Genomic DNA, 61022 nt, shown 5'->3' on the forward strand with positions numbered 1-61022 from the left:
ATTTTCTTTTTTCACCATGTATTCTAGTCTGTACAAAAAGCTAATTCATTTCATTTTCATTTCACAATAACCATCAGTAATAGCACTACAGTGAGCATCATTTCCAAGTGAGTCGATGATGTAATTTCATCATGCTAGCCCCGGATTCAAACCAGAATTCAAACACTAAAATAAAAACCATAACCATTTTACATCAACACCATGCTACTCTACGGCTACATAATTAAAACGATGCTAAACAGAGCTTGTACCCACACTTATACAAAATACACTAGGTACCTTATCATTTTCATTTTGTTTTAAATGAACCGGATAAGGAACATAGCACCAATTTTCATTTTCTTTTAAATGAACCGAGAGAAGCTCACATGTGTCATTTCTCATTTGTGGATTATCGGAAAGCATTTGCTATCGCCAACTAGTGTTTAGGTAATACATAACAGTAACTAGGTGTATTAGAAATACCGACTATGTTCTCTCGTATTAAGAATGAACCCATCTTTAGCATGAAGCAAACCAATGAATTTTATATATCAAATTCTCTAGGTACTCGCAAGCATAAAAAACCCTATCGCCTAGCTACCTAGGTACCGCAAGCATTTTTATTTTCATTTTTTTTTGCAAGAAATGATAATATGTTGTTGTTGCCCCCGTGGACTATTTTAAATGAACCAAGTAGCATTTCCATTTCATTTACACTATAATAAAAAACCCCAACTCAATTTCTTTTTTCAACGAAGACTTAGTATATAAAGCATTTTATTAAAGCATTTTATTTTTATTGCTAACATAATTTGACAGTAACATGAGCATGAGCATGAGGTTTTTTCACAGTAGCATTTCACCATAACCATCACCCTCCAACACATAACATTCCAATTCTCCAGCTAAATGAACCATTTTAGCAAACCATTTTAGCAAACCAGAGAGCAAAACCTAAATGAACTAAACCAATTTAGCTAGCAAAACCATTTTCATTTTCATTTAATGAAGAACTAACATACTCGTCTAGTGTCTAGTTTTTATTTTCGGTAGCATTTCAGTAGCATTTGCATTAGGCATTTTCGGTAGCATCCTACATCTCAATTTTTTCTTACCGCAACCGGAGAGCATAAACCTAAATGACCCTAAATCGACCGCAGCACATCAAGAACTATAAACTACTACAAGAACTAAGGATTTTTGGAGGCAAGAACTTCAATTTTTTCTTACCGCCACCGAGCACATCAAGCATTCTTGCATGAACTACTGCAAGCACTAAGGATTCGAATGCACATCAAGAACTACTGCAAGAATTCGGAGGCAGAGAGAGGGAAGGAAGAGGGGGATGGAGAGGGGAAGGGGGTTCTTACCAACGGTGATGGTGGCGTGCTGCTCCTCTCCGTGATGGTGGCCGGCGCGCAAGGCCCTCCTCCTCCTCTCGGCGACGGTGGCGACGGCGGCCGGCGCGTGACGCCCTAGATCCCCTCCTCTCCGCGGCCACGCCCTCGCTCCTACTTGCACGGAGGCTCCGGCGTGCGGCGAGGAATCTTGGTCCGGGGCTTCCGCGTGGTGGCGCTCGAGATCGATGGTGGCGGCGACGCTCGAGATCGACGGTGGCGGCGCGGTTCGTCTCGATCGACTGGGAATGGGGAGGGAGAAGAGAGGATCGCGCAGCGGTTAAGTCCCGGTATAGGCCGGGCTCACCTTATTGCCGCGCGCACCACATGTTTGGTTCGCCGGGGACAACTATACCCCCGGCGAACCAAACATGTGGTGCGCCGGCAATAAGGTGAGCCCGGCTATACCGGGACTTGTCCCCCAACCTCGGATGGCCATTTCTTTTTATTCTTTTCTTTATTTCTTTTCACTTTCTTTTTATTCTTTTATTTTTATTCTTTTCTTTATTTCTTTTTACTTTCTTTTATGTTTCTTTTCTTTTCCCACAAATCCTATACTATTTTACTTCCTTCTCTTTTCAAGATAATAACCAAGCAATATGAGTTTATGCATTACAAAAAATATGAGTTATATACATGCATGCATAAAATTTTAGTTATGAATTACACAAAATATGAGTTATAGTTTGCAAATAAAGTTTTACATCATCGATTGAGAAGAGTGTTTCGCTTTCTTCTTGCTTTTCTTGCTCGTCGTTGAATAATTTAGCCCCGTGTCGTGACTTCTTCTTTTGAAGGGTCGACCTGACCTCGGTAGCGTGGTCCTCGCTTCTTCTTGTGGTGTATGTTGTGTCTTCATCCTCGGATTCTTCCATCATTGGGTCTCCGACTTGTCCTTCGAAGTCTTCCTCGTTGGCGACTCCATCCATTCCGACGATGGTCCTCTTGCCTCTCCTCACGATAACACGGCTAGGCCCGGATGGGTCGGTTATGAAGAAGCATTGGTGCACGTGTTCGCCGCGTACCCATGGCTCATTCTCGCGCGGTGGCGTTCGTGGATTTGGATTTGTTGGCTTCGGGTAGAAACATGGTGGTGAAATACCGGTCTTCTTTTCTCGACGCTCTTAGCCCATCCGATACGGAACATCGGCACTTTCTCCCCAGCGTAGCTAAGCTCCCAGATTTCCTCGATTCTTCCGTAGTATGTAGGCTTTACGTCACCCGTCCAGGAATCCATCGTTACCCTGAGTTCTGGTAAACACTGTTCTTGTCTTTTTCTTCCGTGTAGAATGTGTACCCGTTGATATCGTACGCTTGGTAAGTCATGATGTTGGGCGCGGGGCCATGTGACAAGGCCAATACTAGTTTATCCTTGTCGAATCCATTGGTGGGGGATTAGCAACAATGTGGTCTTTGAACCAGCGCGCGAAAGAGGAGTTGTGCTCTCCGTATATTTCCGCTTCCGTCATCATCGGCTTGCCACCGTTCTCTATCATGGTTTTGTGCTCTTTCAACCAAGGATCGATCAAGTCAATGTGTTGTAGCGCTACTAAGTTGGCCTCTGTCAAAGTCGGAACTCCGACCGGACATGTGCACGTGCAGCTTCCTTCCTTCCATTTTTGTGGCCTACTCCCTCGAACCTACGGAGGTACTTGTTTTGAGGCAAACCAACAGGGTCCTCGATGTCTAGATAATTCGTGCGTAAAGAGATGCACTCTTCGGTGAGCCAGCCCCGTACGATGCTTCCATCCGGATGTGACCTCGTTACGAACGTATCCTTTAATGACCCCATTCATTCTTTCAAACGGCATCATGTTGTGTAAGAATGCCGGCCCTAGACCGACGATATCATCCATTATATGGACCAACAGATGGACCATCACGTCAAAGAATGCAGGCGGGAAGTACATCTCCATCTCACATAGGATCACCACGATCTCTTCCCCGGAGCCTTGCGAGTTTCTTCACGCTTATCGACTTCCGAGTTATGACGTCGAAGAAGTTACGAGCCTGACCAGCGTTGCACGGACATGGTCATCCATTATACCTCGGATTGCAACCGGAAGAATCTGCGTCATCATCACGTGACGGTCATGAGACTTCATGCCGCCGAAGTTTCGTTTCTTGGGGTCCATGTATCCGCTTATTACCCCGGAGTAACCGAAGGGCACTCGACTCCTACAAGGCAATTGAAAAATTGATCGACCTCGGCCGGACTAAAAGTGAAGCAGGAGGGGGACAAGTAATAGTCCGGCTGCTTAATCCTTTTGCGCTTCCGACCGCCGTCCGCCTCCTCCTCCGATCGTCCCTCTTGGGCCGGCGGGATCCGAAGCTCTTCCCTGATGCCCAAAACTTTCAGGTCCTGTCTTGCTTTCGGCCCATCTTTGGTCCGGTCCGGCATGTTGAGAAGAGTGCCAAGCAAGCTCTCGCACACGTTCTTTGTAATATGCATGACATCAAGGCAGTGAGGTGTATCGAGAATTTTCCAAGTACGGCAAGTCCCAAAACACGGACCTCCTTTTCCATACACCAATGAGCGGCGTCGTTTCCTTTTTCTTCTTCTTCTCTCCGGGCTTTTGACGAATCTTTCCCGGCGCAGGGCACTCCTTCCAACCTTTCGGTAATGTATCGATCTCTTCGCCGCTCTTCTTACGTGGAGGTCCTCGGGGTTCATTTGTACCATCGAACAGATCTCCACGCTTTCTCCACGGGTCGGTTTTCGCAGCCACCTTCGATGCCCCATGTAAACTGCTTTCGAAGAGCCATCCTTACCAAGCTGCAAAAACATCGTCTCTTCCATGCACTCGACACATGCCTTGTGTCCATGGCACACCCGGCACGAAATGTAACCGTATCCGAGGTAGTCCTCGCACCGTCGTGATCAACGCGGCTCTCAAAGGGAAATATTCTTCCGCGACGGCGTCCCATGTATCTACCCCTTCCTCCGCCCACAACGTTTCAAGCTCCTCCTTTAATAGTTCGAGATACATGTTGATATCGTTTCCTCGGCTGTGTCGGCCCTTGAATTAGCATACTCATCCGTATGTACTTCCTCTTCATGCACAGCCGTGGCGGGAGGTTGTAGATCCATACAAACACGGGCCATGTGCTATGTGTGTCTGCTCGGTTTCCGAACGGATTGAATCCGTCCGTGCTCGCACCCAACCCTGATGTTTCGGGATCTGCCCCAAAACTTCCGAATTCATTGTCTAATGCTTTCCACCGGCTTGCATCCGAAGGGTGCGTCGAGCACCGGGTGCTCAATCCGCTCTTTATCATTCAACACCGCCTCCTTTCTTTCTCGCGTGCCGCCGCATGAGCTTTGCTTCCTTGCGGTCCGCGTAGAACCGTTGAAGCCGGGGGCGAGCGGGAAGTACCACACAACTTTCCGAGGAGCTTTCTTCTTCCCTTTCTTGTACCGTTCAGCTTCACACACAGGACATTTGGTCTTGTCCATGTGCTCCTTGCGATACATGATACGATCGTTGATGCGAGCGTGATACTTTTCGTGGGGTAAGTCGAGAGGGCACGTGATTCTCTTGGCCTCGGCTAGACTACCGGGACACGTGTTCCCGGCGAGGAAGGAGATCTTTCACGTATTCCAGGATGTCGTCGACGCTTGTGTCCGTCCATCCGTGTTTCACCTTCATCTGCAACGACATCGAGAGCTACTCTCAAGCGAGACTCCCCCAACCCGCGACCCGAGTCGTACAACGGAGTATTCGAGTCTATCTCGAGTTGCTCAAGCTTTGATTTCCGCTTGGCGCCTTTCGTCTTTTCGAGAAGCAGATCTTGAAGATGAGGGTCCCGCACGACCGAAGCTAGCGGCACCTCTTCGTCGTCGTCAAGGTTATTGTCGTCGTCAAGGTTATTGTCGTCGTCAAGGTTATCGTCATGTGCGACAAACTCTTCATCGTCATCGGTATCATGATGCCCTCCTTCTTGCCGGCCATTTTTACCAAGCCGCCGCCGTCGCCCCATTGACCTCCGCGCCATCATCACTCATCCATTGAGTGTGTCCATGCATGAAACCATTAGTGAGCAGGTGCCCCCGCAATTTGCTCGAATACGGGTCAAACCATTTCCTCGTTTGCATCTCCGGCACGGACACAATACCTCCGTGCGGTTATTTTCATACATGTCGATGATCGCGTGTTTCGGATATCTCATCACGATGCTTTCACTCATCTCGATAACCATTATCGCTCGCATGGTAAGATTACATAATTCATTAGAACCATGCATCCGTCGGTAGTTTTCACGGAAAATTTCGGCATGACCTTCCTACACGGTAGGACATAGGAGCGCCAGTAAATGTGCCGAAACGGAAACTTGAAGAATCAACATTTCGGCGCAACGTTGGCAACTCATTTTCAACGCCAACACACACACAAGCACAAGCACAACATATATATATGCCACACACGAGAGCTTTTCTTCAAATGTCCAACATACATTGATTACATTCCTTAATTTGTTCATTAATCACCTATTTGTTTGATATATTCGTCGATAAGATCGAGACGACGCGCCGCGACAATGGCGTATGGAAGCCGACTTTCTAGATCTAGATCTAGATTGAGCGGTCAATGCGGGATAGTAGATCTAGATCTACATAGGGGGATGTGGGAGATGCATGTAGGAAGGGAAGATTTGCTCAAAAAATATGATTTTGTTTGGTCAAATTGGTGAAATTGGGGATAGAAATGGACAAAAATGTGCTCGGGTTGGGAGAAGGGTCGGGTTGTGTGGATGAGGAGTGAGTGTGTAGTGGCTTGTGAGTGCTGGTTGGTGGCTGTAATAAGTCCCAGATACTGCCGGCGCACCGGGGCTCGGGTGCGCCGGCGGTGTATAGCCCATCCGGCTATATCTGCTCCAGGACCAGGCCCATGAAGCATTGCCGGCGCACCGGACCAAGAGCGCGCCGGTAATAGAAAAATTACCGCCGGCGCGCTCCCGGGGCTGGTGCGCCGGCAATGCTTCGTGGGCTCGGCCGAGTTGTGGGGGATGTGTTGCCGGGAAATAGCGCCGGCGCGTCGTGTCAGGCGGGTGCGCCGGCAGTGGGAAGGCATCGCCGGCGCGGCGGTTTCCTGGTGCGCCGGCAACAAGTTCCACCGGCGCATGCCTATGGTGGTGCGCCGGCACCACTTGCCTCCACCTATAGGCTTTTCCCTAGTAGTGATCGTGTCATCTTTGCAAGGTTACCGGGCTTTTCCGTGATGGAGACCGATCGTCTAGAGTTGATGAATCTCTGGACATCAAGCTACAATTCTTGTTCTATTGTGGCGCCTATTTTTAATGAAGTTGTGGAGCTGGCGAAAAATTTCTCTTCGTTTTCAGTAAAGCATGATAGGAGGGAGGCAAATCACTCGGCGCACTTGCGCGGGAAGCTTGCGAGCACATTAGAGGTGACAATCACTTGGCTGTGTGAGAGCCCTGCTTTTCTTGTAACTAGCCTCATGGCTGATTGTAGCCGAAACTCTTTGAAGAAAAAATAAAATCCCCAAACTTCTATGCCAAAAAATCTCTCTGTAATCTTATTCCTTCTTATTCCTAATATCCTGTCAGGACATTAAACTAAGTATATCAAGCTTAGCAAAGACTCTGCAAGACAGGAGTCCCTAAAACAGAGGCGTGGGCCTGGCCCAGGACACCCCCGGTGACTGTGGGCTGCGGCCATTGCTGCCCCTCGAAATGCGGCTGATGTTGCAGCGGCATAGGAGGAGGAGGCGCCGACGGCTCCATGAAGTCCCACGGTGGCGGCGGCCGCTGCTGCTGCGGCATATGAGGTGGTGCCCAGCGCGGCGGTGGATGCGGCCAACGCCAGGGCGCTTGCTGTGGCGGCAGCACGGAGGGCGCGCCCCAGCACGCTGCCGGATAACACGACGGGACCGACGGTCGCTGTCCTGCAGGCTGAAGATGATGCGCGAACGCAGGCGGCGCTCCCGGGCCTGCCGGCGGTGGCGCCATCGGCAACGGCAAGCCCCAGAATAGCTGCGGAGGCGGCGGCGTCACCTGGGGCGAGCCGAACCCTGGTGGCGGGGTGGGGAGTGGCGCCAATGTAGGCTGGGTCGAGCATGGTGGCGGCGGCGGCGGGACGAAGCCTGGTGGACCGAAGCCTGGTGGTGGTGGGGAGAAGATTGTCTCCAAATTAGGCTGGCGGCAGGACGGCGACGAAGGCGGAGGAGGCACAGCAGTCTGTGGCCGCGGTGGCGACGAAGGCGGAGGTGGTACCGCAGTCTGTGGCCGCGGTGGCGACGCAGGTGGAGGAGGCACAGCAGTCTGTGGCCGAGGTGGCGAAGCAGGCGGAGGAGGCGCAACAGACTGTGGACAAGGTGGCGACGGGGGAGGAGGCGGCGGAGTCGGGGAGCGCATCCAGAGAGGCGGAGGCGACGGAGTCGGGGAGCGCATCCAGAGAGGCGGAGGCGACGGAGTCGGGGAGCGCGTCCAGAGCGGCGGAGGCGGCGGCGGCGGCGGCGGCTCTTCCACGTCCTCCTCCTTCACCTTGACGTCCTCGGACGCAGCACGGCGCGGGTATGCAGAGCGGCGCGTCCGCCTGGACCGCGCGCGGCGCAGAGCGAGCGCCAGCGAGAGCACGTGGTGGGCGGGCGGGGGCATGCGCTCCAGCCGCTCCGGTGGGCCCTCCCCGTAGCCGGCGAAGGCGGCCACGGCGCCGATGGGGTTCTCCGTCCAGCCGATAGCGTCGACGTCGGCCGCGACCTGCCTGGCGTTGATCCTCACGGCGGAGGGCCGGGCCGCGGCGGCCGTGTTGCGCAAAGTGGAGCGGCGCGGCGGCTGCAGGTCTATCTGCGCCACCAGCTGCTTCATGATTTTCCTCTGCTCCCTCGCAAAAACAAACAAAACCAAGTCATGCCAAGTTGCCAACGGCGGGCGGAAGAAAGTGAAGGAGGAAGGATGGATGGATGGGATGGGAGAAAACCTTGTTTGCCGGGAGCTTGAGGAAGCCATGCATGGTGAGGATCTGCAAGCAAGCGGTGACAGCAGAATCATCAAACGGGTGCACGCAACAAACACATCACATCACATTACTTAAAATGAAAGAACAAGAGATTTAGTAAAAGAAAACAAGGTGAAACAAGAGATTTAGTTAAATAACAGTGAAAGAAGAACAGATTTAGTAAAAAAAAGTGAATGAAAGAAGAACAGATTCAGTTATGTAAAAACAGCAAACGAACAGCGGGCTCTAAGATTCGATTACAGGAACGTGAAGGATAACGTTGGAACGCAAACAATCAGATGAATGGAAGAAAGAAGAAGAGATTGAATTAGTAATAAGTGAATGAAGGAAGAACACATTCAGTTATGTAAAAAAGAAGAGCAAATACAATACAGAAACAACAATCAGATGGATGAATGATTTAGATAGAGATTTGGTCCGTCAATTGGCACGCACCTGGCTGAGTTGGTCGTTGGTGATAGCGTCGCCCCATGGATCGACGAAGAAGCGGCGGTACTTCTCGAGCGTCAGGGGCCCTCCGTGTATCTTCTTCGTCTCCGCTCGCCACCCCGCCCTTCCCATGGCCTCCGCTCCCTCTCCGCTGCAGATTATCTTCTTCTCACCTCTCCTCTCTTCTCTTCTCTTTTAACTGCTCTCTCTGCACGATGGCGCCGCCCTTCCTTTCTATCACGGCCAACGCATCTCACGCACGGTGCTGGCCCCGCAGCCCAGCCCTTGGGCGGTGCTGGGGCCCAGATGCAGACTTTATTTTCGCCTGAGCAACAAGACAAACACAAGGCACGATGTTGCAGCCTTGCACGAGCCCTTCTTCTCCGCTTTCTTTGGATCCGATCAGGATCAGACCAGAGGGAACAAAGCTGAGACTGCCTTTTCCAGGTCTGTGAACTTGGTCAATAAACACGCAGGCAGAACTGGTCTGGTCTGGTCTGGGTTTAGATAGCTGTGGGTTTTGAATTTTCAACTTTTTGTCCTCGCCAATCCATCCACCAAATAAAGGCGGGCAAGAGAGGATCGGTGCAAAGATCGAATGGCATCTCCCAACTCGAACCGTAACTATTTCTTGAAGCGCGCTGTTCAGCGCAACCAGATACTAGTTCAAGCGGCGAGATCAGGATCATCGAGTCACAATTATGTGTCCCATGGCGCAACAAAAATGTACGGGTGGGTATCTATTTCTTGGACCAGCAGTTCGTGCACCGGCACTGCACCTAGCTGAACAGAGCCGGACCACCAAGATTCGCCTACCCATTGTGGGAAATTTTGACAAAAGAGACCACTCTACTCAATTCATTGACAAAAAGGACAACCTGTGAGTGTAATTGACAAAAGAGACCACCTCAGCTGTGACGGCAGCGCCACCAGGCGACACGTGGCATATGCCGCCGGAGGCTGTGGCGGCACGTTAGAAGCCGCGCTGCCGTCAATCGTCGTCTACAACTGCGGGCCATGCCGCCGGAGGCTCGGGCGGCAGGCTGACGTGGTGGCTGCCGTCGCAAGCACTGGCGGCACGCCTGCCTGCCTCCACCAGCTAAGGCCATGCTGCAACTAACCACTTAACCAGTGAATTAGCTCTCTTGTGCTGCGCGTGGCATCCTCCGGTTTTATCATCCAGTTTCTGCTAGTTAATTTTTCGCTTGTTCGGAATATTGAGTTAAAGCATACCGGCGTCCTCGATAGCAGCCCCGATAGTAATTTAGGGGCTGGGGTCGAAAATGGGCTCGCACCGGCGCGTCCCAAACTGCCAATTTTGGAGCCCAATAGAATCGTCGGCAACCCCGTTTCGGCCCCTTCGCCAAGGGCGCGAATCGGGCGTGTCGGCGCCTCGCGGATGGGGGCGCCTTGTCAGCGAGGGGACGCGGCGGTTCGCATCGGGTCGATCACGATGTGACTGTAGTCCTCGTCGATGGAGCGGCCGATGATGAAGCTCTGGGCGGGGAAGTCCTCCTCGTCATCGTCGCCACGGAGGGTCGCTCCCCGACGGCGGGCGATCCGGTGCGGGGGGGTTCCAGACGTCGCGGTTCGTACCGGCGACCTCTGCGGCGCGCGCGTCGGCGCCATGGTCGCCGCATGTGGGAAGTAGACCGGCTCCCGTTGCCCACGGTTCGTTCCGGGGACCTCTACGACGCGCGCGTCGGCGCCATGGTCGCCGCCTGCGGGAAGTAGACCGGCTCCCGTTGCCCGCGGTGGCGTGGACGGTAGCCGTACTCGCGGAGCGTGGCATCGATGTCGCGGCTGTACCACCAGGCACGGCGGCCGACGTTGTTAAAGCGGCCGCCGGAGGGATTCGGTGTGGCAACTTGAACTGCACTGGCACGGGGATCCGGTGCGGCAACTTGAACTGCACTGGCACGGGGATCCGGTGCCAGTACATCACGTCGGCCTCATCGAATGACAGATGTGTCGAGCGTGGCATGCCGCCGCCGCTGCCGCCGGCCTGGTCATTGTGCGCCATCGCGTTCGTGCGCGGGTGGGTGGTGGTTCGGGCGGAGGTTGAGGACGGCGGCGGCTAGGGATGGACGGCGGGGAAAAAAGAGGAGTGCGCGCCGGTGTGGTTTTAAGGAAGGCGGCGGACGCGCATTGGAGGCGCGTGTGTAAGGTAGGTGGACGCCGCGTGGACACTCGCCGCCCTCGCCGTTTTGGTTTCCGTGCGGGAGACCATTAACGCCGATGACCAACCTCCTCACGTCGTTTCCGATGCGAACCGCCACGTCCATTCGCTGACAAGGCGCCCCCACCCGCGAAAACCGTCGTTCCGCGAGGCGCCGGCACGCCCGATTCGCGCCCTTGGCGAAGGAGCCGACACGGGGTTGCCGGCGATTCTATTGGGCTCCAAAATTGGCAGTTTGGGACGCGCCGGTGCGAGCCCATTTTCGACTCCGGCCCCTAAATTACTATCAGGACTGCTATCGGGGACGCCGGTATGCTTTAACTCAATATTCCGAACAAGCGAAAAATTAACTAGCAGAAACTGGATGATAAAACCGGGGCATGCCACGCGCAGCACAAGAGAGCTAATTCACTGGTTAAGTGGTTAGTTGCAGCAACGCCTTGCTGGTGGATGCAGGCAGGCGTGCCGTCAGTCCTTGCGGCGGCAGCCACCACGTCAACCTGCCGCCCGAGCCTCCGGCGGCATGGCCCGCAGTTGTAGACGGCGATTGACGGCAGCGCGGCTTCTAACGTGCCGCCACAGCCTCCGGCGGCATATGCCACGTGTCGCCTGGGGGCGCTGCCGCCACAGCCGAGGTGGTCTCTTTTGTCAATTACACTCACAGGTGGTCCTTTTTATCAATGAATTGGGCAGAGTGGTCTCTTTTGTCAAGCTACTACTTCCGCTGCCCGCTGGAACGGGCCGAAGGATGTCGTCTTCATCAACACCGAACGTGTGACCGAGTACAGAGGTGCTGCCCGATTGTGGCACCGTCAAGATCTTCTACGCGCTTTTGAAAGCGGCAAGTGATCGTCTACCGCAGCAACAAGAGCCTCCTCTTATAGGCTTTGGAAATCTTCAAGGGTTAGTCTCGTTTATCCCCTCGTTGCTACAGTCTTCTAGATTGCATCTTGGCTTGGATTGCGTTCTTGCGGTAGGAAATTTTTTATTTTCTATGCTACGAATCCCTACAAACCACCCAACCGACCTTTATCTGGCAAACACCAATACACATTTAGTCTCTCGTTTATCTCATGACCAAAGAATGTGATGAAATCATGAATCCAAATAAGTGAGAAAGTCTCTCTGCTGCAATTGTCCCAGAAATCACAGGAACCACTAATGTATGTCAGGTTCTCTCCCAATCCACAAAAAATCCATTGTGCTCCATTCTCACTGTGAACTTGTCCGGATCATCTAAATGACAATACATGCAAAATTCAGTTACATTCAGTTAAAGGGTTGCACACAAATTTAACATATGACACAATTACTACAAACAAAAAGGGTTCACACAAATTTAACATATTGCACAATTATTGCTACCACAAGAAACGAAAATTCAGTTAAAAGTGCACACTTTGCATCTGATTCAGTTAAGTCACATGAAATAGGGCATGGTCGCAAACACTACAAGAAGAAGATCTAACCTAAGCTACTGATGACCCACAAGTATAGGGGGCCTATCGTAGTACTTTCGATAAATAAGAGTGTTGAACCCAACGAGGAACAGAAGGTGTTGACGGGCAATTTTGATCGAGGATTCACTGTAAACACTAGCAAACATGTTTGCAGGGGTATTTGGTATTGCAGATAAATAAAGTACGAGTAAATAAAATGCAGTAATAATAATTGCAGCGAGTGGCCCAATCCTTTCTATAGCAAAGGACAAGCCGTTTGTTTTACTTATGATGACCAAATGTTCCTGAGGACACATGAGAATTACATCAAGTGCTTTCGCTTCACATAGGTGTATAATCTTCAATTGTTTGGCAAGTGTTGTGCGGGTGAATCTATGATAATGCACTAACCCATACTTGGACTAATACATACTTGTGATTATACCTCTTGCAAGCATCCGCAACTACAAAAAAGTAATTAAGGTAAATCTAATCACGGCCTTAAACTTTGAGATCCTACACTTCCTCATGCACCGGTTTCCTAACGGGGTTTGGGTTTCTGTCGCTCCCGCAACCCCATAAATAGTAGCCAAATACACGATGCATTCCCCTAGGCTCATAAAGGTGAAGTATCATGTTGTCGAAGTTCACATGACACCACTAGAAGAATAGCACCACAACTTAAATATCAAATCATTGCATATTACTCAAAATAGTTCCACTACTAACATCATGACTTCTCCCATGTCCTCAAGAACTAAACGAACTACTCACGAGACATCATATGGATCATAATCAGAGGTGATATAATGATGAATAACAATCTGGACATAAACCTTAATTCAATGGTTTCACTCAATAGCATCAACTACAAGGAGTAATCAACACCGGGAAAGGTTCCCCTATGAACTAGACAAGTATCAAACCTAAGATGTTACAGCGGGACGGCGAGGAGACGACGGTGATGATGGTGATGGTGGTGGAGATGATGGTGATGATGATCCCGATGAAGTCCAACTCGATGGCTTTGATGATGGCGACGATCTCCCCTCTCCGGGAAGAAATTTCCCCGACAGATTTCAGCCTGCCGGAGAGCTTTTCTCTCTCTCTGGTTATCCGCCCCGTAGCGGCGGCGGAATATTTATCTGGTCGCTCCCCCGATCTTAGGTTTCCCGAGGGGTTGAAATACGCGAGGGGGAATCGTTAGAAGTGGGCCAGGGTGCCCAGACCATGCCTAGGTGCGTCCTGGGGTGGGCCCGCTGTAGGATAACGTTGCATAGAAAACAAAAATTTTCCTACCGCGAACACGCAATCCAAGCCAAGATGCAATCTAGAAGACGGTAGCAACGAGGGGGTATCGAGTCTCACCCTTGAAGAGATTCCAAAGCCTACAAGATGAGGCTCTTGTTGCTGCGGTAGACGTTCACTTGCCGCTTGCAAAAGCGCGTAGAAGATCTTGATCACGATCGGTTCCGGCGCCACGAACGGGCAGCACCTCCGTACTCGGTCACACGTTCAGTTGTTGATGAAGACGACGTCCACCTCCCCGTTCCAGCGGGCAGCGGAAGTAGTAGCTCCTCTTGAATCCGACAGCACGACGGCGTGGTGTCGGTGGTGGTTGATACGTCCAAAACGTATCTACTTTCCCGAACACTTTTGCTATTGTTTGGCCTCTAATTTGTGCATTTTGGATGCAACTAACACGGACTAACGCTGTTTTCAGCGAAGCTGCTCCGGTGTCTCGTTTTTGTGCGGAAATCCAACTTTCGGGAAAAACCTCGGAATTTATGCAGAAGGCCCTATTTTCCCAGGAAACTAACGGAGCCGGAAGGGCAATTGAAGTAGAGGCCCGAGGGCCCCACACCACCCGGCGGCGCGGCCCGGGGGCCCGCGCGGCCGGGTGGTGTGGCCCCTCGGCCGGCCTCCGACGCCCCCTTCGGACTACTTATTCGTCTCGACCTAAAAACGCCCGGAGAGAAGTCGAAGTCGCGAGAAACCCTCCGAACGCCGCCACATCGCGAAACTCCGTCGCGAGGAGCCGAAGTCTCCGTTCGGCACTCCGCCGGGACGGGGAATTGGAGGAGATCATCACCGCCATCACCGCCAACGCCTCTCCATCAACCAGCAATGTTTCCCCCATCCATGTGTGAGTAATTCCCCCGCTGTAGGCCGAAGGGGATGGTAGGGATTGGATGAGATTGGTCATGTAATAGCATAAGATTGTTAGGGCATAGTGCCTAGTGTCCGTAGATGGTACTTTTATGATATTGTTGCAACTTGTTATGCTTAATGCTTGTCACTAGGGCCCGAGTGCCATGATCTCAGATCTGAACATGTTATTGATTCATGAAGATATTCGTTGTTTATGATCTTACCCGCAAGTTGTATACACATGTCGCTGTCCGGAACCAATGGCCCCGAAGTGACAAATCGGGACAACCGGAGGGAATGGTAGTGATGTGAGGATCACATGTGTTCACGGAGTGTTAATGCTTTGCTCCGGTACTCTATTAAAAGGAGTACCTTAATATCCGAGTAGTTTCCCTTGAGGCCCTAGCTGCCACCGGCTGGTAGGACAAAAGATGTTGTGCAAGTTTCTCATTGCGAGCACGTACGACTATAATTGGAACACATGCCTATTGATTGATTAGTACTTGGACACCGTTTTATTATTATCCGCAAATGCCCCGCTATGATTGTTACATGAGTTTCTCTCATCCATGCAACGCCCGTCATCCGTCCCCGTGCCTACGAGTATTTTAATCCTGCTGTTTACTAAAATCACTACTCGTTGTCTTTGTTACTCTGCTTCTGTTATTTCACTACTCGCTATCGCTATAAAACTCGTTACTATCGATAAACTCTTGCAAGCAAGTCTCGTTTCCGAGTGCAACTGAATTGACAACTCCGTTGTTAAGGCTTCCAAGTATTCTTTGTCTCCCCTTGTGTCGAGTCAATAAATTGGGTAATACTTCCCTCGAAGACTGTTGCGATCCCCTATACTTGTGGGTCATCAAGACTATTTTCTGGCGCCGTTGCCGGGGAGCATAGCTTTATTTGGAAGTTCACTTGGATTAATATTGTTCGCTGCAAATTCTCCATCATGGGTAAACCTCGCGATACTAAGATCGCCATATTACCATCCACTACAAGAAAAGGTACAATTCTGAGTACCTCCGCTACACTTGATTCACCATCTGTGATTGATAAACTTGTTTCACCGCCACATGCTTCGCATGCGGGTACATCTGCTGAATCTGAACACTCTCATAATATTGATAATATTTCTGCTGTGCTTGATGATAGTGGTTCATTGGGATCTTTTCTAGATGCTTCCATTGCTAGGTCTAGACAAACTGAAAATGCTGAAATTCCTAATGTTACTACACCTGTTAATTCACCTGAACTTGAATACTCTAGTGATGATCTTGATGAAGATTATGTGGAACTTGATGATGATTTTATTGAAAAATGCAATGCTACTACTCGATGCAAGAAAAATTAAAAAGTTGCTTGCGGAACATACCGTTAGATATAAAGCTGTCTCCCGATCCTAAATTTGCCACATCTCCTATAAACATTAAGGATAAAGATTATGATTTTTCCCTTGATCTATCTCATATAGCTATTGTTGAGAAAACACCCTTTTGTGGTACCGAAAAAGAAAGTGTTGTTGAACACATGACTGAGTTATCTACTTTGAGTAGCTTGTTTTCTGATGATGTTAAGAAGCGTACTTACTTTGTTGCTAAAATATTTCCATTCTCATTAAAGGATGACGCTAAAACTTGGTATAATAATTTGCCACCTGGTTCTATTAAAAGTCCAAAAGAATTACTTGCTGTTTTCTTCCGGAAATACTTTCCTGCTAGTGCTCAACATGCTGCTTTGCGAGAGAGTTTATAATTTTGATCGTAGAAGATGAAGAGAAATTGCCCGAGGCTTGGGCAAGATTTTGCTCTCTTATTAGAGCTCCGCCGACCATGATCTAGAAAAGCATGATTTACTTGATATATTTTATAGTGGACTAACCATTGAGTCTAGGGCATACCTGGATAGTTGTGCTTGGTTGTGTTTTCGGGAAAAGAACTCCGGACGACGCTGAAGAATTATTGGCTAAAATAAGCCGGAATTATGATGATTGGAATACGCCCGAACCAACTCCAACGCCAATAGTGAAGAAGAGGGGTTTAATTAAATTGAATGATGAAGATATGAGGGAAGCCAAGAAGTCTCTCAAGGAGAAAGGTATTAAATCCGAAGATGTGAAGAATCTACCTCCAATAGAAGATATATGTGAGATAATTCCCCCTTCATCCATGATTGAGGTAAATTCCCTTCAACGCTTTACTAGGGAAGATATTCCGTATTCAAAACCTCTGCGCAATGCTTAGATGAGTTTGATAATTATATTGTTAAGCAAGAAAATTTTAATATGAGAGTAGAGAATCATCTAATGGAAAATTCTCAAGCTATTAGTCAATTGCATGATATTGTGGAGAGAACCTCCAATGATGTTAAGATGCTTGTTAAACATTTTCATATGATTCAAACTCAAATTGATCAACTCACTAAAGTGCAAAATGACTTGTTAGGAAATAATGCTAAAGAAAAACATGCTTATGAAGTAACAACTAGAGGTGGTGTCTCTACCCAGGATCCTCTATATCCCGAAGGGCATCCCAAAAGAATTGAACAAGATTCTCAACGCATTGAACTTAGAGCTCCATCTAAGAAAAAGAAGAAGAAACATAAAAATGTTGTAGAATCCTCTCGAACCCGTTAATGATCCTAATAGTATTTCTATTTCGATGCCGAAACCGAAAGTGGTAATGAACATGATAAAGATAATGATAAGAACGATACTCCCGATAAAGAAGAGGTTGAAAAAGAACCGAAAAGCATGCTAAAAATAAAAAGTATACTAAAGAAGATTTTATTACTGAGAAACATGGTAATGAAAGAGAACCTTGGGTGCAAAAGCAAATGCCTTTTCCTGCTAAGAAACTAAAATCAAAGGAAGAAGAACATTATAATAAATTCGTGATTGGATGAAACCTTTATTCTTGCAAATTCCTTTGAGTCGATGCTATTAAATTGCCTCCTTATTCAAAGTATATGAAAGATATTGTTACTAATAAAAGGAAAATCCCCAATGAGGAAATTTCCACTATGCTTGCTAATTACTCTTTCAATGGGAAAGTTCCAAAGAAGTTGGGCGACCCAGGTATACCTACTATTCCCTGTTCTATTAAGAATAATTATGTTAAAACTGCTCTATGTGACTTGGGAGCCGGTGTTAGTGTTATGCCTTTTTCTCTATACAAGAGACTTTACTTAGACAAGTTGATACCTACTGATATATCTTTGCAAATGGCTGATAAATCTACTGCTATTCCTGTTGGTATATGTGAGGATGTTCCTGTTCAAGTTACTAATAACTGCTTGATATTAACTGATTTTGTTGTGTTGGAAATGCCTGAAGATGATAATATGTCTATTATTCTTGGAAGACCTTTTCTTAACACCGCAGGGGCTGTTATTGATTGCAATAAAGGAAAGGTTACTTTCAATGTTGATGATAAGGAACACACCGTCTATTTCCCCAAGAGGATTGAAAAAGCGTGCGGAGTTAATACTATTTCTCATGTGAGAACTATCAAAGTGGGAACTATTGATTGCCCTATATATGAGCCTAAAGAAGAATATCAAACTCTTGTGATTGGATCCATATCAATACAATTCAAGGTAACATGATTGATTTGAGGTTTATTTCTTCATATGCTATGTAAAATTTATTTGGTGGCAAGACTTGATCAACCTTGTTAACAAATACCTTTTATATGCATAGAGGAGGTAAACAACATCTCTTTCTTCCTCCACTTTCTTTAGTTGCTGTAGCATTTTTAATTTGCAAAGTTTCTTAGTTGATTTGAGATTTCAAAAATTTTCCTGGCCAGTAATAATAAACTTAATACCCATAAAATGTGCATTTTTCAAAGTTTTCAAAAATTCGCGAAAATTATACCGTTGGTCCTATTTTTCGACAAGGCACACTGGGAGCACCGGAGGATGACCTGTGGGGCACCGCAGGGCGCCACACCACCGGCCGGCGCGGCCAAGGAGGTGGCCGCACCACCATGTGGTGTGGGCTCCCCTCTGCCCCACTTTGCCATCTCTTCCTCCCAAGCACCTTCTCTCTCCCGAAAAACTCGTACCAAGTTCATCTCTCTCGCGTTTTTGCTCCAGAGCTCAGATTTCTCGATCTCTTTGCTCAGCCCAGATTTATGTCTGAAATTTGGCACATTTGCTCTTCGGTATGTGACTCCTCCACCCATCCAAGTAGAATTTCGTTTGGTTGAGCATATCTTGAATATTTTGCTGCTGTAGGTAACATGTTTGGTGAGCTTGCATGCTTGTTCTAATTGGTAGAAATTAGTTTTGATGCATGATTAGTACTCTAGCAAGTTCCTATGGTAGTTTCCCTCAATTGTATGTCACCAAATCAAGTTTTATATCGTTTGTTGAAAATTTCAGAAAATGAAGAAGTTCAAATTTGGAGAGTTGTTCAAGAAGGGAACAACCAGCACCGGGAGGCCTTCTAGGTCCTCCACCCAAATTAGGCGGTCGTACAATGAAGACATCCTCGCGCCTAGCTTCGCGCCCGATGAAGAAAACGGGCCTCCTAATGCTTCTACTTTTCCATGCTTTGATTTTCTAAGGAATGCAGGAATATTGGAGGACTTCTTAACACTTGTCAACAGGGCAGGGTTAACCACCTATATGGGCGATGAAAGGGAGCAATACTACTTGCTCACCAAGACCTTCGTCGAGAGTTTCCAGTTCAACAACAAACAATATGAGCCAACGGTTGCGTTCAGGATCTATGGTAATACTGTGACTATGCCATTGAAGGATTTTTGTTGTGCTTTGGATATTGCCCCTGTAGGTACAGCAAGTAGGATTGATGACAACCCCGGGACTTGCTGGAGCTCTACCGAGGGATTACCGATGATGATTGTCGCACCATTCAGCGGGGCAAGATAAGGAACATTCAACTCCCCGCCGTTAAATATTTTGCATACTACATTGCTACTAGCATTCTTGGTAGGGAGAACACTAGTAATATCTCTAGCTACCATCTTGCTTTCCTGAACATTGCACTTACTGGTCAAACATCCTATCACCTTGGTGCTCTTATTGCTCGCCGCCTGTCTACCAGGGGGCCTATTTTTGGAGGAACCATTGCACTCGCGTGTTTTAACATTTCTTAATCTTCCTATTGATCCTAATGATGTGCCATTGGCCCCTAGGAGACTTGATATTGCTGCTATGAAGAGTCATCATTTTGTTACAACCGACTCTACTTTAGATAATATGGTATATAGGATGTTGTTTTTCGACGGGGAGGAGAAGGAAATCCCTCTTCCCCAACCTGGTTTGTTAAGTATTGACGAGGCAATCATGGTCGTGCACTAAGGAGGAGGTGGATGAGCATATGAAGATACAAGAGTTCCACCAGCAACATGACTCCGAGGACGTCGGGACCTCCTACGACCACACCGTCACATATCCGGGTGCTTCTTCTAGCACATACCCGGAATACGACCCATCTTCATATTACGGAGATACTACTTCATGGGATCGATGGGATTGAACTCCACTTAGGCCAAAAGCCTAAGCTTGGGGGAGGTATACCGGCATCACTCATTCTTTGCATATTATGATTGCTGGATACTTGTATATACTTGTTTGGTCTCTTTGAGTGGTTTTCTAATGAGAGGAAGATGATATTTGGGGAAGTGCTGCCTGAAAACAGATTCTGGGCTGTTACCGTAAAAATTCGTGTGCCCAGCCAGAACGTTATTTTGAGTTGAAAATTTTTGTGCAGGTTCCCCAGGTTGTTATCTAACTTTCATTAGTTGAACACTTTTTGAACTGAGCAACGTAAGATTTTTGTAAAAATCGATTTCTGTACTGCTGTCAGGTTTTGGCAGATTTCTGCCATCTCGCTTTTCTCGTGTTTCTTTTAGTTTGCTATTTCTTGTTTCCACTTTGTTTCTTTCCCAAAACACAAAAAGACCAAAAATATTTCTGTTGTTTCTCTTCACCATTTGTTTGCTTTGGTTTCTTGCATTTGTTTCGCTTTATTTGCTATTGCTAGTTTGCTATAAGAAAACCCAAAAAGATTTTGCTTTGTTTGCTTGTTTCCTCTTGTTCTTATTTGCAATTTGAAAACACCAAAAATATTTGCTGTTCTTCTTTGGTTTGTAAAGTTCTTTATGAGTTCAATGGTCTTCGGTGGCTGGGGCGTGGTTTTCATTTCATATTATCTAAGCTACACAAGTGAAAAGGCAATAATGACGATCTACGACAATCGATTGTGGTGAGAGGCTGGTATGAACTCTATTTGTTTTCATTTTTGTACATATACTCATCCATGTGAGCATGCTTAGTTGGTTCATGTGAGGTATATGTTATTTGAGAAAGTCTAGTAGTTTATGATCTCTCATGTTTAGCTCCAATCTATTAATATGAGTAGCATGTCATGGATGTTTGCTTGCATTGTTTCATTCATAAGTAAGTATGGCATTGTGGTATCCTCCTCCGAATAATTCATTTATATCGACTTGGCACATGCTCACGCATGCATATGACTGAACAAAAAGTCAATTAAGCCTCGATGATTTACATTGCTTCGAGTTCTTGTATCACTTTTATGCCTCGGTTAATTTATTTTGCCGCAAGCATGATTATGACGATTCTCGCTCTCTTGATTTGTCGCTCCCTAGTCTTTCTGCTAGCCTTCACTTGTACTGAGCGGGAACGCTGCTCGTGCCTCCAAACACATGAAAACCAAGTTATTCCAGAGTGTCCACCATAAATACCTATGCATGGCATTTCAAACCATTCCAAGTAAATTCTCATGCGCTACCTTTAAAACCTTCAAAATGCTTCTTAATTTGTGTTAATGTTTCATAGCTCATGAGGAAGTATGTGGTGTTTAGCTTTCAACCTTGTCATTTACTTTTGACGGACTCTCATATGGAATAGTGGCACATCCGCTTATCCAATAATTTTGCAAAAAGAGCTGGCAATGGGATTCCCAGTCCCGAATTAATTAACATAAATAGACACTCCTCCATGGTTTGTGATTGTTGGACGGCACCCGAAGGATTCGGTTAGCCATGGCTTGTGTAAGCAAAGGTTGGGGGGAGTGTCATCATCATAATAAAACTAAAATAAAAAGGGCACTCCTTCATGGTATGAGATTGTTGGCAGTGCACCCGAGGATTCGGTTAGCCATGGTTTGTGTAAGAAAGGTTGGAAGGAGTGCCACATAAAAATGCAAATAATTCATGGGAGCCGCTCTTGAAAGTCCGGTTGGCGAGGTAGTTGGTGTACCCATTACCATTCGTTGACAACAACAAACACCTCTCAAAATAATTTTACTCCTGCTTTACAAATGAAAAGCTCTAGCGCATGTTAATCCCTGCTTCCCTCTCGCGAAGGGTCAATCTTTTACTTTTATGTTGTGTCTCCATTATTTCTTTGAGCACTTTCTTGAGAGCACAACTGTCATTCTTAGTGTAATATGCTTGTCTCAAAATATGATTGATTGTGGTATAACTTTGATGCTTTTACCTTTGACAATCACTACTTCTAGTCTTTCTATGAACTCCAGAGGTGCCCGGGCATTTATGTTTTGCCAATCAAATACAGACAAGCGAGATACCACTTTATCATACTCTCTTATGAACATTGCAATCTTGCTTATGTACATGATTCTTGATGCTTATTATTAATTGTTGGTACCTCTCCATGATTGACATAGCTGTTAGATGATCTTATTTGCATGTGTCTCATTATGAACTGCTTAAGTATTAGCCATATCATGAGAATATATACATCATATGAGCAAATGTGTTCGTGAAAGTTCTTTTATCGCTCAGTTGTTAACTGAATTGCTTGAGGACAAGCAATAAGCTAAGCTTGGGGGAGTTGATACGTCCAAAACGTATCTACTTTCCCGAACACTTTTGCTATTGTTTGGCCTCTAATTTGTGCATTTTGGATGCAACTAACACGGACTAACGCCGTTTTCAGCAGAAGCTGCTCCAGTGTCTCGTTTTTGTGCAGAAATCCAACTTTCGGGAAAAACCTCGGAATTTATGCGGAAGGCCCTATTTTCCCGAGAAACTAACGGAGCCGAAGGGCAATTGAAGTGGAGGCCCGAGGGCCCCACACCACCGGCGGCGCGGCCCGGGGGGCCCGCGCGGCCAGGTGGTGTGCCCCCTCGGCCGGCCTCCGACGCCCCCCTTCGGACTACTTATTCGCCTCGACCTAAAAACGCCTGGAGAGAAGTCGAAGTCGCCAGAAACCCTCCAGAACGCCGCCACATCGCGAAACTCCGTCGCAGGAGCCAGAAGTCTCCGTTCTGGCACTCCGCCGGGACGGGGAATTGGAGGAGATCATCACCGCCATCACCGCCAACGCCTCTCCATCAACCAGCAATGTTTCCCCCATCCATGTGTGAGTAATTCCCCCGCTGTAGGCCGAAGGGGATGGTAGGGATTGGATGAGATTGGTCATGTAATAGCATAAGATTGTTAGGGCATAGTGCCTAGTGTCCGTAGATGGTACTTTTATGATATTGTTGCAACTTGTTATGCTTAATGCTTGTCACTAGGGCCCGAGTGCCATGATCTCAGATCTGAACATGTTATTGATTCATGAAGATATTCGTTGTTTATGATCTTACCTGCAAGTTGTATACACATGTCGCTGTCCGGAACCAATGGCCCCGAAGTGACGAAATTGGGACAACCGGAGGGAATGGCAGATGATGTGAGGATCACATGTGTTCACGGAGTGTTAATGCTTTGCTCCGGTACTCTATTAAAAGGAGTACCTTAATATCCGAGTAGTTTCCCTTGAGGCCCGGCTGCCACCGGCTGGTAGGACAAAAGATGTTGTGCAAGTTTCTCATTGCGAGCACGTACGACTATAATTGGAACACATGCCTATTGATTGATTAGTACTTGGACACCGTTTTATTATTATCTGCAAATTCCCTGCTATGATTGTTACATGAGTTTCTCTCATCCATGCAACGCCCGTCATCCGTCCCCGTGCCTACAGTATTTTAATCCTGCTTGTTTACTAAAATCACTACTGCTGTCTTTGTTACTCTTCTGCTCGTTATTTCACTACTGCTATCTGCTATAAAACTGCTACTACTCGATAAACTCTTGCAAGCAAGTCTGTTTCCAGGTGCAATCGAATTGACAACTCCGTTGTTAAGGCTTCCAAGTATTCTTTGTCTCCCCTTGTGTCGAATCAATAAATTGGGTAATACTTCCCTCGAAGACTGTTGCGATCCCCTATACTTGTGGGTCATCAGTGGTGGAGAAATCCGGCGGAGCTTCGCTTAAGCGTGCGGGATGTGGTGGAGGAGAGAGACCGCTAGGGTTTGGGGAGAGAGGGGGGTTGGGCGCCGGCCCTCTAAGGGGTGCGGCCAAGGCTGAGGCTTGAAGTGGTCAGCCCCCTCTCATATGCCCCTCATTATATAGGTGGAAGCACCAAGAGTTCTAGTCCAAGTCTTCGAATAAGACCCCAACACTAAAACCTCCCATATGTGGGAAACCTACTCAAGGAGGGAGTCCTACCCAAGGTGGGACTTCCACCTTTCCTTGAGGTGGGTTGGCCGGCCACCCTAGGGGAGTCCACCTTGGACTCCTCCCCTTTAGGGTTGGCTGGTCATGCAAGGTGGAGTCCCTCCGGGACTCTACTTTCCATGGTGATTTCTTCCGGACTTTTCTAGAACCTTCTAGAACCTGCCATAAATGCACCGGATCATTTCCAAACTTGGAATATGACTTCCTATATATGAATCTTATTCTCCGGACCATTCCGGAACTCCTCGTGATGTCCGGGATCTCATCCGGGACTCCGAACAAATATTCGAACTCCATTCCATATTCAAGTTCTACCATTTCAACATCCAACTTTAAGTGTGTCACCCTACGGTTCGTGAACTATGCGGACATGGTTGAGTACTCACTCCGACCAATAACCAATAGCGGGATCCGGAGATCCATAATGGCTCCCACATATTCAACGATGACTTTAGTGATCGAATGAACCATTCACATACGATACCAATTCCCTTTGTCACGCGATATTTTACTTGTCCGAGGTTTGATCTTCGGTATCACTCTATACCTTGTTCATCCTCGTCTCCTGACAAGTACTCTTTACTCGTACCGTGGTATGTGGTCTCTTATGAACTTATTCATATGCTTGCAAGACATTAGGCGATATTCCACCGAGAGGGCCCAGAGTATATCTATCCGTCATCGGGATGGACAAATCCCACTGTTGATCCATATGCCTCAACTCATACTTTCCGGATACTTAATCCCACCTTTATAACCACCCATTTACGCAGTGGAGTTTGATGTAATCAAAGTACCTTTCCGGTATAAGTGATTTACATGATCTCATGGTCATAAGGACTAGGTAACTATGTATCGAAAGCTTATAGCAAATAACTTAATGACGAGATCTTATGCTACGCTTAATTGGGTGTGTCCATTACATCATTCATACAATGATATAACCTTGTTATTAATAACATCCAATGTTCATGATTATGAAACTAATCATCCATTAATCAACAAGCTAGTTAAGAGGCATACTAGAGACTCTTTGTTTGTCTATATATCACACATGTACTAATGTTTCGGTTAATACAATTATAGCATGATATATAAACATTTATCATAAACATAAAGATATAAATAATAACCACTTTATTATTGCCTCTAGGGCATATCTCCTTCGATCTCCCACTTGCACTAGAGTCAATAATCTAGTTTACATTTGTAAAGATATAACACCTTGGCCTTATGGTGCTTTATCATGTATTGCTCACGGGAGAGGTTTTTAGTCAACGGATCCGACACGCTCGTAAACGTATGTATTTTGTAATTCATTTGCGTCTCAACGCATCACTCATTTCCAAATGAGTCGGCATTAAATATGTTTGATCTTCCGGTGGAACCTTAATTCCGATGTCTCGAAATATGTCACTAATATTGTCACACACAATATAGCTTCAAAGTTCGACTCGTCGGAACTCGCACCAAGTTCTCAAAGAACCTCTTGACTTAACATCCTTTGTCATTGTCAAAATAATGACATACTCTGCCTTCTTTTGTAGAATCCGTCACAATATTTAGAACTCTTCTAAATCTAGCATAGACAACTTCTAGCTCATTGTGTTACCTTTTAAACAACACTTAGTCTAATTTGAGATTGAAATTATATTTTATATGAGTCAAAACCAATATCGGTGTAACACCTTACAGCGATTTGTTTGTCATTTCTTCATACAAAAATATATATATATATATATATATCCTTAGTTCTTCTAAAGTACTCAAGGATATTCTTACTGTCGTCCAATGATCATCATATGAATCATTCTGGTATATGCTCATAACACTTTATAGCACATGATATCTGATTGTGTACATATTATTCGTGATCTATAATCACTCATGTGTTTTTACTCATTGAGTGTCAGATACACTCAAGTCTTGTTAAACCTTCACATGACAAGAACATTTTCTTAATATTTCTAGATTGAACTACTTCAATATCCATCATATGTACTTTGACTTAAACTTATTTATGTGTTTCAATCTATCTTCATAGATCTTGACACTAAATTTGTTTCAGTCCATATCCTTTCATTGAAGTTAATTCTCAATGAAACCTTTTTAATCAAGTATATAATTACATCATTTATAACCAACTATATGTCACCTACATAAAGTATTATAAATGTGTCTTAGCGCTCCCACTTAATTTCTTGCAAATGCAAGCCTCTTCATCGTCTCCGATGAAATCAAAAACTCTTTGACTATTTCATCCGGTGAAGATTCCAACTCCGCAATACTTACTTCATCCAATTGAAGTTCGTATACCTATCTAGTATTCCACGGACCAACAAAAACTCTTGGTTGTATCTTGTATACACCTTTAATACATACTTCGATAAGTAATGTATTTTGCCATCCTACTAGCATATCTCATAAAAGAAATATGTAGTGATTACTAGAATAATCCACATAGACTATAAGCATTGCTACGGAAGATCTAATCTTATCGTAGTCAACTCTTTGAACTTTGTCGTAAACAATTTTTTCAACAAGTTGAGCTTCTTCAAAGATATTTCATCTAAGTCTATAGATCCATTTACTTTCAAAAAGTATTCATCTATTATGGATTTCATGGTGCATGGCCATTTTAACGGAGTCAGGGCCCATCATAACTTCTTTGCTTGTAGTTGGTTTATCATTGTTCAAAATCAATCCTTTGTCCACAAATCATTTATTTGATCACAAAGTAAACCATACCTACAAGGTTCAATATGTACTTCGATCTCCATGGCTAAAACACTTTGTAGTCATAGGAGCCATGATCGTCGTGGCCGCTTCCGGAACCAATTCCGATGCTGCGCTACTCCGATCATTATGCTCGAGTTCATAAACCTTATCAAGTTCTATTGTCCTCCCACTCAAAAACTTCGCTAGAAACAATTTCTTGGAAATAAGAAACATTGACAAACACTTTTGTCTTTGTCTCCATTGTGGGAAGAATTCCCAATCAATTCTCTCGGGATAACCAACAAAGACATTCATCCGATTTTGGTTGTAAACTTATTTACTCATGCTATGCATACCAAAATTTAAGAAAAGACTATTAGGGTTTATACCCATGTCATAACTCGTATGATGTCATTTCAACGGATCATGATGATGCTCTATTCAGTGTAAAGCGGTAGTCTCTAAAGCATAATTCACAAAAATATAATGGCATTAATATTTTATCTCATCATTGACCCAACTAGGTTTGGATACATCTCTCGGATACTTCATCATCACTATGATACTCCAAGAAATGTGAGTTGTAGAACAATTTCATAACTCTCTTAGATGTTCGCTAAAACTAGTAATTCAAATATTTCCACTATGATCCAATCATAGATATTTGACTTTTCTATTACGATGATTTCTACTTCATGCTGAAATTTATTTGAATCCATTCAAATGTTTCAAACTTCTTCCTTATCGAATATATCCACATATATATACTCAATTCATTGTTTGAAGTTTTCATGAAGTATAAGAATCTTCCGCACACAACTATGCCCAGTGATCCATATACATCATCATGTATATTTCCACTAAGTTAGTTGCCCGTTCAAAACTTGGCCTATGAACGGTATTTTAGTCATTCTCTTTTAGAAAAGATTTGCAAGCGCCAAACGATTCAAAAAATCAAATGACTCCAAAAATCCATTTGCATGGAGTTTCTTCATGCGTTCCTTTCCAACATGACATAAATGGCGGTTCCACAAATAAGTGGAATTCAAATCATTTGCCTTATAGCATTTTAGCGTCAGTGTTATGTATGTGTGTTTCACCATTAAGATTTATAATAACTTATCCATCGTACATGGAGTAATGTCATAATTTAAACAACTCATTGTTTTCATTTGACCAGAGCAAAATAACAATTATTAAGTTCTTTATTATAAATTCTAAGGGTTAGATAGAATGCCAACGATGAACATAATAACACTTTATTTTTGTTCCGAGCGTGCATTCCTATCATATTCCTTGTCGGTCACTTAGGCCATTGTATTCTTGTATTGCGTTGTTTTGTATGACACTTCATACCAACCAATATAGTACTAATACCCAAGAATTTCTTAGTGTGACTTAACTAGGAATACAACCATAACATGTATATCATTTATATACACCCGAGCTAGACTTTCTAGTCTTTTCTTTTCTTTTTGCCAAAATATCTTTTGCAGTTTCTCTTTTAGCTTTCCTCATTATTCAGAAAAACACTTCAACATCAATAACTTCTAGGTTTGTTGGTCTAATACCAATAACCTTGAGGTTATTATTTTGAAGTTAATCATCATATGACAAGTGTTCCAGATTTCACTATTAGTAACTTTGTAATACGATGAACAATTTCACTCATAATTTTATCCATTAATTCATGACAACTTTCTGAGACCATGTTTGTACATGCTAGGCTCATAAAGTTTAAACCTTGGTATTTGCATGTGCAAATCTAGCTTGCACCCGTTGTATGCACACGTAGAATCTATCACACCCGATCATCACGTGATGCTTCGAAACGACGAGTCTTAGCAACGGTGCATATTAAGGATGGTCACTTCATGGATATGCGAATATCGTTAGTGCCCCAATAGTTGGAGGATTGTGACGCCTTGCGTCTTCAACCTTCGTACATTCCCATAAAACTTATGAGTTCATGTAGTCTCACCAAATTATATTCTATCATCTTGCAATAAGGTCTTAGATATCACATATATCTCATACCTTGATTATTTCTGAAAACTAAATTTTCAGCTCCTTACTTTTCAAACAGATTTGAACTTCAAGTTTCACGGAGACAAGATAACTTTAGGTACTAATTGAAACCATAGCTCTTTGAATCAACAATGTGAGGTTTACTAAAAGTTTGCAATAGGACTTAATCAATTCTTGATTCTTTAACAATACGGTACCAATCCGTAAAGTTTCTTGTCAGATTTTAATAGTATTTCTATCTCAATTACAAGACTAGCGCATGGTAGAAAACGGATGCCAATACTACAAAATTAATTCAAAATACTACTCAGACTATGTTTATTATAATTAGTTCATGTTTTAATCTAATTACTAATGAACTCCCACTTAATACAACATCCCCCATAGTTGTTAAGTGGTACACGATCCAAATCCACTACACCAAAACCGATCATCACGTGAGATGATGTAGCTTCAATAGTGAACATCAAAATGTTGATCATATCATCCATATGACTCGTGTTCAACCTTTCGGTTTCCGTTGTCCCGAGACCATGTCTGTACATGCTAGGCTCGTCAAGCAAACCCAAGTATTCCGCGTGTGCAACATGTCTTACACCCGTTGTATGTGAACGTTGAGTCTATCACATCCGATCATCACGAGATGCTTCGAAACGACGAACTGTACAACGGTGCATACTTAGGGGAGAACACTTTATTATCTTGATATTAATGTGAGGGATCATCTTATAATGCTACCGTCGCGATCTAAGCAAAATAAGATGCATAAAAGGATTAACATCACATGCGGTTCATATGTGATATGATATGACCCTTTTGTCTTTGCGCCTTCGATCTTCATCTCTAAAGCACGGACATGATCTCCATCATCAACGGGCATGATCTCCATCATCGTCGGCGTAGCGTCAAGGTTCATGGCGCCGTCTTCATGGTTGTTCACCTCATGTAGCAACTATTACAACTACTTTGAAATACTACTCAACATGAAATTTAAAGACAACCATAAGGCTCCCGCCGGTTGCCACAATACAATAATGATCATCTCATACATATTCATCATCACATCATGGCCATATCACATCACCAAACCCTGCAAAAACAAGTTAGACGTCTCTAATTTGGTTTGCATATTTTACGTGGTTTAGGGTTTTCGAGTAAGATCTAATCTACCTACGAACATGAACCACAACGGTGATACTAGTGTTGTCAATAGAAGAGTAAATTGAATCTTCACTATAGTAGGAGAGACAGACACCCGCAAAGCCTCTTATGCAATACAAGTTGCATGTCGAACAAGGAGCAAGTCTCATGAACGCGGTCATGTAAAGTTAGCCCGAGCCGCTTCATCCCACTATGCCACAAAGATGCAAAGTACTCAAACTAAAGATAACAAGAGCATCAACGCCAACAAAACCATTGTGTTCTACTCGTGCAACCATCTATGCATAGACACGGCTGCGATACCACTCGTAGGATAACGTTGCATAGAAAACAAAAATTTTCCTACCGCGAACACGCAATCCAAGCCAAGATGAAATCTAGAAGACGGTAGCAACGAGGGGGTATCGAGTCTCACCCTTGAAGAGATTCCAAAGCCTACAAGATGAGGCTCTTGTTGCTGCGGTAGACGTTCACTTGCCGCTTGCAAAAGCGCGTAGAAGATCTTGATCACGATCGGTTCCGGCGCCACGAACGGGCAGCACCTCCGTACTCGGTCACACGTTCGGTTGTTGAGGAAGACGACGTCCACCTCCCCGTTCCAGCGGGCAGCGGAAGTAGTAGCTCCTCTTGAATCCGACAGCACGACGGCGTGGTGTCGGTGGTGGTGGAGAAATCCGGCGGAGCTTCGCTTAAGCGTGCGGGATGTGGTGGAGGAGAGAGACCGCTAGGGTTTGGGGAGAGAGGGGGTTGGGCGCCGGCCCTCTAAGGGGTGCGGCCAAGGCTGAGGCTTGAAGTGGTCAGCCCCTCTCCTATGCCCCTCATTATATAGGTGGAAGCACCAAGAGTTCTAGTCCAAGTCTTCGAATAAGACCCCAACACTAAAACCTCCCATATGTGGGAAACCTACTCAAGGAGGGAGTCCTACCCAAGGTGGGACTTCCACCTTTCCTTGAGGTGGGTTGGCCGGCCACCCTAGGGGAGTCCACCTTGGACTCCTCCCCTTTAGGGTTGGCTGGTCATGCAAGGTGGAGTCCCTCCGGGACTCTACTTTCCATGGTGATTTCTTCCGGACTTTTCTAGAACCTTCTAGAACCTGCCATAAATGCACTTCGGATCATTTCCAAACTTGGAATATGACTTCCTATATATGAATCTTATTCTCCGGACCATTCCGGAACTCCTCGTGATGTCCGGGATCTCATCCGGGACTCCGAACAAATATTCGAACTCCATTCCATATTCAAGTTCTACCATTTCAACATCCAACTTTAAGTGTGTCACCCTACGGTTCGTGAACTATGCGGACATGGTTGAGTACTCACTCCGACCAATAACCAATAGCGGGATCCGGAGATCCATAATGGCTCCCACATATTCAACGATGACTTTAGTGATCGAATGAACCATTCACATACGATACCAATTCCCTTTGTCACGCGATATTTTACTTGTCCGAGGTTTGATCTTCGGTATCACTCTATACCTTGTTCATCCTCGTCTCCTGACAAGTACTCTTTACTCGTACCGGGGTATGTGTTCTCTTATGAACTTATTCATATGCTTGCAAGACATTAGACGACATTCCACCGAGAGGGCCCGGAGTATATCTATCCGTCATCGGGATGGACAAATCCCACTGTTGATCCATATGCCTCAACTCATACTTTCCGGATACTTAATCCCACCTTTATAACCACCCATTTACGCAGGTGGCGTTTGATGTAATCAAAGTACCTTTCCGGTATAAGTGATTTACATGATCCCATGGTCATAAGGACTAGGTAACTATGTATCGAAAGCTTATAGCAAATAACTTAATGACGAGATCTTATGCTACGCTTAATTGGGTGTGTCCATTACATCATTCATACAATGATATAATCTTGTTATTAATAACATCCAATGTTCATGATTATGAAACTAATCATCCATTAATCAACAAGCTAGTTAAGAGGCATACTAGGGACTCTTTGTTTGTCTATATATCACACATGTACTAATGTTTCGGTTAATACAATTATAGCATGATATATAAACATTTATCATAAACATAAAGATATAAATAATAACCACTTTATTATTGCCTCTAGGGCATATCTCCTTCACCCGCACCTAGGGGTGGTTTGGCGCCCCTAGCCCATCTCGGCCTCCCCTTCTGGCTTCCTCCGTCATCTGGAAAAATAGGATTTTCTGTATCTTTGTTGGGAATTGTTGGTCTTCAGAAATATGGTGTCTTGATGGTCCTTTTTCCAGCAGATTCATGGCTCCGGATGTTAATTCTCCAATAATCATCAAACATGCAAAATTTAGGTGGAATAACATAAGTATCACTTCTAAATATGAAATATATCAATGAATAACAGTAAATTATGATATAGAATAGTGATGCGAGTTGGACATATCAACTCCCCCCAAGCTTGACCTCGCTTGTCCCCAAGCGAAATTGAACTTAGTAAACCAGGCCATGGGTTGATGGAGTGAAGTGTCGATAAACAAAATACGGACAAGAAGCATCATGCTTACCAATACACAAGTCATTATAGACAACAACTTCTTCTTATATAATTCAACCTGCAATGAGTAAGGAATCACTAAATAGATGTGCATAGAGGAAATCATAATTGATGATGGCAAAATTTTGTTCTTGGTCAGAGAACAATTAACAGATTGTACTTATCTTTCGAGCAGAGTCTTTATATTAGCGCTTACTGCAGAAATCACATGCTCAATCATTACAATCTCTTTACAATCATAGATAGCTTTCAGAGTTATGTTCATTCAGGTAAAAGCATTATGCTATACAAGGAAGAATAAAAGAGAGGATTAAATGGATCAACATATATAAATGGTTGGATCACAACAACTCAAATACTTGCTTGAGGTAGAGGGAAATAAGTTTACTGACTCAACATAAAAGTAAAAGAAAGGCCCTGCGCAGAGGGAAAGCAAGATTACTCATGTACTAGAGCTTTTTGTTTTAAATGCAATAGGAGCGTTGAAAACATATATTTTGAGAGGTATGCATGTCTATGTCAACGAATGGCATTGAACAATCTATCATCCTTTCATATAGTGACCTAAAGAGCGGCTCCCATGTAGTTCTCCATTGCACACCATTATTTAGGATCTCTCTAGTACATAATGTGCGGAGCATTGTTTATTTATTTATTTACTTTATATTTTATTTGGGATGGGCACCCAAGGCCTTGCTCTTTTTGCAATATTAAGGACTTAGCACATTATTCATGCTAGTCACGAAATGAAGTCATGAAAAGACAATCAGAAGAAACTCGCCCCAGGGGGTAGCTACGCACCCTTCCAGCAGTCGACATGTGCCCATTTGGTCAAACCGTAGTTACCACCCCCACATGTTATTAACACGTTATTAAGCGGGTACTTAATGCAAGGACCATTTCATCCCAGCCACATGCTCGAGAGTGGCGACTCCGCAGGCGTGCACTCGCCCCCTGCAACTCCGCACCCGTCCCTGACACCGAGGCGCAACCGGCGGTGCCACCGGTGCTTGTGCGCCAGGACCTCCAGCCGAACGACGCCACCAACGCCTCCCCGAGCGTCCGACGACCCGGAGGTCGAAACTGTTGGCGCCCCGCACCTCAAGCGGTCGCCGGTCCAGGAGAACGAGCGGCTCCCCACCAGCGGGGGAAGAGGGGGTTCGATGGGATGAGCGTAGGCCGGCATAGGCGCGGCGTCCGAGCAGAGGACGATGGCCGCCCCCCGGTCCCCCGTTGACTCGATCTGGGTGCCCACCCAAGCTCCTACATGACGCAATGGGGAGCCTCCCGACCCATCATCCTACGCAGATCCATGGCGTAGCCGGCCGTCCACATGGCACCCGGCATCGACCACCGCGTTGGACGGAGCCGGAGACGCTAAGACTGCCCAAAATCGATTGAAATGCAGGCGATGCACGGTTGTGGAAGCCGGTAACGGGGTCGGCGTGGTGGTCCGCGGCGAGGCCGAGCATAGGAGATCGCCGGGGAGCTCGCTCTTAGAAGCGTCTGGTGGTCAGCGAGCGCCGGAGCGCGGCATGGACGTGGTCGGGTAGGAGGTGGAGGAGCGATGGGTGGGGTTCGGTTAAGGGATAAGACGCCCGAGCGGTGGTTTGAGAAATAATAACTAGCATCCTCACGTGACATGATCAACACGCTCCTTAACGAAAAAATGAATCTTTGTGTAGATCGGATGGCAACGCATGCATGCGTAGCTACCCCTATGGGTAGCAAATCCACTCTAAAGACAATAAACCAATCAATACTTCCTCATGAGCTAAGAACAAAACACAAAACAAGTAGTAATGCTTGAAGGTTTAAAGGTAGCACACAAGCAATTTACTTTGAAGTGGCAGTGAAATACCACATACGAGTAGATATAATGGACACAAATAGCATGAGTTTTTAGTTCATGATTTGGATTCACGAGAAGCATTCCCTCTCAGTACATGTCTTTGGCTAGCAAAATTGGGTAGCAAGCATAAGAGTTGAGCGAGACAAACAAATATACATATGATAGAAAACAATCAAGCAATCTTCTTTGGAAGTACAAACGATTCAACCTTAAGAATATTAAGCTTATGAGCCAACAAGAAAGAAAGATAATAGAATAATATATCTACATGTATTTCTCTTTTTTCTACTTAACCCTCAAACTAATGTTGCTAATGACCAATGCTAACTTTGCCAAGTCCAACCAGAATTACTTTATACTCCCAAGGTGATACCAATACTAACTAACAAAATTGTAGACAAAATTAATCCTAGGTCACCCTTCGCCCACCCCTAGACCAGACAGTGAGGGTGGGGATGGCCGAAATCAATCTCCAGCGGTGGCAACTGTGGCAAGAAAGGGAGGCTTCCGAGCTAAATATTTCCTCCCGCTAACTGTTTTGGAGCAAGCAGTGAACTAGAAATCAGGCCTTGACTCCCCATATATGCACTATTTCGAGGCGTAATGTGGGTTTGATGAAGAAAAAAAAATGGAGACGGCCATTTTTCTGGTATCCGCCTAGAACTACTTTTTACTCGTTAGCGCAAACTGTTATTATGCGGGTTTCGGTAGGATGGGGTGTCTGACAGAGTATCTATATTAGCAAGCCAATATGTCTCATTCAGATATTCTACGGATCATGTTTCTGAACACAATAGTAGCAATACTAGGAAATGAAGGTGCAGGGAAATACGAGTAGTAAACTACAGTTCGCAACTCTAAGCTGGTAATCTTATCCCTAATCTTATGTCAGTTTAGTAAACTACTACACAGCAGTTTCTAAAACACCGGCCAGGACACCCCCGGTGGCTGTGGCCATTGGTGCCCCTCAAAATGCGGCTGATGTTGCAGCGGCATAGGAGGCACCGACGACTCCATGTAGCCCCACGGTGGCTGCGGCCATTGATGCCCCTCAAAATGCGGCTGATGCTGCAGCGGCACAGGAGGACGCGCCGACGGCTCCATGAAGCCCCACGGTGGCGGCGGCCGCTGCTGCTCCAGCATATGAGGTGGTGCCCAGCGCGGCGGTTGATGCGGCCAGCCCCAGGCCGCATGCTGTGGCGGCAGAATAGAGGGCGCGCCCCAGCACGGTGCCGGATAACACGGCGGCACTGGCTGTTGACAGAATGGTGGCGGTCCTGCAGGCAAGCCCCAGGATGGCTGCGGAAGAGGCGGTGTCACCTGTGGCGAACCGAAGCCTGGTGGTGGGATAGGGAGAGGCGCCAACGTAGGCTGATTCCAGCGCGGTGGCGGGTGCGAGCTGAAGCCTGGTGGCGGCGGCGAGCTGAAGCCTGGTGGCGGCGGCGAGCCGAAACCTGGTGGCGGTGGCGAGTTGAAGCCTGGTGGCGATGAGAGGCTAGGCTGGACCGCGCACGGCAACGAAGGCGGAGAAAGCACCGCCGCCGTCTGTGGCCGCGGGGGCGACGGGGGTGGAGGCGGCGGAGTCGGGGAGCGCATCCACCGCGGCGGAGGCGACGGTGGCGGCTGCGAAATGTCCGCCTCTTCGAGTTCCATGTCCTCTTCCATGCGGGCCTCTTCGAGCTCCATGTCCTCTTCCATCACCTCCGTCTTCACGGCCGCGGCAGGGCGCGGATACGCAGAGCCGCGCGTCCGCTTGGACCGCGCGCGTCGCACCACCAGCGCGAGCACGTGGTGGGCCGGCGGGGGCATGGGCTCCAGCCGCTCCGGCGGGCCCTCCCCGAAGCCAGCGAAGGCGGCCACAGAGCCAATGGGGCACTCCGTCCAGCCGATCGCGTCGACGTCGGCCGCGACCTGCGCGGCTGCGATGCTGACGGCGGAGGGCCGGGTCGCGGGCGCCGCGCTGTGCAGAGTCGAGCGGCGCGGCGGCTGCAGGTCCGTGTGGCCTACCAGCTGGTCCATCATTTTCTTCTGCTCCTCGCAACAAAAACCCCATCCCGTCACGCCAACGGCAAGCGGAAGAAACTGAAGGTAATTAAGGAGGAGGAACGGGAGAAAACCTTGTTGGGCGGTAGCTTGACGAAGCCATGCATGGAGATGATCTGCAAACAGAATCAAACGAGCGCACACCATAAAGACATCAAATTTCATACAGGAAATCCCCAAAAACGGATTTAATAATTAAAATGAAGGAAGAACAGATTTAGTAAAAAAAGAACAGATTCAGTAAAAAAAAATGAAAAAGAACAGATTCAGTAAAAAGAAGAGAAAGAAGAACATATTCAGTTAAGAAACAAGGTTAGAGAAGAGCAGATTTAGTAAAAAAACAAAGAGAAAGAAGAACAGATTCAGTAAAAAGACAAACTGAAAGAACAGGTTCAGTTATGTAGAGACAGTAAACGAACAGAAGCCTCTGACTAAGATCCGATTCGAGACTGATAGAGTAACATGGAAGGATAACGATGGGCCGCAAACACTCACATGAATGAATGAAACAACATATTTAGTAAAAACAAAGGACAGTGAATGAAGGAAGAACAGATCCGATTCTAGAACGTATCAGATGAATGAATGAATGCTGTAGATAGGGAGATTTGGTGGGCACGAACGGAAATTTTGGCAAAAGAGACCACCCTGCCCAATTAATTGACAAAAAGGACCATCTATAAGTGTAATTGACAAAAGAGACCACCTCGGCTGTGGCGGCAGCACCCCCAGACGACACGTGGCACATGCCGCCGGAGGCTGTGGCGGCACGTTAGAAGCCGCGCCACACCATCAACCGCCGTCTACAGCTGCGGGCCATGCCGCCGGAGGCTCGGGCGGCAGGCTGACGTGGAAGCTGCCGCCGCAAGGACTGGCGGCACGCCGGCCTGCCTCCACAAGCCATGCGTTGCTGCAACTAAAATGTGAATTAGCTGCCTTGTGCTGCGCCGTGGGTCGCCATGCCATCAGCATGCATCCAGTTCTGCTAGTTAATTTTTGTAAAAAAAAGAAGATTTTCTGAGTACACATATGTGACTCTTGTTCGAAATATTGAGTTAGAGCATCTTCACCGGCGTCTCCGATAGTGGCCCCGATAGCAATTTGGGGGCCGGGGTCGAAAATGGGCTCGCACCGGCGCGCGGCGCAGGCCAATTTTGGAGCCCAATAAAACCGTGCCGGCTCCTTCGCCAAGGGCGCGAATCGGGCGCACCGGCGCCTCGCGGAACGACGGTTTTCGCGGAAATGACGGGGGAGGTTGGTCATCGACGTTAATGGTCTCCCGCACGGAAACCAAAACGGCGAGGGCGACGACTGTCCACGCGGCGTCCACCTACCTTACCCACGCTCCTTCAATGTGCGTCCGTCGCCTTCCTTAAAACCACACCGGCGCGCACTCATTTTTTCCCCGTCGTCCATCCCTAGCCGCCGCCGTCCTCAACCTCCGCCCGAACCACCACCCACCCGCGCGTACCACAGATGCTGGCCCTCGCCAGGGAACGGCGGGCCTCAATGACGCCGGAGCAGAGGAGACTCCTGGAGAATGCCCTCGGCAGCCCGGACTGGGAAGAGCGCTTCGGCCACGAGCGCGCCGAAGAGGTCGCGCGGATGGACAATCCCTCCGGCGGCCGCTTCAACAACGTCGGCCGCTGTGCCTGGTGGTACGACCGCGACGTCGACGCCACGCTCCGCGAGTACGGCTACCGTCCACGCCACCGCGGGCAACGGGAGCCAGTCTACTTCCCGCAGGATCATGGCGCCGACGCGCGCACGGCAGAGGTCCCCAGAATGAACTGCGGCGTTCGGAACCTCCCGCACCGGATCGTCCGCCGTCGGGCGCATGCACTCGGCCGCGCCTCCTTCCGGAGGCATCATCATCCGCGACGACGCGATGCGACGCGCCGTCCTCTGCTCCGGTTCGTCCGACGACGAGGTCGGGCCACCGCTCCCGCGTCAAGGATGAGGACACCTCGCCACCACTTCCGCCGGCGAATAAGAAATGGTGGGAGAAGGAGGCTGAGGCGCAGGCGGTCCTCCGTGGCGACGGCGACGAGGAGGAGTTCCGTCGACGAGGACTACCGTCACATCGCGATCGACCCGCGGCAGGCGGCGGTGTGGTCCGCCAGGGACCACGACGCCAACTACGTTGACCTCGCCGGACTATCAGAGCTATCGGCGCCAAAGGAGGAGAAGACCGACAAGGAGGAGGGCGACGACGCCGACAGCTGGTCCTTCCGGTCATCCAGCGGCGACGACCTGGACTTCAACGCCTTCGACTCCCCGCGCCGCTAGATGTTTTTTTTTAGTTTTTTAGTTTGAAGTCGTGTTAAATTTGTATAAATTTCGTTCGAACTTCGTATGAGTATCGTTTTCAACATTTGAATTTGATTTCTAAATATAGCGTGGCGTCGACGTCGCGGTCGTACCACCAGGCACGGCGGCCGACGTTGTTGAAGCGGCCGCCGGAGGGATTGTCCATCCGCGCGACCTCTTCGGCGCGCTCGCGGCCGAAGCGCTCTTCCCAGTCCGGGCTGCCGAGGGCGCTCTTCCCAATCCAGTGGTTTTAAGGAAGGCGACGAACGGACATTGAAGGAGTGTGGGTAAGGTAGGTGGACGCCGCGTGGACAGTCGTCGCCCTCGCCGTTTTGGTTTCCGTGCGGGAGACCATTAACGCCGATGACCAACCTCCCCCGTCGTTTCCGCGAAAACCGTCGTTCCGCGAGGCGCCGGCGCGCCCTTGGCGAAGGAGCCAGCACGGGGTTGCCAGCGATTTTATTGGGCTCCAAAATTGGCCTGCGCCGCACGCCGGTGTGAGCCTATTTTCGACCCCGGACCCCAAATTGCTATCGGGGCCACTATAGGAGATGCTCTAACTCAATATTTTGAACAAGAGTCACATATGTGTACTCAGAAAATCTTCTTTTTTTTGCAAAAAATAACTAGCAGAAACTGGATGCATGTTGATGGCATGGCGACCCACGGCGCAGCACAAGACAGCTAATTCACATTTTAGTTGCAGCAACGCATGGCTTGTGGAGGCAGGCAGGCGTGCCGCCAGTCCTTGCAGCGGCAGCTTCCACGTCAGCCTGCCGCCCGAGCCTCCGGCGGCATGGCCCGCAGCTGTAGACGGCGGTTGACGGCGTGACGCGGCTTCTAACATGCCGCCACAGCCTCCGGCGGCATGTGCCACGTGTCGCCTGGGGGCGCTGCCGCCACAGCTGAGGTGGTCTTTTTTGTCAATTACACTCACAGGTGGTCCTTTTTGTCAATGAATTGGGCAGTGTGGTCTCTTTTGCCAAAATTTCGCACGAACGTGGTTGAGCTGGTCGTTGGTGATGCTGGCGCCCCAAGGATCGACGAAGAAGCGGTGGTACTTCTCCAGCGTCAGGGGCCCTCCCCACAGAGGCTTCTTCCAAGGCCCGGCCATGGCCGCCGCTCCCTCTCGACTCCCTATCCGCCGCAGATCTTCCTCTCCTCTCCCCCTCTCTTCTCTGCTTTGCGAGATGGTTCCTCGTTCTTTGTCTCGGCCAAGGCCGACCCGCCCCCGTGCTTGGTGCAGGCTCGTACGCAACTCACGTACGCTACCTGCTCGGGTGGGGTGCCTTGCGCGGAAAACGCGCGCAGAGCAGAGAGCAAGGAATTAATGGCGTTCCAGTACGATTGGGCAGCTGCAGGCTTTTTCCGCTTCCTTTTGATCCGATCAGCTCATCGGATCGGAAGGAAGAAAGCCGAGGCCACCTTGTCCTCGTATTAGGGAGACCTGGTCAACGGAACCAATAATTTTTGGATGGATGTGGATTTTGAATTTCGAACTTTTGATCGGGGGCCGGACCAAAATGAAGATAAGCGAGTAAACATGTCCACGATCAAACATTGAGAAAGAGTTAGGGCATCTCCATCTCCAGCGGCATGACAGATTTCAGACATAAGAAATGGACCGCGGATATTTAACAGGTCTCGTTTTGACGCCAAGTGGCCCAACGCATTTTGAGTCCGGCCAAGCCATTTTCATTCACTTCTCACCATATTTTCCAAATAACACATGACAATAGAAAATAATAAGGTTGCAATATAAATAATGTCAAGTTCCTTATTACACCCAATCAACAAATAAAAGACAACTTTCACATGCAAATAAAATCCATAATTAAACAAATAGAATTGCCAAAAATAAAGAAGAACACAATTCATAACTAAACAACTTAAATTCTATGGGATGACTACTTTTCATTCTTCTCAGGCCCTCACAATGCCCACTAATGCTCAATAATATCTGCTTGGAGATGAGTGGATATGTGGCTATCATAGAGCTTAGTGTGCATATGGAGAAACTCCTCAAACGTTGATTCCTCTGGCTGCAACTCGACCAACTCACTCTGAAATTGCCATGCTTGGTCATGAAGGTTGTTGTCACGCTCTTGCTCAACGATCATGTTGTGCATGATCACAAGCAGTCATCGTCTCATACATGGTCTGAACATTCTACGTTCCATTCCACGTTCTAGCAGGGCGATGAACAATAGCCCAACGAGCTTGCATCATAGCAAATGCCCGCTCCACATCTTTTACAAGCCTCTTGCCTCTAGGCAAACCTCTTTGTTTTCTCTTTTGTAGGATTAAGGACTGTCTTCACTACTATGGTCCGGTCCGGATAAATGCCATCAACAAGATAATATGGCTTGGCATATGCATTGATATTGATCCCATAGCTAACAACTCACGGGTTTGGTAAAACCATCACAAATCGGCCAGTACGCGGTGGATGAGGAATTCTCGGGTGCGCTGGCCAAGTCAACGCAAATCGGCACTCACATACTACTGTGGGACCCTGATGGCAGCGTCTATGGCTCTATATTTTTTTGTCGCGCCCTTTTGTTTCGACCTGGTTGACGTTTCCCGATCGAGCCGTTTATGCTGATGGCTGGTGGGTCCTTGATGTCAGCCTCTCTGCACAATAAAATGTTTCCTTTGTTAAATTTATTGTTTACTCATGATTTCTGGCTTCTCAACTTTTTTTTTCTTTCAACCCCTTGGGGTCTGATTGGTTTGCCAACAATGGGTTTTCCCGTATGCATTAGGCCAAAATTCGACCGTTTGGAAGCCTAGCTCACACCAAAATGTTGCATAACACGGGGTTTAAAGCAGACCAAAAGTTGAACCGAGAGGAACGCTGATTTAGCCTTTTTTTCAGAGACATGTCCTGCTGAGCGCCGCACGGTTACTATTTTGCAAGCATACACCTTTACTCTGCACTCTACTCCCCTCACCTCCTAACCTGCATTCTCATCTCCTTCGGTTTCTCCATTGCCGCATGAGCTCGAGTCGAGTAATAAAGACAGTTGCCACCAACACTTTTTTGTACTGGTAAAAATACTAGGCAGGACCAGGCCAAGATTGCATGTTGGCCGGGCAAGTCTCCTCCAAAATATGTGATTTAGGCTAGAGTCTGGATGGGCCAGGCTTTTCCACATTTCAGGGTGATCTCTAGGCCCGACGGTTGGGTCAGGCTCGGGCCTACATTTCTAGCTTAGGGCTTTTTTAGGCCTGGCCTGGCCCAAATTTTGCCCAGGTATAGTTTCATGACTCAAGATTCATATGCACAACTACGCCTCTCAAGCAGCAAATATGAATCCAGTTCACCCTACAGTTCATATGCACTCATGATTCATGGGCTTCAGTTCACCCTACAGAACTAAACATAGCTCATTGGGTTTAAACAGAATCCATTTGACTTGCAGATGTGCATATTTGCTGCTTCAGTCATTAGATAGATGAACAAATGGGCACCACTCTCAAGAAGTAAATTAACACGATCTGAAGACGACGCGCATGTTCAAGTCATCATTGGGGAAACCATTTAGTCTATTGACAGTCTTCTGATTAATACTCCCTACAACAAAAGCTAAAGCTAAGGGCTGGCATGAACATGGCTACATACACCTCTCAAGCAGCAAACATGAAATCTTCCCCCAACATTGCTGCCAAAGAAACACCGGCACTGTCATAGGAGATCGCAAGACTATTAGCCAAATCCTGGAGCCACATCAGGATCCTCATCATCGGCATCCCCCAAACTACCAGCATCGACTGGCTTATCCTCACTTGGTTTCACCTGGGAAGGATTCTCCCCATTCAAAGGCTGGTCCAGCTTTATCACGCTGTTGCTGCTCTGATGGTTACTGAAACCAAACCCTGGTGGTGCCTCTGGATCATCATCTTCTTCTTCCGGCTTGGCTGTAACAGAGGTTGAGGCTTTTGGTGGCGAAACTTGCTCCTCTTTGTCATTTCTCTTCAGCTTCTTGGACGAAGGGCCAGCATCCTGTTGCTGTTCAGGGTTCATTATCCTGTTGAAGATAACTTCCACTGTTCCTCGGATATCTGTTTCTTTCGACTGGATGACACTCCATACCTCGTCTGAGATTTGGCCCATTATTTTGCTCCTGATATGGAAACGCAGCATAGCAGAGTTCAGATAAGTTGCTGATATCTAGTACACAGTAGTAACAAGTGCAAATGTTTGAAGGAGAAAGAAGGCCCGGCTTACCCAACATCCTGAAAAATTGCATCAGAGAGTTCTTTTAATTTAAACTTTTCAGACCCATCTTCACTAAGTACCGTTGACTGCTTGACTTCTGCGATTATATTGTTGCGCAGCACCTCCTGCAAAATAACTTGCCATTAGAACTGCTCAGTGTTAAGTTCTTATCTGCCGGTGTGGTATTAGGCCACATTCCGCAAATCAGGACAGTATCAAGCTAACATTTTTTGTTGCTAACATTTTTTGCAGGCCATGTAATACTCTCATTCAACTTGGTGCAGCATAAGCAGATTTCATATACTAGGGTATTAATCCTGCACAGAAACTGTCATTAAGGTGGAATCCACGGCATATGTTAAAATGCAAAATAAGACTAAAAGTACAACAACACATGGTCAAGAACCCTGCGGTTGAGTTGAAGCATGGCAAGATTGATTAACTTACAAAACGAAAAACCAGATAACATCTAACTCAGAACCAGGAAACCTCTAGTATAGTGTACATTCCTAGCAAGGAAAGAGACCCTAATCAGATAATGAAAGAGTCAATGCCACTGGAACAAAGTTTGAGATGAAGTTGAGCACCTAGAAATCAGCTTATCCAACATGACTGGCTGATAAATGAGCAAAGGGCATCAGTTGACTATTAGTCGCCGCATTGTTGTACTCCCTCCGATCCGGAAAAAATGTCGGACAGGATATTTTGCAAAAAACACCTTACCGTTTCTTTACCCTCAACCCGCACTCCACACTCTATGCTCTGGCCCGCAGTCCCATCAACCAGGCTGGCGTGTTGTTCCTTCGGCGTACGTACGTGTGACCAGGCATGCAGTTAATTAATTAGTTGCTTTGCCTGGAACGATGGAGAGACAACGCTCGTGTGACGCGGACGCACAGGTGTCTTTCTTTTCTTGAATTTACAAGGATTTAAATGTAAAACTTATTTGTATAAGGCTACGGACACTTTTTTAGGATCGGAGGGAGTATCAAAAGATGAGTAGATTATAATTGTGCAATGTGACCAGACCATTGCAATGTATTGAACTAGTAACTGCTAACGATGATATGAGTTATTCCTCAAAACTGGATTGATCAATAAAACTATCAAACTATTCCTCAAAACTAGATTGATCACTGAAATTGACATCAACTACTACAAACTATATCGATCAATGAAATTTAAGTGCTATGCTAGCTTCTGTTGCTTTTGACCACCCTGCATGTCAAATGAGCTTATCCAGACAATCTATGACAATGATGGCTGTAGTTTGATTGTCTATCTCTACTTATAGGGGGTGAACCAGACTGATAACAACTACATCTAGATGTGAAAAGCTTACTGGATATTCAAAGCGCTGGTTCTAGCTTTTCCCTACTTATCATTAATTTCCATTTCAGCCTAATTCAAATCAACCTTCAAATGTGAATCAGGCAATCAGCAAGACAGCAACAACCTTCTATGTGATGGAAATAGGTACGTTACCACCTTGTAATTATTTTTTTCCAAATCTGTAATTCATTTTTAGTTCCCCATCAACGCTGCACACACCATCTGTACAAATAGAGCCTAACGTTCCCATAGCCCTAATATGAGTATATGACAAAACCATTGGTCTCTCACAGGAAATTAAATAAGAGATAAATGATGTACCGGTTTACAGACCTTTTTTTTTTCCACAAACCTGTGCTTAATTTTCACATCCTCGGGCCTCAAGCAGTGTTACATGGTTATCCATGCCCTTTTATTGCCGAATCAGACATACCAAATTCGTGAAATTATCAAATTCCAAATGTTATTTGCTGTGTCCAACAAAAAACTTATCAAATCGGAAACCTGAATCCGAGTCAGATACGGACACCCATGCCTATGTCCGAGTAACATAGACACCCGTCTACGTTTCATATGGATGACAAGTCTGAAGTTATGTAGATTCGAAGCCAATCTTTGTTCGGACTGCATGAGTTTTAGAAGTTGTTCCATGTGGAATTGTGGATTCCACATTTTTTAGAGAAAAGGGCTCCCCCCAGTTACATTGAAACCCAACCACAGTGACATAGTTTTACAGCGCAAATGAGCCACATTTGAAGAATGTGGACTGGAAACTTCTAAAACAGAGAAAAGGAGTCTAACAGCAAAAATCAAAATCGAGTTCCGCTTCAATCCACACTTAGTTCCTTACATTTGAGTCTAACAGCTAAAAGAGTCTAACAGCGCAAATGAGCCACATTTGAAGAATGTGGATTCCACATTAGTTCCTCACATTCCCTTTGCGCCATGGAATGGAGTTCCGCTTCAATCCAATACAACCAAGATCGAGTTCATGGTGAATTACCTTTGTGTGTGCGTGTGTTTTCTCCTTACAAAATAGTACTCCGTATTAGTTATCCCTACTAATGATGATGTGACTACTGTTAAAGATCAAGCAACACCTATAGGCAAGTTCTTGGCTGATACTCATCAACCAGAAAAGATCAAATAAAACCAATGCAGAACGAGCTCCATTCTATCAGCACTGCTGCCTATTCCAATTTCCAAACATCAAAATATTAATGAATCAGGCAATAGCGCTCCACTGGAGAAATTCCATTCCAAGCTTCCTTGGACGATTTGTGCAGAACTCCAAGAACCCAAAAGTAACATTTTCAATACCAACACAACCCTCGAGCAACTGACCACATGAAACATAGAAAACGCACGATCGCCTCAATTCACATCTATGGTTCAATTAAAATCGATCCCTCTGGGGCAAATTATACCACAGTACAGAAAGGAATCGAACCAATGCAGAACGATTTCAACTCTTTGGGCAATGCACTCACATCTAGTACAAACATAAAGGGTAATGAATCAGGTAGTAATAAAGCTCCACGGGGGAATTCCATTTCGCCACATCGAGGCTCCATCGTGAAGGAGCAACAACGTCGGAATCGGATCGCAAGACAAAGAAATTTGGGGGAGATGGGAGATGGAGCACGTGCTTACGTTGTCCTTGACCTTGCGGATGATGGCGCGGCGGAGGGCGTCGAAGTCGCCGTCGTCCTTGAGGCGCCCCACCACTTCCGCCGCAGTAGGCTGCCGCCGCATGTCGTAGCCGCCGAGGTCGGCCATGGGGGCGGGGGAGAGGAGCGGCTCCTCACCTCAAACCCTAGCGAGAGAGAAATCTGAGCTCTAGAAAGATAGGAATTTGCAAGCATGAGTAATATATGCTGGCCTGGACTCGTGACGATGATGTTTAGTTCTGTCCTTGTAGGTTCGAATATTCCAGGAATCGATAAATTTTGTTCATGTAATTTGCACTTCAAATACAGTAGGTCAGTAGTTATTGTGAAAGTTTAGGAAATTTTCTAAACAAACACCTTAGTTCCAAAGCTGAAGGTAGAGGAGTTCCATAACACATGGTGCCCAACTTTATAGACTCAAACTAGAGAACGATGATTTTCACTTCAGAGAACTTCCATGTTAAAATCCTTCATTTTTTCTTGCCTTTTATTACCAGGTGGAGGTTTTACCCCTGTCTGTTGTAATAACAAAGCTGAAATCTGTGACTTTGGCTGCTATATTGAAAGCTAGGGGCGGTGCCCTTTATTCGGGAAAAAAATCCTCTATTTTAGTAGTAGATTTTTTTAACATCAGTCTATGCAAACCTTTGATCCTCGCCATTTCTTAGTCAACTTTCAAACAATGACATTGCAAGTAACTGGGATGTCATGGATGCTTGTGAACCACTGTCAGCACCAAAACCGAGATGATGAGGTGAAATGTTGTAATGGTGCAACGGGTATATGGTAAATGGTCAGGCAATGCTGTTTGTCGAATTAATTCAGAGACAGAAACATGTTTCCAATGGAAAACAGAGTTAGACACCAAAAGAAGAGCATATAGCACTGCATTCATATATCATCAGACAAGAAAAGTGTCTTTCTACAGATGCAGCATGCATGGCGTGCGTCACATTTCTGGTTACAACTTACAACTCTTGGGTGGGAGACAGTAAGATATGTATGTCAGCCAATAAGTTTTCATGTTGAATAGCAGATGCTCAACACTTCAGAGAACTGACAGGCCACTGGAGATAAATTGGAACACCAATCTGATTTCTTCTGGTAAGGTCCTACGAATTCTGTCCTGAAAATGACTGGAAAAATTCAGCGGCTGAAGCGCTGTGAAATCGACTTTGGTATGAGGCTTGTCGTGCTTGATTGTTTCTCCAACCTGTGTCAAGTAGCAAGCAACACTGTTAGAATTGCACTAAAGAATAAAACGGGACATGGGAGGGTGAGGGCAGAAAGGATCGACTGATCGAGGGAGTAAGAACCTCGCAATCTCTTCTACAGATCTCATTATTTCCTCTGAACTTGTTTCAATCACTTGTCCTCCCAGTATCATTTCATCCAAAACTGCGTGCAGCTGCATTTAATATTACAATTAGCCGAGGAAGAATGGTGGTTATTCGTAAGTAGTACTGCGCTCATCAGTCATCACTATGACAGGAGAAAAGACTGCTGGGATGAACAACTGGAGTTTTGTCTGATCAGAAAAAAATTGTGCCTGATCAGAAAAAAATTGTGCATCTCTACACACACACACACTTCCATCAATTAAAGGATGCAAACAATACAGCAAGAATGGGATTGAGGGTAGTAGCATCATAGGAATCAGCAGGTTTTGGAGTTCTTATGGGCCAAAAGCATCCCTAGCTTTCCTTTTCCTTAAAAAAATCTCAATAATCAACTATCACCATTGCTTAGTAACGAATGTCACTGGTCTTCTGTTTAAAGATCAATAGGGTTGGCTCTTTCTCTATTTTCCTTCAAGCTCTCTTCCAGTGGAACACTGGACATTAATGATTAAATTACAGTTATGTCATCGTTGCTAAGAACTAGAGAAGACTAGGTATTACATCTATCAATGTTTCCTAACTTGTATTTCAAACTGAATCGTGCTTAAGACACCACTTCAACTGTGTTTTTGATTCTTTGTTCATATGCAAGTACTTCGGTGGGCCACTAGCATGACTTCACAACATATACTTTTATCAAGAAAGTGCTTCAATTTTCAACTCTGATAAATTGATCAGTAGTGGGTAATGAAATAGAAATGCAGACTTAAGAGCATATACTTGGCCAGAAAATGCTTCTTGGAATTTCCCCTGTGAGAATTTGGTCGGTAGTGGATAATGAAATAGATATGCAGACCTTAAAAAGCATATACTTAGCCAGAAAATGCTTCTTGGAATGTCAACTGTGATAATTTGGTTGGCAGCGGATAATGAAATAGATATGCAACAAGCTGTAATGTGAACCTTATTATATTTAAGTTTTTGTTACATTGCGCACTCGGATATATATTTTATATGATCCATGTGACAAAAACATATTACATGCAGCAAATCAACGATCATAATAAACCAATGCTACATGGTGTGAACTTTGTTTATTTTTATTATAGTGTATTTTCTTTTTGCGGGGAACAGAAATTGCTGCTTTCGTCGAGAGAATCATAGTAGTGACTATCCAGATTAAATATCAAATAAGAGAATCATGGTACCTTGTTGAAGTTAAATACAATGTCAAGCTCGCAGACATTCTTGAAGCATCTATTCAATGTTTCAACAAATACTGTGACAAGATAACGCTTCTTAAGATTAGTTGATGACCTCAAAGAGTTGATAAGAAGATCTTAAAGTGACAGAAACAGGAGAACAATGATAAGTACTTCACCAAGCATTAGATGGACAAAAGAATGCATGCTAATAATGTGCTAGTGCGGTGACATGCATAAGTGTTTAGCAAGAATCAGAATTTGAATAGAAAATACTGAACAGAGAAATATCAATATTGAATACTGAAAGAACCATGGTAATAAGACAAACATCCATGAGAGGCAGTAGACTGGGATTGTATCAAAACATGTGAAATAATGTGTAGCATGATAACACACTCAACATATTTCGTCCCGAATGTATATCTGTGAAGCCTTATCTTTCATTGCACATGCGCCTATCAGTCGTAGTAACTGAAGAAACAAGTGTGCTGATAAGGGTTTAGGCTACCTTGTACAAGGTCGAGCATAGCAAGCTCATTCTCAGAGCTGTCAAAGACAAAAACGAAGTATAGTGTCGCCAAATGCTTGTAGACCAGTTTTGTCCCCTGTGAAGAGAAAAAGGAGATCATACGTCTTTTTACCCTTCTTACAACTTATTGGAGGTCAAATAGTCACAAGGTTAGTCAGATAACTTAAGTTTTGTCCTCACAAAAGTTTAATCGAAGTACCAATTTAATCTTACAATTGATTAATCGTTTGCAGCAACACATGCTAAATAGTTGTTTGGTGCTCTCCTTTAAAGAGTTTTCTGAAGCATTTGCATACATGCTTAGTAGTCAGCAGTAGGACAGCTTGCACGCAGATTGACTAGTAAGATAGCAAGTTAGGTTACAACCAATTGCCTTCCAGGGAAGAATGTTCCAGTTTCCCTTGTTCACTGCTCGAATTTGCATGTCATTTCTCCCTTTTTGCACAAGATTTACTACTGGATTAGATTAGACAGGGATAGCCTGAGAGGGTGCATTACCGGTCCAAAAATTGCATCGGTCTCAACGAAATTGCTCACACCCTCCGGCCTCGCAGACAACACTGCAAGAAGAGACCCGGCAGCTCAAGCACACTATACAAATGGTGAAAAGAACAGGATAGCGAATCTAGTGTACACTGAAAGATGCTGAGGACGAGCTCCTGGTGCTTCTGGGGGTCCTGCATCCACAAAATCCATGAACACAGAGAAAACAATGAGCAGAGCTTAGTCGCTAAGACATCTCATCAAGCACATAATTGATTTATGGCAGAAGTGGTTCCTGAGCTGGGTGGGGGAAATTGACCGAGCACGTGATGGGCGGTTGAAGAGGAGAGAAGGCGTGAACATAAATAGGAAGAAGGAGAGAGGAGAAAGGGGCGGAGGATAGAGAAGGTTCGGGACCTGGAAGTTGTAGAATTTGAGGAGGCGGGGCTTTCCCAGAGTACTGATGACCATCACCGATTGGATCATGGTCGCCGAAGAAAGAAGAGGAGGAGCCGGGCGAGATCGGGTCAGCCTTGCAGGGACAAGAGCATAATAAACATTGAGAATTGCCGAAGTAACAAGTAATTTCACAAAACAAAAGTTAAGTAACAAATCAAGAAATTCAATTCAACAAGGGCGCCTGTAGCTCAGTGGATAAAGCGTTTTCACCCAATTCCCACTTTTTCGAAGGCCAAGTTTTCTAAAACCTACACCTAGAGTATTTCCAAATTCCTAAGGCGTTCTTAAGGTATTTATGGGATGAGAGGTGATTATTTCGTATCGCAAAATCGCTCATGCTTTCATCCAATCCCATCCACATTTTTCAATCAAGACTATTATCTCTAGTGTACTTTTGGGGAAGGGTATTTCGGGGGTGGGTGAACATCATCACCCCATCCATGGGAAGAATACGAGAGAAGTAAACGAGCAGGGTTGGGATGGAAGGTGATTTGCGAACCTCTCGTTTTCACCCAATCCGCATTTTCAAGAATTTCTCACATTTTCCTAACCCCTCCATGGTCGCGGTATGGCCGCCTCCGCGTACTGTTGTGCCACCTCCACCTCAACGTTGGCGCGTTGTTCAGAGCGCGGCACGGGAGGTGTTCACAGTGGCCTAGCCACGGGTGCGTGGAAGAAACGGCGGTCGCCGCTGCCGGCATAGCCTGAGCTGCCTGCCTCATGATCGTTGCGGCCAGGGCGAAACCAGCGGTCTCCCTTCGCCATTGGTACCGCGCGAGAAGCTTCGGAAGGTTTGGACTAGGGCTTTCGGAGAGCAGTGGACTGGCCAGAGTGAAGGATGTGGGCTCGAAAGCGATGGTCCCCATTAAGAAGGATGCGGCGGTGGGCGAGACGCGTGAACACGCGTTTATTCCAGTTCCTCGGTCGCGGAGAGCGAGGTCGAGAAGACAAAGGGAGGACATGCACCGACGCATCGGCTGTCCGAGGCCACCGCAAAGCCAGCCCAAATTTTGGCTTGGAATGGGGCCAAACGGACATATTCAAGCCCGCCGTCCGTTTCCGGGTCGTCGTTGGGCCTCACCTTCGGGCCACACGGACATCAACGAACTATCTGTTTTCGATGGTATCCGTTTTCGATGGCATCCCTAATACCTCCGCTGAAGCTTCACAAAAGTGATGATCTTAACATCGTAGAAATGAAGGTCGGTGTAGGTCATCCCATCCAGCCTCGAACGACCTCGAACCGGTATGTGATCATCCTATCTTTCACATTACTAACTAATTCCATTGTATGCTTAATATTTAGATCCTTGTTTTGCAAATCATGTGAGAAAGCACATGTAGTTCCTCGCTGAACTCAACTGAGCAAGGAGTGGAACCAGTAACGAGGATCAGTCAGAATTAGCATGAAACAAAGGCAGGAAACTGAAACACACCGCCCAAATGCAGACTTAAATTAGCATTAACTAAACAGCCAGACGACATGGTTTTCATAATTAATTAACACAGACTATCCGATCACCACCAAAGCACAAAGGACGCCCAAATCAACAAGTACTAGCAGTTGTTGGCTGCTTGGTCTAAATACGAAACTGGTACAGATCAAACAACGGCGGAGGCGACGGCGCCTTCCCCTTGCTCCTCGGAGGCGGACATCTCCTCGACGGACGGGAGCGTGAGCAGTTCCACGATGCGCTTCTCCCTCTGCTTGAGCGCCGTCTTCCCCCTGCACCGCGGGGTCCACTGCTTCCTCTTCCCCGCCGGCGCCCCGCCCGGCGCCGCGGGAGCGGGAGGGGAACTGGACAGGAGCGGGGAGGCGCCGAGCACGCTGGTCGGGGAGACGCGCTGGTGGAAGGCGGGCGGGGGCATGGTGGCCAGGGGCACGGGAACGGGGGCGGTCCCGGCGCGGACGGCGAGGACGGAGCCGACGGGGCACGCGCGCCAGCCGAGGGCCTCGATGTCGCGCCTGACGTCCTCCGCGGAGAGCTCGGCGGCGGAGGAGGAGGCCGCGGCGCGCGGCGGGGGCCCGGCCGCGTTGATGCTGACGGTGGAGCGGCGCGGGCGCAGCAGGGCGAGCGAGTTGAGCGCGTCGACGATCGACCGGCTGCGCGCGCGAGATTAACAAGTATAAGTGGAGTTGGATGAGCCGGAAAGCGGGGAGGGGTTTGGGGAGGAGGGGTACCTACCTTGTTGGACTTGTGGAACTTGATGAAGCCGTGCATGAAGAGGATCTGGTTGAGGAGGTGGATGGTGAGGCCGTTGCCGCTGTGGGTGGCGAAGAAGAGGACGTAGTCCTCCAGCGTCAGCCGCGGCCGCTCCGCCACCGGTGGCTTCGGCATGGCCTCCCTTCTCGCGTGATTTCCCTCTCTTCTCGAAGTGGGGCAGCGCCAATGGGGATGGAAGAAGAAGAAGAGGAGAGAGGCACCGCAGCGTCGTACCAGGACAATGGCAGGCCGCAGGCCACCAGAGTTGCCTGTTTGCCAAAGAGATGTTCTCTGTGGACCCGCACGCCAGTGCTCCCGCATTCCAGCGGTCCCGCCCGGCATGGACAAGGAGACTGCGCTGTGCTGTACCGCAGCAGGCGATGAACTGTCAAGCGATTTTGAAAAAAATAACCTGAAAGTGAAAGAAATCACAGGCTGATTTTCTGGTCAAATTATTTCACCGGACCAACCTTTTGTGTGGTGGTCTTTCCATCATCGCCACACGTCACTGTGTGGCGCCTAGCCCATGCAAGAACGCCACACATTGACTTGTGCTAAACCATGACAAGTCATACCATATTTCAACGAGTTTTGAAAACAATATTGCACACAACATCTATCGGACAACATAATGGTTCGAGTACACATAAGATTCGACGACATCAAGGTTCGACGAGCATCAAGGTTTGAATTACAATAAGGTTCGACAAGATCAAGGTTCATACAACATGAAGGTTCGACAACATAAAGGTTCGACAACAAGAACCTAGCCAAACGGAACATCCTTGCGTGGCGAAAGCTCCCCACCCCCTTCGCCTTCTTCCTAGATTCTTGACCAATTCTTCATTCTCCCTAATGTCATGAGCCAGCTGAACCACCTCGTCGAAGAAACGATGGCTCTCCTCCGTCTTTGAAGCTTCCGCTCGAGCTCTTTCCTCCCTTATGCGCTCAGCCTCCTTATCCACCTCCTCTAGGTGCATCCTGTTGGCCCTCTCCCGTCTTAGTCGCGCAAGTAGCATGTTCTTACGGAATTCGGCCCTCCATGTGCGGTCCCGTTCGGCCTGAAGCTTCTCATTCCTCTTCTTCTCGCGCCATATGTATTGCTCATACTCCCTTTGCATACGGGCACGGTCGGCCATCTTCTTGCCATGCTCATCCTTCTCCGTCCTTGCAACTTCTTCCTTCTCCCTCTTCCGCACCGTCCTCAAAGCCTCCTTCCAAACGGACTCCTCCTTGTCATTGCCCTCCCACGCCTCCTTCCCCTTGATGGGTTGAGTTGCCATATCTGAAAACAAAAGTGAAAAAAACCAAAATGAGTCAAGGAATTGGAAAATAGAAAGTACAATACAATTAATATATTGGAGACACATACGGAAAAAGACCCGCTAGGTATCCTAGCATACTACCACCCCGACGTCCACCATGGCGACCTCTAGTAAGCCCTACATGAATCCTTGGTTGCCTTGGAGTGCACCTGTGCAAAGTTCGGGCCGGGCCGGGTTTCGAGCCGGGCTTAAAAAGTTCGCGGGTAAAAATCGGGCCCGAGCCCGGCCCGGCCCGACGTCGGGCCTATAAATTAAGCCGAACCCGGCTCGACGTCGGGCCTATAAATTAAGCCCGAACCCGACCCGAACGAGCAAAAAGCCCGGCCCGACCAGGCTAAAATGCACAAAAATGAAGGCCGAACCCGGCTCGGCCCGACGTTCGGGCTCGGATTTCGGGCCGAACCGGCCCGAAGTGCAAGCCCGACCCGGCCCGGCCCGGGATTTTCGGGTCGGGCCGTCCGGGCCGGGCTGCCCATGCCCAGATGTACCTTGGAGGTTGCCCCCATTGTGATTGATGATATGGAGCTTGATGCCTTGGAGCTTGTTGCCTAGGACCATGTTGCCTTGGGGCTTGTTGGCTTGGAGCTTGTTGGCTTGGACCTTGTTGCGCGGGAACTTGTTGGCTTCGACTTTCATGGCTTGGAGTTTGTTGACTAGGACGTTGTTGGCTTGGAGATTGATTTGAAGCTTGTTGGCTACTTGATTGTTGGCTTGTGCTAGCATCATTGCCCTTTGACTTCTTGCCGTTTGTACATTTTCTTCTATTGTGCCCCTTACTATTGCATGATCCACAATTAGTTGGCTTGCGAGCCTCTTGGAATAATTTGTTTTCCGAATGACCTCATCTGTCCATATCTCCGTGATACCTCTTTGTCTTTCTTCTTCCACGTTTCACAACCTTCCATTCCGGATCTGGTCAAACTTGCACTCCATGATACTCCAAGAACTCCTTCAACAATACCTTCAATTGAACTGCGATGATGCTTAATCGAGAATTCCTTAAACCATACCTTCAATTCCAAGAAGGTATCAAACGTGAGCCCTTTAGAGATCATAGCCGTCTTCGCACCCACATCTCTCTTGAAAATTGGCCTCGCTCCAACAAGTAAACTTTTGCCACCATCAACCATGGCTCCATCCGCAAAACTAACATCACGGAACAATGGTATCCGAATATCCCGTCCAGTTACCTTCTTGAAGATCTCGGCTCTTTCAGCTTCTTTAGCCGTCAGGCCATCCTCATCAACTTCTTCATCGGGTCCATCATCATCCGAGTCTGAGGCATAGCATCGGGAATAAGGAATGGAGTGGTTCATGTCCTCTTGCGTCAAATATGTATCCAAATCACCGATATTGTTGTAATTCATCTCGAAACCATTATCACCATCGTCATGCTCGTCATACTCCTTCTCCAACGATGGATCTTGGGCAATGGGAGATTGGACAATAGGAGATTCGTTGGCTTCTTCTTGGCTCATGGGCGGTGGACTCCTACCTTCAACGAGGAGGAGCGCCGGTTAAGGTCAAGCTCCATATGAGCATCAACAGTTTTGGTTGCAAACAACTCCAAAGCCTTGTCTTGTGACTCGGCCACCATCTCCTTGTAAACGGACCAACGTTTCTCGGAGTTGATACGCATTGTCTTCCAACGGGTGTGCATTCCAAACCCCACATTGTGTCTTCCCTCTAGCTCAACACCATCATTTGGCTCATTCTAATTCAACTCAATCCTCCCTTGTGCTACCACCTCGGCGGAGCTAGGGCTACGGTCAAACACCAAGTCAACTTCTTCCAGGTCTGGCTCTAGGTTTTCCTTCAAAAAAGCATCCTTGTCCACATGATGAACATGACCAATTCTTTCCATCCCCCTAGCATAATGTGAACAACACATACATACATGTGTTCATTAGTTACCATAATCAACACAAATCAACCTAGGGTTTCTAGCCATACAACCTAGCCCTACAATTTCTCCTATTTCAACAAACCCTAAAATCCAACCAAATCTACATCCACCCTCAAATCAACCTAGGATTTCACATCTAGGGTTTCACATGTAGATCCAACCAAATCCATCAATTCATTGGATGAAAAGAAGGAGAACGGAGGAGATTACCTCAAGGAACGGGTTGGGAACGATCTCCACGGACAGATCCGGAGAAATAGAAGAGATTTGGGGAGAGATTTGGTGGGGGGAGAGAGGAACCGCCAGCCTTGTTCTTGAGGGAAGAAGAAACAGAGAGGAGAATGGCTGGGTCGGGCTGGGGCGGGCGCGGACGGTTCACTTAAGTGGATGTGTGGCACCCTTCCCATTAGAAAGTGTGGTGCTCATGCAAGCGGCGCCACACATCCCTGCCACGTCGGCTGGTCAACGACGCAGCATCGACCACGCCACGTCGGCATGGATGTGTAGCACCGCTCGCATGGGCGTCACACAGTGAGGTGTGGCGTCGATGGGAAGGGCGCCACACAAAAAGGTTAGTCTGTGCACATCTTTCACTTTTAGGTTATTTTTTGTCAAAATCGCTCTGAACTGTCCAACTACTACTGTAGCAAAGACGCGAAAAGCATGGCAATGGATTTACACTGCTGCACCCCAAGCACTGGGCGTCAATAGTTCAATTTACTGTGCCAAACCTGTCAACTAAAGGATCTGCTCAAGTTATGTAACCTAGGTATCAACACACGACCTGCTCCAATGCATCTTCTCTGCTCACACAGGTTACATCACGCATTCCACAAACTAAAGGAAGATATGGTTCGTGGCATAATTAACAAACAACACAAGACATTAAGAAAAAACTAGGCAAAATGGCCACAAACACATCACATGATTACCCATTTTGGATGGCCTATTTTGACTGTTTTTCACTGCATGCTTTAACTTTTAATAGCATTATATACCACACTGCTGCATCATCTTTCACAGGCCATAAGAAATGGTATCTGTGATATTCAAATTAGTTACTCTGTTAGCAAAATTGACATATTCTGTAGTAATACGGATCAAAGAACAACCAATCAACTGCCCTTTAACACAAGACAAGAGTTGTAGCGTCTCACAACCATTTTTTACCATACTTGATACAGTGATCTCCACATTTTGACCGAATGAATGTAAGAATGCTTCAGGTCAGGAATAGACAACTCACTACTGGAATACACTACTGGAATAGGAACAACAATTTTATCATTCACATCATGTAAACTACAATTTACAACAATATGTTTTGCGAAGGTAATAAAACAAAACTGGAGACAATTTGGTACACTGGGAGTTCAAAGGTCTATTAGTGATCCCATCCTGACGGCCGCTTTCTCTCCCTTCGTTGCTCCTTCGAGCTGCAATTCACAGGAATTTTGACTGGTTGTTAGCAAACTGAATAGAGAGTACAGCAAGGATAAAGTGTTTCTGTGTCGATGTACCATGAGCCACGTACCGCTCAGGGTTTGAGTTCCCATTTTCGTTACTGTTTCCTGCAGGTCTAGCTGCGGGGACAAATGAGGGCGCCGGGGTCCTCCTCCTATGGTGCCACCAGAAACAAAACCACGGAGTGCCGGCTTTACAAAGGGAGCTGCACCCCTCGAAGGTGCGCTGTTGCTTGGCGCACTCGAAGACGCTGAGACAAAGCTACTCTTGAAATTTTGCATCATTCCTGTCTTCAGCGTATTTACAGTGGCAGATCTTGGGGCAGGTACTTGTGGCCCGGAATCACCGTAGCCAATGCCAAGGCCAAAATCAACTCCACGTATGCCACGGCCGCGCCCACGTGCACCACCACCACCACTTCCACTTCCACCACCGCCTCCACTACCTTTTCCTTTGCCACCTTTCTTTCCACCTGATTAACACAATTAATTGTTAGTATAATCGGTTTTCTAAAACATTCATCCATATAAAATGCTGTGTATCAAAATAAACAGGACAAACCTTTTCTGGAGTCGCGGTTTGATCTGAACCTCCCATCCTGAAATTTTAAAAAAAAAAGTCAGTTAAGAGGGGTTGTGTTCATGATAATGACTATGTAAATTGCAATGACAGTATGCACATTGCTGCCCGTGATAAATTTTAAACTACAATGTGTACAGCTGACAAAACGCGCAAAAATTCCCAGATAAGTTAGAGGAACACACCTTCATTGCCAGATCCATAAGTTCATTGGGCACATCTTGACCAGCAGCAATTAAACTATGAACCAGTTCGCCTGCAAATCGTGTTTCTTTCTGTGTGATTAGAGTATATGCGATGCCATCTTTATCACCAGCGCGGCCAGTTCTTCCAATGCGGTGAATATGCATATCCATTTCTTTTGCAATATCAAAGTTGACAACTGTTTTGATTGACTTTATGTCCAGACCACGTGCAGCAACATCAGTTGCAACAAGAACATGGTAAATCCCAGACTTGAACTTCTGCAATGTCTCCATCCGAGAAGCTTGATCCTTGTCACCGTGAAGTGCTGCAACTTTGAATCCTCGCTGATTCAACTGGTTCTCAACCTCATCGACTCTAGCCTTTTTAGCTGCAAATACAAGAACATCTCCATCATCAATCATCCCAGGCATTTTCTCGACAAGCCACGGCATCTTCTCAACATCAGAAGGGAGTACATTAACAAGTTGTTTGATATCTTCATTAGCACTCCCAACTTGACCAACTGTGACTCGAATAGGGTCACTCAAAATTTCTCTAGCCAAACGTTCCACTTTGTATGGCATGGTTGCAGAGAAAAGCAAGGTTTGTCGGTCTGGTCTAATTTGACCAACAATGGACCGGATCTGTGGCTCAAATCCAAGATCAAACATGCGATCAGCTTCATCAAGAACCAGATAAGTTGCCCTAAACATCTTCAATGCCTTCATCTTAAGCAAGTCTATCAGTCTCCCTGGGGTAGCAACAACTATTTCACAGCCTGCTTTCAGTTCTTTAAACTGATCAAATTTAGAAACACCACCATAAACAGCAGCTACTTGAAGGTTGTAAGGCTTTGCAAACTTCTTAGCTTCGAGGTATATTTGATGCGCCAATTCTCTTGTTGGAGCACAGATGACGCCTATTGGACCTTCTTCCTTCTGAAGCTCAGGCTGATCCATAATATGAACAATCATAGGGAGAACAAATGCTGCAGTTTTCCCTGAACCAGTTTTTGCAATACCAATGATATCTCTCCCTGATAGTACAATAGGTAAAGCCTGGCACTGAATTGTGGTCGGCTTTTCATAGGCTTGCTTCGCAATAGCATTCATCAGTTGCACAGGAAACCCACAATCCTCAAAGTTTCTAACTGGCCTTGGCACATCAAAGCCTGAAACCCGAATTGACAAACTTTTCATATAATCAGCCACCTCTTCCGGACTCATCCCTACAAGAGACAAGTACGAAGTCAATAGATGCCTTCAAGTAGGAATTGCTAAACCATACAAAATGAGAATGACCAATCTGTAGAAGTTATACTCAATGCACATCATGCTAGTTGTTACCGCATCAAACATGAAAAAGTACTTGCACCATTGCAGTTTCACTTTAAAACATAGATAGGCTTCATCAATCTATTTTTTAGGAGGGTCAGTAAAAGAGGATGGAAACATAAGATAAACAACAAAAAGGCTCCACTTTCTTAATACTAGCAATTACAGTGAGTACTACACTGAAATAAGACGCGATATTATGGCTCTTCGGCTGTTGTCCTAATGAAGGGTAACTTGGACTGGTGATATTGTAAAGAAGTGATGACCCGGTTCCCCCATCTCAAAATAACACAGACTTGGGAGGTACTATACAACTAGACGGCATTCAAACAATAAGCATGCCATCTAAAATAGTGATCCCCAAATTGTGAAAGGCATAATTTCCATTTCAAGACAAGGGAGCATTCAGATCTTAACATCCAATTGTAATAACCGGGTTCATCACTTGATTCACTAAGTAAGCTAGACCTCTGGTCAGATTTCATAGTGGTGAGATCAAATTGAAGTAGCACAACGGTAATAATCTACACAGGACGCCCATTTGACAGGTAACGATATATATGCTCAATCAAACTGCAAAGTAAGTTAAACTGGCTATTCTATCATGGGGAGCAAAAGTGCTTCAGATCTTAGCATCCAATTGGAATGACCAGGTTTATCACTTGTGATTTACTAAGCAGAGCAAAGAAGCTAGACCTCTGGTCAGAGCTCATACGGTGATATCAAATTGAAGTAGCCCAACGGTGTAATCTAAACATGACGCTCAATTGACAGGTAACGATACGTATGCCAAAAATCAAACGGTGAAATAAGTTCAACATCGTCTGCTATCATGGGGAGGAACAAGAGTTTCACCTGAAACTGACGGCTTCTCCTCATAGAAATCCTTGTTGAAAGGCTCGTACTCGATGGTCGAATGGTCTAGCGGCGGTATGGGCTCTATCTTCCTCTTGTCCGCTACTACTATGGGGTTGTCGTCCGAGTCGTACTCCATCATGCCGGCGTCGACGGCCTTGGCGGCAACATACACCTCCTCGTCGGAGTTGTACCCGGCGTTCATAACGTCGGCGGCAAGCGTGAGCCCGGCGTCCTTCTTGGCACGCAGGTAGCTCTCCATGGGGTCGTCGTCCTCGTCGGAGTCCGCGCGGCGGAGCGCCTCGGGCTTGGGCGGCGGGGGCGGCGCGCGGATCTCCTCCTGGATCTCCGCCATGAACGCGTCGAGCGGGTCGATCTCGTCGTCCTCCGGCTTCCCGCCACCCGCGGCGTCTGAGGGCGCGGCGGCGTCGTCCGAGAAGGCGATGTCGTCGAGGTCGTCATCGGCGGGCACGTAGAGCCGCGGGGCGGGCTGGGAGCGCTCGAAGCTGTAGGAGGTGGGGCGCGGGATGCTGAAGCCCTCGAGCCTCGGGCGCTTCGACATGGCCGGCGGGCAAGGAGGTGGTAGCGAGCAGGCTAGGGTTTGCGTTGCGAGGCGGGGAGAAAGACGATGGACAGGGAGAGAACTGGCGCCGCTTGGTTGGGTGGGTCGTGGGCCGGGTACTGGACGGGTCTGACGCACCGTTATCCGAAGTCGGTTGCGGCACAAAGTGGGCCTAGTGTTCTTTTTTTAAGCGGTGGTGGGCCTAGTGTTCGAATCCATCAGCAAATTGAACTTCTGAACTTGTAGAAGTGTAATTGTTTCCTTCCCATATTTTTTCTACAATACTTTCCTTTCCATATTTGTAATATTTATTGTTTACTTGCATTTATTTATCTTTGATTAAAATTATGAGTTGAATTCCACATGTAAATGTCACATCAACCCAATAAGATCATACTAAGAAAACGGAAACCATGTAATCAGTTAAATTATGGCGGGGTTAAATTATAGCAGAGGTGAGTATTGAACCTAGGCTAGCCAGTATGCTATTGGCTGACTTGTTCGAAGTGGATCATTTGGAAGCTTGGTATGAAAATACAAAGCAAGATATCCGATCTTTGTAGGTGATCCAAAACATGCAATCAAGAACATCCTACTTGCCCAAAAGTTGTTTCAGCAAGTTCCCGAATTTTTCAATGAAAACCGTGTGATAGATCGAC

The 61022-nt window shown here is 46.6% G+C and overlaps 5 protein-coding genes across 6 annotated transcripts; all 5 read right to left on the reverse strand.

Annotated features, from left to right (window-relative positions):
* Positions 1-6971: 6971 nt before the first annotated feature.
* On the reverse strand, positions 6972-8919 carry LOC124680703 (formin-like protein 14). The gene is made up of 3 exons (XM_047215756.1): positions 8794-8919; positions 8320-8361; positions 6972-8216 (listed from the first exon to the last, which is right to left on the reverse strand). The coding sequence occupies exons 1-3, from the start codon at positions 8917-8919 to the stop codon at positions 6972-6974; spliced, it is 1413 nt and encodes a 470-aa protein (XP_047071712.1).
* Positions 8920-35273: 26354 nt separating this feature from the next.
* Positions 35274-36377, reverse strand: LOC124680704 (extensin-like). The gene has a single exon (XM_047215757.1). The coding sequence runs from the start codon at positions 36375-36377 to the stop codon at positions 35274-35276; it is 1104 nt and encodes a 367-aa protein (XP_047071713.1).
* A 5837-nt stretch (positions 36378-42214) lies between these two features.
* On the reverse strand, positions 42215-46041 carry LOC124680707. Its single transcript, XM_047215759.1, has 3 exons — positions 45916-46041; positions 42940-43055; positions 42215-42835 (listed from the first exon to the last, which is right to left on the reverse strand). The coding sequence occupies exons 1-3, from the start codon at positions 46039-46041 to the stop codon at positions 42418-42420; spliced, it is 660 nt and encodes a 219-aa protein (XP_047071715.1). The 3' UTR covers positions 42215-42417.
* A 748-nt stretch (positions 46042-46789) lies between these two features.
* Positions 46790-50068, reverse strand: LOC124680708 (AP-3 complex subunit sigma-like). 2 transcript variants are annotated; one of them, XM_047215760.1, is made up of 7 exons: positions 49907-50068; positions 49641-49683; positions 49505-49566; positions 48986-49082; positions 48481-48551; positions 47254-47340; positions 46790-47145 (listed from the first exon to the last, which is right to left on the reverse strand). In XM_047215760.1, the coding sequence occupies exons 1-7, from the start codon at positions 49973-49975 to the stop codon at positions 46981-46983; spliced, it is 594 nt and encodes a 197-aa protein (XP_047071716.1). In that variant the 5' UTR covers positions 49976-50068; the 3' UTR covers positions 46790-46980. The 2 variants fall into 2 exon arrangements, with proteins under 2 accessions (XP_047071716.1, XP_047071717.1); XM_047215761.1 differs by having other exon boundaries at positions 46965-47145; positions 47249-47340; positions 49907-50061.
* Positions 50069-56645: 6577 nt separating this feature from the next.
* On the reverse strand, positions 56646-60414 carry LOC124680705 (DEAD-box ATP-dependent RNA helicase 24-like). Its single transcript, XM_047215758.1, is given in 6 exon segments — positions 56646-56819; positions 56918-56996; positions 56999-57319; positions 57409-57445; positions 57612-58840; positions 59802-60414. Coding segments are annotated over 6 exon segments (2280 nt in total). The 5' UTR covers positions 60364-60414; the 3' UTR covers positions 56646-56767.
* Between the last annotated feature and the right edge of the window lie 608 nt (positions 60415-61022).

Source organism: Lolium rigidum, unplaced genomic scaffold (genome assembly GCF_022539505.1).
Source record: "Lolium rigidum isolate FL_2022 unplaced genomic scaffold, APGP_CSIRO_Lrig_0.1 contig_25485_1, whole genome shotgun sequence".
NCBI lineage: Eukaryota > Viridiplantae > Streptophyta > Magnoliopsida > Poales > Poaceae > Lolium > Lolium rigidum.

Coding starts and splice junctions, on each gene's coding strand:
- LOC124680703 (XM_047215756.1), bottom strand. CDS start 8,919: ATGGGAAGGGCGGGGTGGCGAGCGGAGACGAAGAAGATACACGGAGGG. Junction 8,362..8,793: donor CCAACGACCAACTCAGCCAG/GTGCGTGCCAAT, acceptor GCTTGCTTGCAG/ATCCTCACCATGCATGGCTT. Junction 8,217..8,319: donor TCAAGCTCCCGGCAAACAAG/GTTTTCTCCCAT, acceptor GCGAGGGAGCAG/AGGAAAATCATGAAGCAGCT.
- LOC124680704 (XM_047215757.1), bottom strand. CDS start 36,377: ATGATGGACCAGCTGGTAGGCCACACGGACCTGCAGCCGCCGCGCCGC.
- LOC124680707 (XM_047215759.1), bottom strand. CDS start 46,041: ATGGCCGACCTCGGCGGCTACGACATGCGGCGGCAGCCTACTGCGGCG. Junction 43,056..45,915: donor TCCGCAAGGTCAAGGACAAC/GTAAGCACGTGC, acceptor GTTATTTTGCAG/GAGGTGCTGCGCAACAATAT. Junction 42,836..42,939: donor GCAATTTTTCAGGATGTTGG/GTAAGCCGGGCC, acceptor TTTCCATATCAG/GAGCAAAATAATGGGCCAAA.
- LOC124680708 (XM_047215760.1), bottom strand. CDS start 49,975: ATGATCCAATCGGTGATGGTCATCAGTACTCTGGGAAAGCCCCGCCTC. Junction 49,684..49,906: donor TCAAATTCTACAACTTCCAG/GTCCCGAACCTT, acceptor TTGTGGATGCAG/GACCCCCAGAAGCACCAGGA. Junction 48,552..48,985: donor TATGCTCGACCTTGTACAAG/GTAGCCTAAACC, acceptor ATCTTGTCACAG/TATTTGTTGAAACATTGAAT.